Genomic DNA, 72,089 nt, shown 5'->3' with positions numbered 1-72,089 from the left:
ATATAAAAGTCTAAAAAACAACACGTACTTTTACTTCAACATTTATTTATAAGTGTTTTTCATTCCCGCAAAAATATCAGACTTTAAATCAAAATACGTAATGTTGTCGAGTCGAGATGCTACAGAGTTTGTGTGAAATATGTGATATTTTTAATCAATAAGCTTGATTATAGCTAAGTATAATTTACCATTTAACGGATAAACAAGGGTCAAACATATACAGGCCATTTCTCTATAGATAATTACCGTCACTGTTTACATGGTTTAAGGAATAAATAAACCGCTTGAATATCTCTAATGTCCACATCTTCTGTTTGGGTGTTTATTTTTTCTGTCTGGCGTTTAATAGCATTTCCAATGCCTACTTTTTCTGTTACGCGTTTCAAAAATTTACCTGTCTAATTCTTTTGTTTGTCGTTTTTAGCATTTTCTTTTCTGCTGTTTGGCGTTTTATAGTATTTTATATTTCCATTTTTTTCTGTTCAGCGTCATTTTATCGCTACTTTTTCTGTATGGCGTTTGTATATAGTGATTAAATATTATGTATTGAAATAAAAATACTTTTTTTGTTTATATTGTGCTACTTTTACGACAAATAGACCACAACATAGCTTCTTTCTTCAGTTGACAAGCATCTATCATTCTCTAAATCCATTATTTAAACGATAAAAAAATTTCCAAAGAAGACAAAAAAAACTGAGACATTATGTGCAGCAGTTGGATTTTAATGAATATATTTATGAAATAAGGAGGTATAAACGTGTCAATTATTACAGGTGCATTTTATCAGGATAGTTACTTAAAATTTTATTATAGATTATTTCAATAGATAAAATGTTTACGAATGAAAGGTATAATGTTTCAAATCAGTTATAAGCTCTTGTTGTTAAAATGTTACCATTAACATTAACTATGTGATACAAAAACAAAATGAAAATATGCGATTTGAATAACATATTAACAAAAAATGAATTTACCGTATAAATAATGTCCCTCATAAATGTCGGAACAGCTAGGATATATGTATGTTTTTATTAAGAAATAAACATTATGATATGAAAATACTCAACAAAATGAAAAACAGCCGTTACCTTTCAAGAGACACCGGACTTCAAAAGGGAGGAAACTAGTATAACCCAATGAACATTATAATACTAAATGTGACCTCTAATAAAAAGCATTATTAAAATACAAGATTTCGCATATTGCCAATTGTTATCAAGTGTAAAGGAAACATTTACATGCTTCGAACATTGAAAAAGAACGCTTGTGCTGACCAACATGATATTCAAATGATATTAACTGTTAAAATCTCCTTCACAAGGATTTATGAATATGATTCATTCGTTCGTTTATTGAATGATTAATTCTTTCTTTTTATCTAAAACGTAAAATATAATAACCGACTTGGTGTATTTATGGACATATTCATAAAATCAGTCGCCATTACCAATTTTACGTACCGTTAAACGATTTGCATGATCTTATTTGATATATTTACATAGGGGCATACACTTACTACAATGTAATATTCATAATAATGTTTTTGAGAGACATGTGTATTGTGTAGTGTAGTTCTCCTTGAATTTAAATTATATATTTCCACATACTGTATATTTTGGTTAGTTTAGTTTAAGAATGCTTCTTTACAGCAGAGCAACATTGCAGGTATAATCTTTATCTTTTTTGTAAAGACTTGTAATTCAAAAGAATACTTAAAATACAAACAGTTCTTTTGTATTTAAGTATCGTTACATATGTTTTATATGATATGATCTTGTAATTCAAAAGAATACTTAAAATAAGAGACAACAGTACAAACAGTTCTTTTGTATTTAAGTATCATTACATATGTTTTATATGATATGATATTGTAATTCAAAAGAATACTTAAAATAAAAGACAACAGTACAAACAGTTCTTTTGTATTTAAGTATCATTACATATGTTTTACATGATATGATCTTGTAATTCAAAAGAATACTTAAAATAAGAGACAACAGTACAAACAGTTCTTTTGTATTTAAGTATCATTACATATGTTTTATATGATATGATGTTTAATAGTTAAGTCTAGTTAACAAAATTTCGTTTAAAAGTTATTTTGTTATTTTATTCAGTCGAATCAAGTCTTATTTTCTTTAATATCTTTCTTTGATCTTTGACCACATTATTATTGTGATTTATATGTCATTTAAGATGGCGTTTGATTGGAAATGAAAGTAATTCTATGCTGACTATTCTATTCATTATTGCTTTTCAAAATAAGTACATTTTTACTGTATATCCAGACTTAATGTATTTACCTTCAAAGATTAAACTTGTTAATTTCTGTTGATTTCAATTATCTTATTTTGATGTACAGAATTCAATTTGTACATAATTCTTGTTTTTGTACAGAATTCTTGATGTACAGAACAGTGTAGTGTCTCTTAAGTGAACTTAAAGAAAGACAATATTGACAAAATATGAAAGCTGAGTAGATTTCCTAAAATAAAGAATGTATGCATAACGATCAAATCTTTATATAGACATCGGCCTCTTTACAGATTTACAATTGCTAAGTATACAAATTTTGTCATCTGATACAGAAAACTACACGCTTCGGAAGTACCGGACTTTTTATTATAAAACTTTAACTGATACCCAGTTTATATCTATAATAATGCCAATATCTGAAAAGATATATACTGTAATGCTTTAAACATTATTGTTATTTATATGTGAAGAATGAAAACACAATTCAAAATCGCAACAGAACAATAATGTATCATGAAATAAAATGAATTTAACCGAAGATAACCAAACAAAATGAACCAATTTTGTTCATTATTTTCAACAGTTATTATAGATGGCGATAGACTCGATTGTAAAATGACAAAAACAGTTTCTACAAAAGTGTGCCTTTCTTTTACAAATTTAAAATAATAAACCCAATGTTGCAATCTCCAATTTCATTTGTAGGCACGTGCTGTTGTAATATATTTTGTCAGACTACAATCATTATGCACTGTATTCCCTTATCAAATTATTAATCCAAACTCATACACGCATATATTAATATAAACTTTAGTTATTTTCTCTCTCTCTTTCTCAAAGACAATAAATGCGCTTTGTTAATTCTATGACTGTGCGCTGATAATCATAATCATCTTTTAATAAAGTGAGCTTGTAAATTAAGGACTACAAATCCTTCAACTTCCGGTCTCTCGAGAATCTCCACAGGTTGACCAAGCATGTTTAGGGCGTACTCATGTTCTACACGCCGTTCAAAATCATCAACAAAGATATGCGTACCTTTCCGAGCTAGAAGAGATGATGTATATATTGACTGATAACGTCCTGGTCCATCCCCGAAACCTTTTGGTGCGTCAACTATTATAACGTGCCAGAAGATTTCACTAATAAACTCCGGTAATTGGGGCCGTAGATCTAAATCTGGCCATAATTCGCGGTGATAAAGATATTTATAGAACGAATCGACCTGATGCGTATCATACGTTACTTTATATGCTTCTAAATAAGGATTTGCACTTGTGACATTATCGAACCAATCTCCGTTGGACTCTATGAAAATTACTTTTCCACGCGTGCTCTTGTGCCAGAATGAACTATCGTAGCCTAGTCCCCAAACAAGCAGATTTGCTCTTTGAGGTAAAACTTTTAAGATACGTTCTATTTGTTTCTGTCCCATTTGTGTCCCTGGTTCGGGCATATTATCAGCTTTTTTGGCGTTTATCTCTATTGCATTTGTGTCTTCATTAAAGTTAAATTCTTTACGATCTCTTATCAGAGCGTATTCTCCATTATCAATTAATGGATCTCTGAATTGTGCAAAACTGTCCACAATATTTATTAAACACTGAGTACATATTGCTATAAATAGAACATACATGACTAGATTTATTAAATTGCGATTCCTTGGCCTTACCATATTGAACTATATTCCAAAACACTTATGGTTATATAGAAACAAAACAAAACAAAAACTTATTATGACCAATCCATTCGTTTAAAACATTAGTTTATAAATCATTCTTCTACGCCATGTCACTTATATGTTCTTAATATTTATTTATAATGTTAAAAGCATTGATAGAAATAACATCCCGAGTCAATTATCCGTGGTATTATATACCCCTCGTAAATCAACCAGCTGTGAACATTTGATGGTCTGCATTTTACGGATAATATAAACATATATATCAAATAAGTACCAGGTATGTTAAATGGCACAAATGCAAAATGATGATATTTTCCTATTCATTAAAAAATACTTTATCGCGCAATGTCTAGCTCAATTTAAAAACATAAAATGTTATATAGGGATAATTAAATCGTTAAATAATTACTTTCTTTTTCAAGTGGATAAGTGCAAGATCTAGCCCAGCTCAAACATGCAAACAAAGCAGTAATAATACAACATATGCAATTTTCTATTGTGATGAATGGAATTCAAACGAATATAATACACAATGTACGTGCATTAAAAAATCATATTCAATGTTTTCGTAAGATGAACGGAAACTCTTGACTCGACAAGTGATAAAATATTATTTCTTTAGTCAATTAAATTGACAAGGCATATTAAACAGTAATAGGTTTAACAAATTCCCCATGGCCAATCTTTCCATCAGCCTAGTCTATTATCAAACGAACTTGAATATTATATATCGATCAATTACACGTGACATTGAATATTTGAAGTTTTAATTTATTTTTCACAGCCCATAACTTTCCATTCGCATTTAAGAAATACAGATATATTATTTTTCAGATAACAAATATTACGATTATTTAATCAAAGGGCCGTCATGAAACATTAAATCTGAAAAACCCATAATAAAAGTTATCATTACATGAAAATCATAAAGAGCTAATACGATTCAACGAGTAGAAAACGCCGTATTATGTAAGTGCCATATATGGAAATGCAAGCTTCGATTGTGCGTTACGTAGCATTTGGTACCAGAGAGGGCCTGGTATATTTTGAAAAGTTGATGTATTCACCCGTTATTTGTGAATCTTATTTTCTTTTGAAAACTATATAACTTTTAAACGTTCAGTTAGTTGGTTTTTTTTTTAATCTATAGGTATAGAATAAAAGGAAACTTATGTTATAGTAACTTTCTCAAGGCTTGTATATTATTAGTTATAAAGATTGTTGACAGGTTATATGGCCCTATATAAACGGCTGTTTGTAAATATAACCCGAGCCGCTAGGCGAGGGTTATATTGCAAATAGCCGTATATATACGGCCATATAACCTGTCAACAATCTTTATAACGAATTTATAATACAGCAAGCATCGTTATTAGAGAAAAAAGTAAGATTTCTTCATGAATCGACAGCAGCCGTGTATATAAAACTATATAAACGTCACGATTATCCAATGAAAAGCGACGTTACAAACGTGCAGTATTATAATATTCCGTATAAATACTTATCATCTTCATGTTGCTTAGATTGTTGCCTTTTTAATGCCTATTGTTTTTTACTTATCTCAGCAGTCGATCCACCAAACCGGATTTCCTGAATAACTACCCAGTATTATCCAATTCTCCGCAAGTGACCGGATACTTCTCCCACATATTTCTATATTTGATGTGCAAGACAAATGACGTCCTTCATTTAATATGATTTCTTGAAAATAGCATTAAGTATGTTGGACTGACTGTACTTTCTTTAGTTAATACAGAAGTCATTTTAGTTCGATTGTGTAGGAAGCGATAAGCTTATATAGATACTGTCTAGATACATTGTGATAATAATTTGTTTTAAGTAAATATAAAATTTTTTATGGTGACACGATTATATATGACCGTTAAGTATGATATTAATCTTCTAGTAGAAACCTATACATGCGCGCTACACATCGTTTGACGATCATTTGTGTTATTAAGCTAATTCACAATCTTTCTTTTCAGCAGTTTAAAAGTTGTTCAGTGGACGCTTATTTGTTGCAGACGGACGGACTGGCAGACAGTTAGGGCCATTCCTATCATAGCCCTTTCAGCGTCTGAAATATATTATATAGGCGTTCATAATTGATATTATTATATAATCTATAAATAGCTTTGAAATGCCTTTCCCTGATTGGCTAATAAGCAACTTTTTGTAACAAATAACAGGTCAATATCAGAGTATATTCACTGTTTTTTTCCTAAAAATGGATTTTCAGAGTATATTCACCGTTTTTTCTTCTAAAAATAGATTTTCTGGAAATCTCTAAAAGACGCGAGACTTTGACGTGACGTCACGCCAAGTTGTTATTATTCTGAAAAATGTGAGTGGGGTGTACATAAGAGTCAAATTAGTCTATTTTAGTTACCGTTCTTCATTTTTAAGAACAATAGGGATTAGCATGCCAATGGAAAGGGCCAAATTGACAAGCTGAAAAATTATGATTTCCGTCGTATGCAATGGCAGATGTGATAAGCCATATAAAAGCTATTTATAAATTATATAATAAAACAGATATGTACTTTTTAGCTGTTGAATATGGTTTGATATGTACTGAAAAATTAATATTGACCGAGGCGATTGACCGAGACGATAGCCGAGGTAAATATTAATTATTTCAGTACATATCACATCATATTCAACAGCTAAAAAGTCCATATTTGTATAATATATATAGACGATAAAACGTTGTTTTTTTGGGATTTTTTTTTCAAAACAGTGTTTGTTAGATTTTTATTGTATCATAGTTTGGGGACCTTTCTGTTGAAAAAGTGTCAGAGTTAAATCGTATACATATACATGCACAGTGCGGTAACTGGAGTGCAGGTATCAGTTACCCGCACTCCAGATAATGCCCATTGATTAGTTCATTTTTGCTGGGGTTTACTTATTGTGACGGCAGAGAAAAGGAAAGGGGCAGAAATATCATATTCAAATGCTCGTTCATTGGTTATTTTTTGCTGGGGTTTCATATATGACAACAGGGAACGGGCTGTCATGTTTGACTATGATACAAAAGAGAAAGAACACCAAAACACTCGGCAATCTGATTTATACTCGGGGCTACGCCCCTCGTACGTAATAGTTATAGTACATGAAACGAGTTAGTTCAAGGATATAACACTGGCAGGGACGACATCAATGGGTGTTTCTGCTAAAAAATGGCGAGGCCGTCAGGCCGAGACAAATTTTTTTGCAGAAACATCCCGAGATGTCGCCCCAGCCAGTGTTATATCCCCGTAACTAACGAGTTTCATATACTATAACTGTTTTATCGCAATGACATAATGTTTTCTTTTTTTGTAATAGAAACAAATAAATAAACCGTTAGCTACATTACAGTTATTTATGATAAGGCTGTTTTTTCGAGTTGTTTTCGCTGCCGCAAAAAAAATATACAAAAGACATCCAATGTTGGAGGCGGATTGTAAACTGTTACCAAGAATGATTCAAGATTAAAGGGCTTTTTTCAGTGGAAATAATTCATTCAGCGGATGTACCTTTTGATTAAATGAGAGTAAATTTCATTTCATTAATTATCTTTGTTAATATTTTTCATTGTATTTATATATTTATTTTATTTTATTGATTCCATTTTTTTATTTTTTTTTATTTTGCTACTGGGAATGGTCGTTACCACTGCCCCATTGGAGCCTCTATGAAAAAAAACTGTATTGATATATACAAGGTGCGAAAAAAACTCAACCGATATATAACAGTCGAGTTTTTTTCCTATATGAATCAATGAAAAAACTGTACTGTTATATATCAATACAGTTTTCAAATGCTCATTGAAGTGTACTGAGTATAATGGGTTAGTAAGAACAAAGGAAATGTTCCAAACCATGCGATAAAAATCAGATAGCCTCGTGTTTCGGTGCTCTTTCTATTACTTGATATTCATGATGTTGTATATGTGCTGTGATTGACAAATATACAATTAATTTGTATTTTAAGGCGTTTGGAGCTCCACACCCAAGCGTTACTGAACTTTATCGCTGATGAATATATAATATCTTTTTTACCGTTATCAATGGGTATCATTTTGGTGATAAAATAAGTAAATTATTTGTATTTTGTATATTTGTATTATGATAAACATCCAAAAGTCCGACTTGATTGTGAATACTTAGAAGCATTTCTTTACTATAAAACATTTTAAGTTTGACTTTTTGATATATATTTTTGATACATGTATTTCTCTGATCTAAAAACAAAATGATTTTAAAGTATGATAAAAAAATGGAAAAATAACCAAGAACACTATTATTATCTAATAGATTTTTCGACAATGCAACACATCTATGCAAACTATTATAGTTTATTGGAATAATTACTCTTTCATATGAACAGAGACATAATGAGCCCTCATATGACCTTTCTGTGTAAATCCTCTACCACAGTGCGTACATTTAAATGGCTTCTCCCCCGTGTGGACTGGCATGTGACGACGTACATGAGCCTTTGACGTGAACACTTTAAAACACACCTCACATGTTTTACCAAGTCCACTCACAACACTGGAATTTGTCAAATCTGAAAGAAAAATAGGAATAACTTTTATTTATATATTCAGAGAGTTAAGCAGCTCCCATATACTCCACTGAAATATCACTTAAATCGAAATTAATTATCTTTGTCTCTGACATATTATGCATTCTATAAACACTGGCAGTAACTTTCTTGATCCATATCTAGGCCTGGGCATTTTACATCTGTCACGCACTCAGTCCTACGTGTGTTTCCCGCAAAAAAGACTTGAAAATGTTTATGAAAAAAAGGTTGCATACGTCGCAGATCAGAAAGCAACATCTATATAGCGCATGCATAGATTAAGTTTGGTTGATCAACGTATATTATTCTTGAAAAATATAACATATCTTTCCAAACGTCCAAGACCACATAATGGACCGAGAGTATTTATGTGAACAAAGATAAGTCATTAAAAGAGGATAGAAAATGATTTTCGGCAACAAACATATATCATATCGTTGATGTAACTCTGGGGATGGCGGTCCTAAAATCTTATTAACTATATTTGGTAGCAATACATTCCTTCGTTATGGCAAGTATATATTTTTAAAAGTATTTTAAGTATTCTCAGTCAATGACCATCACGTCCTACAGGTCAGTCACACATGTTGTTCTACTCTTAGATTCTTTAAGGAAGTAGGTACTAAGTATTTATTGGTCCACTAAGGTCAGAAAAAATATAAAGGACTATACTTTTAAGAAAAGAATAAAAATAAATTGTTTTTTTAGCTGAAACTTTTCTTAAAATCCGTTTAAAATACAAATTATTTTGAAACTTTTATTCAAATTTTGATCTTATCTACTTTGTAAGTTTTTATCTTTAACAATCTTTCCTATGATCATTGACAAGATTCATTAGACTGGTTTACACAATCTGGCACAGCTATAGATCTTTGGCCCTTACAAACTGCTCTAATTAGAACCATAACGCTTAACATTTTTGGTGTCCCGTTATAGTTTCCAAAAATGCTCATAAGCCATTTACCTGAACCATGTGTTACTTCTTGTGCTTTTTGGCAATTAGTACAGATATACTAGTAGTAGTTTAGTGTTATGTATGAAAGTGAAAATATTATTTTGTTTACATTTTGCTTCTTTTATGACAAATAATTTCAGGGTAAGCGATACTTTCTTCAGGTAAAATGCAGTTAACGTCCTGAAACCATTATCTAAACGTTGTACAACTCACTGGGTGCCCTTTTTTTAAAGAAGGAAAGACTATTCGCTTCAGAGGCACAATGTACCTTTAAAATGATAAATACAAAAAATATTAAAATACACTAAGGTGATATGCAAAGCACTAAGGCGACCAATCCATGTATATAGTCGGTAAATTTTGATGGCGTAGGAATAAATCATATAACACAGCGATATTCTTAAAGGTCAGGAATTGCTTACATCTTTAAAAAAAACTTCTTAATTCATATTTCATGAACGCATGACAAATAAAAAAAGGGCCAGTGGAAAATATCTTCACATCAACAAGGCGTGTAAGAGTAAGAGTCCGACACACCATGACGTTCTGGTCAACGCTCTCTGAACGTTTCAATCGTTCAAATTTTGAACGTTCTTGAATGACGTTGACACATCTAGCGTGTGATTAACGTGCATCTAACGCATAACTAGCGTGTGTTTAACGCACGAGAAGCTTAAGCGTGTAACAGCGACCAAGTAAGATTAGTCTGAAACCCATAACCGTGTGCTAACGTGCAACTGGCGCGGGACGAACTATTTGTCAACGCCTGTCGAGCGTTGAGAGCGTGTGACTTACGCGTGCATAACGGCAGAATAGCGTCTTGATGGCGTGTTTTTTTTACGGCTTAACGGCACAGAACGCTGGAAATTTCATAGTGAAATTAGTTGCTCTTGTGAGTTTAAATTTTCAACATCATGACGCCAAGAAAAAAAAGATTGTGGTGATGACTCCTACTTGCTACATTTTGTTTCCAAATCCTTGACGTCTTTATATTCATGATTTCGTCCAACACTGTCGTCTTCTCCGGGGTCTTCTTCTCTATGAATGAGTGTCAGGCTCTTTTCTGCGGATGAATTCCCTCAATATGTTCAGATATGTTTAAGTTCAGTACATCTACTTGAAGCTTGGCTATAGCAAACATTTAAGCTTACTCGATCTTTCAGGATCTTCCATAGTAAGTGTTCCCTACGATAACCCAAAATCAAATGAACATTGCTTTTTACATATGCCTAGACGTTCGTGAAACGGTCGAATGACGCTCAAAAGACGCTCAATTGACGCTTAAAGGACGTTCGTTTACCTTTAGTCACACGTTTTGTGCGCTTGAAGACCGTTCAGCGGTCGTTGAAAGGTCGCCAGTCAGTCGTTCACTGCAAAGCAAACGATTAGTAACAACCAAGCGTCGATTGAGTAACGACTGACTAACGATAGCAGAACGTGTGCAACGCTCGGCGAAAGTTAATCAAACATTCTATGAACGTTCTTAAACGTTCTTCAGCGTTTGAGATTTAAACGTTGAAGAACGCTGGTCTGAGTGAGAACTTTTGTGCATGTTCAAAACTTTTTTTCCAGACCAGCGTTGATGTTCACTGGCGTTCACACAACGTTCTTCTGGCGCTATCCCAGTAACCATTGGCGACAACCAACGTTTCTTAAAACGTCATAGAACGCTGACCAGAACGTCATGGTATGACGGCCCATTAGAGATGGAAAAGAGGTTAATTACACGTTAATATTGTGGCTAGATCATATCAAATACACTTTTATTGTGATAAATTCAATCTCTGAAGCTGGTATTACCATTAAACAAACAAGTGGAAAATATATACTTTAGTGCCGTAAGACCAAAGCTTTTAATGTACCCCCCTAAATGGACCATGCAATTACATCTATCTAATTGGCACAAAATTAGAAGACAAATCATTCAATGATGTGATAAGTCCAATCTTGTTAATTTTATCAATTGAAGCTCTTAATTTTAAGCTATAATATATTTAAAGTAATTCTTTATTACTCAGAAACTGAAGGGAACAACATTCTAACGTGGCTTCAGAAAAAATAAAAGAACAGAATCTCTAAAGAACGCCCAAGAAATCAACCAAAGTACTGTTGTACATTTCCCAACCTTAACTCTTAACCTGCTGGCAACGACAGTGATAACTCTTTACCACCAGTATATGTCAGTGCCGTGCAGTATGACAAGGCTCTTCTTCTGGTACCTCAATCTTTTTATTTCCATATTGTACAGAATATTCCAAACTTAATTAAACCAGGTTAAACCCTATTACCTAAACACAGTCGGTTCAGGGTTTAAATAGAGGATTATTTATAGGAGGACGCAAAAGAAATATAGTTATCGATGATCAGTCCATTTCTTTCTTCAAATGGAAGAGTCGTTTTTTGACCTTTTGAGTGCGGACATTGCGGACAATCTAAAGATCTTACTAAGGTTGGCGGCGATCTAGTAGATCAATCGTTTGGTTCACAATTTTGTTACATTTGAACACTTAAATCTTAATAAATACTTTCATTATATCACAGAGTGATATTTAACAGAAAAGTATGCTGGGAGGAATTCTATTATTTGACATTAACCTTGCTGACTGTGAAATGGACTGACCCTAGTTTAATTAATTCTGAAACTGTCGTACATAGATTTAAGAAATATTCTGAGCAACACAACGCTTATACATATATTGACTAGAAAGCATTATCTATACACGGGTCTTGTTTGGTCTGATTGCACGGACACAAGCATAAAGGCTGATCTGGGTCTAGACTGAAGGTATTGGACAGTCTTTATGACCTCGCATGTTCAAAACTTTACAGACAAACTGCTGCTTCCTATCATACATATCATATATATATAGTCTGTCACATAGAAGTTCAACACATATGTTTATTATCTATACTTCTTTTTTTCTGTTTTAATAAGAAGAAAGTGTATGTTATTACTTTATACAACCTATTTATAAACAAGAATAAATGATAAAATATAATGATAATATTTTATATCCTTTAATTATAATAATCCATGATTGAACACATATATTTATGATTAAATTCTTCATATACATTAATAAACAACAATCAACATATCATTTACAAGTAGACAAAGAGCTACAATGAGGCAAAAGGCTTAAAAATGAAACTAGTATTGAGGCACTGAGGCATTTAAAATGACAAAATATAAATAAAGTAATATGAGAAAACTAGAAATATATTTAGAATTGAATTTAGAACTGAATTGCAAGTGCGATTCTAAGACCAATTTAAGTCAAAGAGTCAAAAGTATTTTTTTAAACGCTTTACATTTTTGAACTTATATTTCACAATTCAAATAAGTATTCCAGATTGAGCAAATGATCTGAAATAATGCACAGAATTAATTCGTAACTACCTACATCAAATGGTATATTAAAATGGAAAAAAAAAGCATTTCCAGTCCCGTCATGTTGAAAGCCTCAGTTAAATAAATGGTGGCTGATTTGTGCCATGTCTTATTTTCGCTACGCGGGAAAAATATGACAAAGCCAACATTTAATTGTACTTTCACTTCGCGGGATGCAAGACTTAAACATTTCTTTCGCTTTGCGTGGCACCAGACAAAAACACAAAGATAAGACAAAGTCACATATTTGTTGCATTTGCACCCCGTGGGACGCCAGGCGAAAATACGACAATGTCATTTTGTTGTATATTCGTGTTTACACCTGGCGCTGAGCGGAGAAAATATACGACATGGCACAAATCAGCATTCATAGGAATCACTAGTGTTAATTAAGTTGGCATTAAAACAAAACTGTAGTACAAATGTTTTTACGTACTTCATACATCTTAATTTTCATTTTTAATATAAATTCTCTTATGTCAAAGATAACAGATGTAATAAAAGATCATGTCCGGCTGTAAAGTTCAATAGGCGGAGCATTGCATTAATTGTAAATGAATTACCGGTTCGATACTCGGGCGGGTAGTAATTTCTCTCGGACAACTGATCTCAGACATTCGGTCTAATTGTCTAATGTCTCTCATATCTAATTCAGAAATGATATGGGATAAGTTTTTGTCAATTTCGAAGAAATTGGTAACTGCTAGTAAGTTATCCAGGAAAGTCGGTTAGGATAGATGACGGTCTAGATATAAAAATTATATGTTAAAATCAGAGTAAAAACGAAACAATCAATTTCTTTACAAGGCAATCACAATTATCTTTACACAGATTATGAAAAAGAGCTATCACTAGGTCAGCGTGTTCGACTATTTTCAGTGCTTGATAGTAACACAAGACCCTGGAAAATATGGAATTTATCAAGTTCAAAAAGGGCAAGAAAAAGAAAAAAACTGAAAATCCATGTTATAGATGTTGACATTGAACAGTTACCGCCTATTATACTCTCAGATAAGTGTGTGAAGTTTTAACCTACTAGTATTCCCTTCAGTAATTTAAGACATTCCATAAAACTTGCATGCAAAACCTTAATCAAAGAGTGACGCTGGCACCGACACCGACGCCTGAGTGAGTACAACAGCTCTTCCATTTCTTCAGATAGTCAAACAAACAATATGAATGGCATCTTTCATCATTATCCGAGTATTTTTACATCATGACATCACGACAAGTTGTTTGCAAATATTAATAAACTAAAATGATATCAGTTCGCTTTAAAATGAATAAGTCTGTGTGACTTCATGTGGCCTTTTTGTGTAAATCTTTTGTGACATATGTCGCATTCAAACGGCTTATCTCCAGTGTGTGTGTACATATGGGTTGTCAGCTTGGCTTTAGACGGGAAAATTTTACCACATATGGAACATATGTTTCTGAACATCTTAGAGCCTACGGCAACATCTGCAGACATGCCTGAAAAACAGATAATACGATTTGAATAAACACCAGTGAACGTTCCCTAATTTAACATTGACAAAGGTATACGAATATGTGATAACTATAATAAAAGAAAAAATAAGTTTTAAATAAGAAAATTTATTTCTAGCCTTACCATGACCATTTCAACATGAAAACCCACCAAGGGTAGAGAGATAAAAACACGAAAATAACATATATCAGAGCTAGTTTTGAAAAAAAACGATCAACAAGTCTGACTAGAGGAGAGGGATGGATGTAATGGTAGAGATAGACGGAAGGAGTGCCCAATCACATATATTTCATCTTAATGGAAAAACTTTTACCATAATAACTGAATTTCCGCTTGTGAAATATATATAGATACATTTGTATGCTTTTCTCTTACTATTTGAATAGACTATACGTTTTCGACAGCAACATACATATATACATTCAAAAAGTCAACTATAAAGACCATTCATTTTTATTCAAACCATAATTTTGTTCCTGTTTATCTCTTCATAGTATTAAGACACTATAGTATTTGGATCTGTATAATTTCTTTCAGATAGCAAAAGAAAAACTTAGATTTGTTCATCAGTTTAAATCTTTCATTTCCAGATAGAATTGTACACATAAATATAATATAATCTGTAGCACCAATTTGAATTCCCATCTAAGGCTCGTTCTTCTCAAATTTACTTGCTGGTAGTAGGTACAGTTGTACCTAAATATCTGCTTTGTCCTTCTTTTATAAAGACAAAAGCCATATAAAGTTGTGACTGACTGCCAAGTCATTCAACTTCCTGTTTTTAAAGAGTATTTAAAATAACAAAATATAGAATGTGCTTAAAGTAACACTTTGTATATATAAGGCCTACTGAAAATTACGCTGTAACCATACAGAGATGTTATATAATATAGAAGAAAGAAGATCTGAACTTTAGTCTGGTTAAAGATGTACAAATATCAACGACACATTCACACATTCAAGACCTATGATGTCATTATGTCAACAATGACATTTAGCATAACCGACTTAGCCACTACAGCCTACATGTAACTGTCAATTCGTTCTCCTTCTGCGCTAGTATATTTTTAGAATTACAATAATAAATGAGTCAACTTCCTTTTTTTACAAGGCAGTCAGGCTCACAATAAAGGTACAGGGACCTAAAGAAGCAAGTGCTTGTAATTCTTAAGATGACTACAATGAATTGTATAGGTGTCGTAATTTTGTATAGCCACGGGAAATAAAGCAAATCCATACCTTTCAACATTGTCTTGAAATAAAGTTTAAAAATACACTATATAATGTCTTTTGTTACGCTGATTTGAACAGGTGTTTTAGTCATAATATTTTCTCGGCGGTTGATGAGCGTTCATGGATATGTAACCAGTAATTACCAATTTCTCTGCAAGTGACAGACCACATGATTGTTGTATCAGTGGCGAGATACAGACGGCATTTTAACTCATAGTCCGACAGAAATTTCACCTTGCCAAGGATTGAACCGACGACCCATGGATTACTAATCCGATGCTCTCTTTATTGAGCTATTAAGCAGGTTCGTTTAAAAAAAGATTTTGTATTATGCATACAATAATTTGTATAAGAACAGTCACATACATGTATAGTATGATGTCTGTTATCAATTTCATTCAATTTGCTGTACTTTTGTCTGAAGAAGTTTTCTCTGTTTGATAATTTTTCAAGAATAATAACTATGCTTTGAAAATTGAAATGGCCATTTCATAATAAATGACGGAAAAACATATAATACAATGTTGATATGAAAGTAATCCAAATAACATACATGACCTTTGTTATGAATCGTTCATAAATGACCTTAATTATGAATAGTTCATAAATGGCCTTTGATAAATGACCTTAGTTATGAATAACGATTAAGATCATATACATTGAAATGTAATGCATTGCATTTCAATAACATTGCCAATCATTTGAAATATATTACAATTAAAAGGAGTTTTAGAAAGTAATGTATTAATTGTGTTGTATTTACTTCGGCAAAAGTAATGCATTATCTTACAATTACTTTGGAAAAAGCAATTATCATATCACAATTACTATGAAAAAATTAATGCATTATATTACAATCACTATGGAAAAAGACATGCATTATATTACAATTACTTTGACAAAAGCAATGCATTTACATCTGCCATTCAATATGTAGGACAACTAGGAAAACAGTGTCAGAAAACTAGTGGAATTTACAATTTAATGAATTTACAAATTACTATGACAGACATATCGGTGCCAAACACAGTCATCTTTCAGTTACATTATGTACTAGTATCAAAGTCTATTGTGTAACAGGGACACAATCTGTAATTAAGAGAGTTGTTTCCCTTGGACCAGTGTTTTTCTATGGGTCAGGGGTTATGATTTCCCGCCAGTTTTGATCATCAGTTGAATGAAGAGACATGAACATTGTCCTCATGGTTTTTAAATTTTTGTGATTTATGGAATATCATTATTATTTATAAGGTATGTAAAGTTTAAACTGCTTTTGATGATTTCCAGAGCAATAAGTAATGTTTTTTTAATTGAATCATGATAGTGAATTTAATAAGTAATGTAAATGGTTTCTGTGTCTTATTTTGGACTCTAGGGATTGGTTTAATATTGCAGTATCATATCTTTCTTTTCTCAACTAATTAAAAAATAAATAATCTCACATTCTATTCAAACTCTATGCACATTATTCACTATAATTTACAGGTAATAACAGCACACTGGAGAGATAGAAGAGTGTATATTGTATTTGTTGTGTTGGTGTAAACACTTAGTTCGTGTGATATATTGTTGTAAATGTTAGTGTTTCATGATATTCTATGATAAAATGTTTGATGTTAATTAAAAGCCACTGGAATGGTTATGATTGATTGATTTATGAAATTCTAGAATGTTAAATGTAATATTTATTTAGAATGATCTAATTATGTATTTTCAGAGTGTGGTTAAGAGATTACTAGTTAACTGGTTATAATAGATGATTGATTATATTGAACTTCAAGTCTTGTCTAAGATACATATGCTGTGCCAACGAAAATAAATAGATTCAAAACCTACAAAATCCTTGACTTTTATTCACCCTTTCAAACTGATAAATTTCAATGGAGTTACATTTGTATTATATATTCTTATACAAATAAAACTACAACACGACTATTCTACAAAAAATATTTTTATTTTGCTAATTTACATAATCTAAACATAACATTTTAATCAGATTAAATGAACTAAAAATAAATTTATGTCTTTCAAAGATAATTTTACATAAAATAGTTTGTCACTCATACATTAAGGTTGTAGTGAACATTAGGTTTTTGGAATCAAGAAATATTTTGCTGTTTATATTTTTCCTGAGGAAGAAACACAAGATGATAAAAATGAAGCTAATTAACCTATTGATTGGACATTTCAATCTAGTTAACATTAAATTAATGTACTGATATTCATAAAACTTGACTTTCATCTGTTAAATGTTAAGAAAATTGAAACTGAACCAATGTTTTCTTATTTCCTGCTGCAAATTGTTTCAAAATGGAACAAACTAATGTTATAATTCATATTTTTTACATTATGAAATGCTTATGATAGTTGTAATCTTAAATTTAAGACATATCATTTCAAATTCTAGATCAAAATCTTTTCTTTTTAAATCTACATTAAAAACAAAGATTTCTTTATAATATATGAAGTATATTTCTGTTAAGATAATTGTGATGTCTGGGATAGGACATTCATACTAGCTTTAATAGGTTTCTGCCGAATCCCAAAATGTATTGTGTTAATATTGTTCATCGATGTACAAAATGTAAATATATTGAATAAATATGTTTAAATCAACTGTCACAATCATTTCAAATTTTTATTAAATGAAACAAGAGCACTACAAAAGCCGGGGCAATATACACACCCAAATGATAATTTGTTTGAGTTACCAAAAATAATCTTTCAATTAGGGTAGGGACCCAATCCAGAAACTTGACAAAATTAATGCATTACAATTACATTTTGGCATTACCCCATGATGTCTGCTATAAATATTCAATAAATTGCCCTTGTTATGAATATTAATATTAATAATTTGCCTTTGTTATGAATATTTTCATTAATATTGATTTGTTATGATTATTTCAATATGTCCTTTACAATGAATATTTCATGAATGGCCTTAAAAATGTTACTATGAATGTCCTTTGTTATGAATAAATAATTCATTCACAATAACTTTTCTGATATGCACTACAAAATAATCTTTGCTATACAAGTATAACAATCACACTATAGTCATAAATTAAAAGGTATAGTAAATCCTTAATTTGTTATGAAAATTATATTCACAATAAACCTTTGATATGCATCACAATCTACATTTGGTTATGGATTTAACAATCCCTTTATCTTAAAATTTATTGATTTTCAGAACTAATATTAATTTGATGTACACAATAAATTTGTGTACTCCATAGAATGCCCATGATCAAGTTTTAGCATGCTCTGTATTCAAAATGTCCTTAAATTTCTTGGTTCTACATTTAAAGTATAATGATACATATATATTCACAATTTTTTACCATCTTAAAGTGACATTATGCTCATTTTTCACTGTCAAATTCAGCTGAATTAGTAATATATTTCAAAATGTTAACTTTTATTATGATGATTGACCAATGATAGGTAAGGATATAAGGATAAAATATAAAAACTACCTAAATTATAGACGACCCCACTCATTTTAAAATTGAACACTACCAATACTTTGAGAACAACGTTTATAGAAGTTTATAGAAATTTTCATTTGTCACATGTATTATTGATTATTTTTTGCAAAGTATAATATATGAAACTGAAGACTTTGGAAAAAAATAAAGTTATTTTGAGTTTTATCTGTGAGCTCATCATTTACATTTGGATTGGCATAATGTCACTTTAAACACATTTTGTTGTAGTCTCATTTATTATGGACTTTGTTTCACAGTAATCTATACACGACAGAATGTCCCTTCAAAGGCCCTAAGAAAGCCTAAAACTTCTTATTATTTTTCTATTCCAAAAAGCTGTCTATATTTCTTGTCCTGTCACAAAAAATCACTTATTGGTAATACAGTTTAACCAATTCTTGCTCTTCTTTGTTTTGTTTTTTTAAGCAACTTTATAATATCATTATATGTGATTTAGTATTTTGTATGAAATACCACTTTGTTTTCATTTCACTACATTTGCCCAAATCATTATATACGCATCACTACTTTCTTCCAATAATAAGCGTCACACAAGTTTTAAATCCATTATGCCATTATAGCATCTGTATAAAACACATGTACACAATGAAGGCAAAAATTAATCATTTCTGAGGCTTAATGTGCCTTTAATATTCACAATAAGTTCTTGATATGCACTACAGAATGCCCCTTTAAAGCTCCTTTTTGTTTGAATGCTTTTCCACACTCTCCACACACATATGGTCTTTCTCCCGTATGAATTCTCCTGTGTCTGTCCAGCATTGTCCGGCTCTTAAAAACCTTCGTGCAAAACTCACACGGGTAGTGCCCGGGCTTGAACTCGAGCTGTCCTGAAAGTATAAACAATAATATAAAATTCTGAAAACATTTATATTTTAATGGAATGTTTCACAAACATTTTATTTTCAGGGGTATATGGAATTTTGTACAAAACTCAAGAATTTGTTTTATAAAGTGTGATAATGGGCTTAAATGTCCATAATTCTTTATAAATATACAATATGGCATCTGTTTTTGATAAGTTACAGATCATTTTATCAATTTATTGTTTATATTAGCTCAAGATTGTTAGCAATGACTGAACCAGTGCAGACAAAATCAGCCATCTGAGCATTGTCTGCACTGTTTGCTATTCAGTTGGAACATTTTTTAAAATTTCCCTTAAAATAATTAATGGTTTTGCCCAGATTGAAAAATGGACAAGTCCATTAAAATTCTATAGCAGAAAAAGCTTTGATTTTGTCTTTTCAGTATTATTGTATTTATTCTATTTACAAGGTGGGTGCCGGGTGTGTGTAGGGGAGGGGGAGGGGGTTGGGGATTGGTAATAGTGCAATCTTGAAAACTCACTCAGGATAAGCTTAACACAGCAACATTGTAAATGTAACAAGTTCAATGGACCTTTTCATGGAAAGCAGTGACAAATGCAAGTTTCTGAGCCTGTCCTATTGTAACTTGCATTAGCATGAAAATTGTATTTTTGATGAATGAAGGTCGTAATTAATGTGATTTTCCAAAGGATTGTTGTGTCCATTTATGAATACAATCATTCACAGAGTTCTAGTCAATTATAGCAAAAATCTATCAAAATTCCATAATTTGAGGACATTGATGAGTGGAGGTCACAATCAACTTGGTTTGCTAGAAGGTCATGTCCAAAGGATTGTTGTGTCCATGTATGAAGATTTTAAAATCCATTTGTAAATACCAAAGTTATAGCCAATTATAGCAAAAATGATAAATATTGATAAATTTTATAAAAAATATATATGATATAGCTTTATACCCTTAAAAATTTATGTTTTATTTTCATAACTATTGTTTAACACTACATGTATATCACACTATATCAACTACCTTACACTATATCATACCGGTACAACATCACACTTTATCTTACTAAATCACACTTTATCAAACTTATTCACACTACATCATACCATATCACATTATATCATTCTATATCACACTACATCATTCTATATCACACTACATCATTCTATATCACACTGCATCATACCATATCACACTATATTATACAGCATCACACTATATCACACTACATCATACTATATCACACTACATCATACCATATCACACTACATCATACCATATCACACTACATCATACCATATCACACTACATCATACCATATCACACTACATCATACAATATCACACTACATCATACCATATCACACTACATCATACCATATCACACTACATCATACTTTATCAAACTACATCATACCATATCACACTACATCATTCTATATCACACTAAATCATACCATCACACTATATCATACTATATCAAACTACATCATGCTTTGTCACACTATATCATTCTTCATCACAAGTTATCATATTGCCTCACACTACATCACACCATATCACACTACATCATGCTATATCACACTACATCATACCATATCCCACTACATTATATAACACTATATCTTTCTTCATTACACTACATCATACTTTATCACACTACATCATGCTATATCACACTACATCATGCTATATCACACTAAATCATATCATATCACACTACATCATACTATATCACACTACATCATAATATATCACACTACACCATACTATATCACACTTCATCATTACATTTCACACTACATCATACCAATTTATCACACTACATTATATAACACTATATCATTCTTCATCACACTACATCATGCTATATCACACTTAATTATACCCTATCACACTACATCATACAATTTCACATTACATCACACTACATCATACAATTTCACACTACATCACACTACATCATACGATATCACACTACATCATAGTTACCATATCACACAACATCATTAGAAACATGCAATGGAGACAATCCTTTAGTTTACTAATTCCAGGTTACTGAATATAATTTTATTATAATTTTTAAATCTTTACTTTATTTCAGAAATTCAGGATTTTTTGGGAACATTTTTGAGGATGGCCGAATTTGTGATACTCCTTAAAACTTTGACCCTTGAGATAGTCACTAATTTTTGCTTCTTCAATAACATTTACTAAGGTTCATCGTTAAAAATGTCTCAACATGTTAATGAATTAGTTATCAACTGGGTGTAAAAGTTACACTTTCAACTGGGTATAAAAGTTACACTTGCTAATTTAAACTTTTTTTCTAACACCTTAATTGTGAGATGACTGGAGTTGATAATAAGGCGCCTCAAATGTTAATATATTCTCCCTGTTGGCCATTACCTCCCTGTGAGTTACGTGCATAAATACATCTTTCATAAGGTTTGGTTTCCATGTCAACTTAATTATGAAAGTCATTTCCTGTTGTTTTAATGATATAAGTGATTCATTGTGCTAGGCAAAAAGAAAAATGTAAACAATTTGTGTCAACACATTTTTATTCCAACTGCAAATAAGAAAATATCATAAAGAATACCAAAAATAAAACAATAAATCAAATTATAAATCAATAGTGATTTTTATTTCCAACCACAACAAAATATATAGAGGATTTGTTTGTTTTGCATGTTAAGATTGAAATATATATCACCGAGTGAACACCAAATGTAGGTTTTTCGGTTTACAGTACATGTTGTAGTATAAATCCAGATGGTATGTTTGCTGCTGTAAAACTAATATCTTTATATTCATTTTATAGTGTATTTGAAAATCCTCATATTGTACACATGCTTGAGTGAATAAACTTTTCTGTCCGTCTGTAAATATGTTCACAAGAGAAAATATAAGAAGTGGGGTATACGAGTGAAATACAATTTGATCTAATTAAAATATAAAACAAACAAACTTTCCATTTATTTCATGGTTAAAACTGTAGGGGTTTGAAGTCATTTTTACCGATTTGCCTTGTAACGACATATTATGCACTCTAATTCATGATGTCATCACATTATTGTTAAATTAACATCAAATTGTTCTTGTTGAAAAATAATTTAGTAAAATTTTAAGAAACATGTTACATTTTAAAAATGATATGTGCAGAATAATTCATGTGCTTCTCATAATCAAGCATATTTTACTCGTAACTTCTAATTCTTTTTTAGACATTATATTCCTGATGATATTTCGTCTTAGTTAGTAATATTCTTTTCATCTGCATTCATATAATTATAGACAGGTTACAGTGGGGAAAAATGGTTTATATTTTTATTGTAAAATTATCAAAATAAAATTTCACTGTCCGCTGAAAAGCAATATTATACGGTAATAAGATAAATAATACCAAATATAAATTGATAAAATAACTTACAAATCATTTCATATAAATACCAGTGCAGTTTACCACTACCTTCCATGAAAGGCTTAATCAAACCGAGCCAGCAACATTTTAAATTTCACCCTTTTGGGTATTCTAAAAAGGGATTCTGTTTTTCTCTATTTAATTAAATACAGTCAAATATTTCAAGCGACCATGTGTAGCTAGTGATTTGTTCTCTTCAGAGTTCACATTGGATTCAACATGTTCAATTCAACACTATATAATTAGATTCTATTCAATGTGCAAAGTGATTTTTCTCAAGGCTGCTAATTAATCACACCTTATGGTAACTTATTTTGTCAACAAGTGATCAATTTTTAATAGTTGCATGTAATCCCTGGAATTTGACAAAAATGGGTATTTCCAAGCTAATCCCCCAGTACAATGTTTTTACTGATATAGCTTCAAGGTGCACAACAGATTTATGTCAACTTGTTGCGCTTATTTTCCAAGCTGTAACTGTAAAAGTTTGCTTATTACTGTTACCACTGGATTAGCTGGAAAAAACAAAATATTGCTTATTCTGGAGAAAGTATATTGTCTGTTAAATTGGCATTATTTATGCAACATCATGCTATGTCTTAAGAAGATGTTGTATTAAGCAACCATTTTTGGCTTTTCCCCATGAGTAGTCTCTTATACAAATTTGACTGTACATGTATAACACAAAGATTGTTCTGTATGGGGCAGGTATAATACTGGTCATGTAGGTATGGAAACTATAATATTTAAAATAAAACTTCTATTCAACTAGAACTCTGCGAGTCGGATGTGTCGCCTTGTGAACAAAATAGTTTAGGAGCAATGGCCGGGACAAAATGAAATATGAAAATTAACAAAGGGCAATAACTCAAAAAATAAGAAATGCATAGTACCAGTTCTTGTGCACTGCACTTTTTCTTAATGAGATCTATCATCCTATGAAGTTTCAAGTCCATAGCTGTAATACTTTAGGAGAAATGGCCTGGACAAAAAAAGGATGAAAATTAACAAAGGGCAATAACTTAAAAAATAAGTAATGCAGTCAGTACCAGTTCTTGCGCACTGCATTTTCTTCTTTGTGAGATCTATCATACTATGAAGTTTCATGTCATTAGCTTTTATACTTTAAGAGAAATGGCCCGGACAAAAATAAAGTATAAACATTAACAAAGGGCAATAACTCAAAAAATAAGAAATGCAGAGTACCAGTTCTTGTGCACTGCACTTTTTCTTAATGCGTTCTATCATCCTATAAAGTTTCATGTCCATAGCTTTTATAAATTAGGAGGAATGGCCCGTACAAAAATAAAGTATGAAAATTGTTTAACAAAGGGCAATAACTCAAAAATAAAAAAGTGCAGAGGACTGGTTCTTGTGCACTGCACTTCAAGTCATTATAAAAAGCATGCATACCAAGTTTGAAGTCAATCCGACTTATTATGACTGACTTATGCTCCGGACAAGCTTAAGGGGCCGCTGCCACCGACAAAAGTAACCCCTATATGTCGCCTTTTTGAAGGAGACACAAAAACTGAGGCTATACATGAACAATGAATTAATGTTACTCAGTTAAATTGGCAATTGTATTTTCTTGTCCCAGTGACCTTTTATATCCAGCTTTTACTTAAGTGTATCTTCACTGAAATCTTACCAATGCATGAAGACATATCCTATCCAGTTACAGAGTAAATTTCATACCCTTACAAATATCGTAATTCTCAAAAAATGTGTGCTTATTTCTATTAGTAATGTCTTCTACAAACTTGTCAGATTGACTTATATGTTCTTGTCTTTGACTCTGATATGTCCTTCAATATAATAGTAGCTCCATTAAGATCCAAAACCCAAAGATTTTTAATTCTTATAACATCAACACTTTATGGGCACTTTTTTTTTGGTTGGGTTTTACATAGGCTCCCTTTGCAGCTCAGTGAATACACTTACGTTACTTCACACAAAGTGAACAAAGGTGAAATATTCGGCCGATACCAAGTAGAGTAGGTTTTACATTGCACCAACACAGTGTAGGTCAAATGGTGACATTCCAGCTTTACTTGTGGAGGAAGCTACCGCTGTGCCCTTCCATGCATTATTTCAGGCATGAATAGGCAACTGAGTAATAAGTAAGTAACAAATTTATTTAATGAGGCTAACACATTTGATTTCCCAATCTTCCATGCGATGCCTCTGTAAGAACCATTGGGCATTCCTTACTCTAGCTGAATAGCTTCCCCACATGAAAGAATCCAAAGTCCCAGTCGAGATTCCAACCCACAGCAGTGAAGGGACAAGTAGTGTGAAGTCAAGGACCTTCATCATTCAACATTTGACCTTGCTGACCTCTTTAAATCACAGTAACTGTTAAATATTAGGCTACAACATTTTGCCTTTTAAAAGCAATCATTTTAGAATTAATGTTTGTAAGTCTGGTGTCTTTTCAAAGAATCTTTCCTGGTAAACCATACATCACACAGGTCACACTTAAATGGTTTTTCTCCCGTGTGTGTTCGGGTATGTCTCTGTAGATGGGCAAAACATTTGAAGACTTTTTGACAGAATTGGCAGACATGTAAACTGATCCCGTGATGAAGTCTTAGTCCATCTGGTAAGTCATCTTCACCTGTAATTATATATATATAATTTATATATGACATGAATTTATTTGTCCATAGATCACTACAGTATATTTCTACCATTAATCTATTTTTATCTAATCAAAAGCACGTTTGTTGATATTGTCAGAATGTAATGTTAGTTTGTTTAATGTGGATATATTCATGAGAAAAGCATGAGAGAATTAAAGAAAAATGTTAGTTAATATTCATACTTCTATTACTATGTAAATAGAACAATAATTAATTAATTTATGCAGCACCATGAATCCAATGCAACTGATAAGTGAATCATAATGATAGTCAAAATTACAATATTGTTAATGATCCTGGATTTGATGTATAACAAAGAAAACATTACTGATAGAATCAAAGTCATGAAAATATTAACTGTGTTGGCATTTTAGGCATTTTGAAAAACTGAATCAATGCATCATACAGCATATGCATGGGCAACATCTTGAATTCAATTTAAATTGTAACTATATTTCTTTGTCAAAGATCATTAGTTGGCATGTTTACAATATAAACCATAGTACATGTATACAATAAAACAAAGAACATATATATATAATGTCCTTGTTCATAGTAATATACTTGTACACTATTATAATAAAATATCTCTTAATAATACTTGTGTGTAAATAAAACTTTGTTCACTCAATCATGGATCTTTTGAATACTCCCTTTTATCCTGGAGTTCCTGCAAAATCCTTCTATCAATAATTAATAGTATTTTTCTACCTTGGATAACTTGAACGCCTGTAGCTCAAACTTTTGAACATTAACGCTAATCCCTTCAACAGAGATACAGTGAAATTCACACCTTTTTGGTCTAACACAAAATGACAACAAAGGCCTGTTTTTAAATATCAAAATTATTATGCTTCTTTAGAGGTGACTTCTTTTACTGAGAAACAACTTGAAAGAAGCTACAATGTTACATGCCTGATTCTTTTATTACCCACCAAAGTGTCAACAAGATTTACATGAAAATGTAGTATTACTTTAGCAAGTATCTTTAAAGCATTTAATCCCCGTGAGAGGTACATTGTATTTATAATCATACCAATAGTATCACTTGCTATTATTTCATGAAGTACATTTGAAGCATCAATAATGAATGGTGGAGTAAAATTGAAGTATCATTTCTTTATGCACATATAGTGCATCATTTGGTGTGAAGCACATTTGAAGCATCAATAAATTTTGTGCAGTATCACTTGCTATCATTTCATGAAGCACATTTGAAGCATCAATAATATTGGTAAAGTACAACTGAAGCATGACTATTTTCATTATGCACATTTTGAGCATCATTTGTTAAAGGACATTTGAAGCATCATTATATGGATAAGATTTGAAGCATGACTTTTTTGTCTAAATAAATCTATAATCATTTGAACAAGAGCACAGCACATACAGTTTTCAAGTTACTGAGCAAACATTGATGAGGTTAACTGACAGACAGATGGACAGGCTAACAAACACAATACCATTACATTACTTATGGTACCTCCGGATGTACAAAAAACACATTTGAAGCCATCATTTCATACTGCACATTTTGAAGCATAACTTCACACCAGACAACTGATTTTCAAAAACATGAACCCATTTTAAGATGAAACCAGATTTATTACTGTTATACCAATATCTTAAATGAATGGATATATAAAAATGAAGACCAGATTTTTTTTTTTTCAAATGGTTCATTAATTTTAATCAAACTCTCACAATCTACATGTCATTTTCATTTTTCAGGCTCTTTCTTTTCCCTTTGGATCGTTTTGATGTCAGGCTGGATCTCATCGCTCTAAGGATTTCTACTCTTGTAGAATCTGAGTTACAGACTGAGAAAGCTGAAACAAAACAAAGAAATGTTTATTAATACTTTTTTTAGTATGGAATTTTTATTGTCATAACAATCTTCTTTCATTAAAATCTCTTTAAACCTTTAAAGGGACTCCACTCAGGTGTTTTGGCATTATATAACTTGATAAATTTTTGGTGATTAAAGGGTATAAATCTTTATCTTATGAAATATTTTAATAAAATATATCACAGTAAAATTATATTGGTTCCATTATTATATGGTTGATTCCTGAAAAAGTTGTGACATACAATGTCTCTTTTATTTAATACACATGAATAATGTATATAAACAGAATAAAATGTTCCAGACCAAAATACTATTTTGCTTTATTAAGTAGGGTTCAAGATTTTGTGCATGCGCAATTCGCTTTTAAGGTAATAAATTACCATATTTATTTCATATGTATGCATTTTGGAAGCAATTACTTTATTAAAGTTCAAACAATTATTTTGCGCATCAAATATATAATATAGTGTTATACACTTTAATGTACTATTAGATATGCTTTTAACTTAAAGATTCACAATCAAAATCACCATTTTAAATTCAATATAGAGTACATGTATCTTTCTTTATTATATTTTATATGTCTTTATTTTTTAAAATGTCCCAGTTGATCTATGTTGGAAAATCAAATTGTATCTTTTTTGGCTTTTTGACCTTAGTGGAGTTCCTTTAATTCTTTGTTAAAATGAAAAGTGGTTAGCTTTAAAATGGCCACATGTATGTATGCATAGCTTGCATTTCCCTACAGGTTGACCATGACCAATACTATTGGTAGCTCAGTTTTTGTAATTTCATAATAAAACCCCTAATCCTTCTTATGGACTGTTCCAAATTCAAAGCTGGGTAAGTCCATTACACAATTTTAGCAGGATCAGGGTTAAATCCAAACAGAGAGCTTATAGAGAAAATAGACAAGTACATACATAAATATTTCTTTTCAAAAGAAAGCCATTGCTTTTCCTTTTTTACTTACCAACAATGGCATCCACAATTTGTTTATTCAAGGCTTGGTACATTGCTTTGTCTGAATCACTCAGACTGCTCCTTGCAAGCTCTTCTTGTGAAAAGAAGACAGTTAGCAGGTATCTGCCAACTCGCTTTCCATCTCGTTTTGAGTCCTGGGAGTCACACTTTGTTCTAAGAGACACAGTTGGTGCTGCCTTTGATAGAGCCGTCTTATACTGGTCCTGGTGAACAAACGCTCTCATTCCTTTAACAAGCTCAACCATCTGAATGAAAAAGATAACATTTTCAATATAAGAATGTGTGAATACAAGAATGTGTGAATACAAGAATGTGTGAATACAAGAATGCGTGAGTTCAAGAATGTGTGAGAACGACAATGTGAATTCAAGAATATGTGAATAGGAGAATACAGGAATACATGATTCAAGAAATGATATTGTTTATACAAGAATATGTGAATACAAGAATATGGCAAATATGAGAATACATAAAATACCAGAATACGTGAATGGTACATTAATGTGTGTGACTATACAATGTACAATATTGGAAAATATTTTAGAATACAAAACAAGAGGGCCATGATGGCCCTGAGGTCGCTCACCTGTATATAGGCCCCCCCAACCCCCACCCCCAACGTTGCAGGGCCAATTTAACCCAAGGGCTTTTATTTGCACAAACTTGGTAGACACCCATAAGAAGATGTTTCATGCTAAACATCTAAGGTCTAGCTCATTGGGCTTTTTAAAAGAAGATTTTTTTTAAGTTTTTACTATACACATATAGTTAAAAACAATGACACCCCTGGGCCGGGCCAGTTTTGACCCCAGGGCTTCTATTTGAACAAACTTTGTAGACACTTACTAGAAGATGTTTCATGCTTAATATCTAAACACTAGCTATTTGGGTTTTTTCAAAGAAGATTTTAAGTTTTTGCTATACACATATAAAGAAAATCAAAGACCCCCAGGGCGGGGCCAATTTTGACCCCAGGTCTTTTATTTGAACAAACTTTGTAGACACTCACTAAAAGATGTTTCATGCTTAATATCTTAACTCTAGCTATTTGGGTTTTTTCAAAGAAGATTTTTTTAAGTTTTTGCTATACACATATAAGGAAAATCAATGACCCCCTGGGCGGTGCCAATTTTGACCCCAGGGCTTTTATTTGAACAAACTTGGTAGACACCTATGAGAACATGTTTGATGCTAAATATCTTAGCCATAGCTCTTTGAGTTCTTTAAAAGAAGATTTTTTAGGTTTTTACAATGTGCATATAGGGAAAATCAATGACCCCCCGGGGCGGGGCCAATTTTGACCCCAGGGCTTTTATTTGAACAAACTTGGTAGACAATTATTAGAACAGGTTTCATGCTAAATATCTTAGCTCTAACTCTTTTGGTTCTTTAAAAGAAGATTTTATAAGTTTTTACTATATAGGGAAAATCAATGACCCCCTGGGTCGGGGCCAATTTTGACCCAAGGGCTTTTATTTGAACAAACTTGGTAGACACCTATTAGAACATATTTGATGCTCAATATCTTAGCCATAGCTCTTTGAGTTCTTTAAAAGAAGATTTTTTAAGTTTTTACTATATGCATATAGGGAAAATCAATGACCCCCTGGGGCGGGGCCAATTTTGACCCCAGGGCTTTTATTTGAACAAACTTGGTAGACACCCATTAGAACATGTTTCATGCTAAATATCTTAGCTCTAGCTCTTTGGGTTCTTTAAAAGAAGATTTTTTAAGTTTTTACTATATGCATATAGGGAAAATCAATGACCCCCCGGGGCGGGGCCAGTTTTGACCCCAGGGCTTTTATTTGAACAAACTTGGTAGACACTCACTAGAAGATGTTTCATGCCAAATATCTAAGCTCTAGCTCTTATGGGTTTTTAAAAGAAGATATTTAAAGTTTTTTCTTTCGGTTGCCATGGCAACCAGAGATCTGCATGGAATTAAATTCTTTGAACAATTTTCAAAGGTGACCACCAAAGGAACATTCCTGTGAAGTTTGGATGAAATTGGCTTAGTGGTTTATGAGGAGATGTCATTTAAAGTAAAAGTTTACGGACGGACGACGGACGACGGACGGACGGACGGACGGACGCCGGACGAAAAGCGATCACAAAAGCTCACCCTGTCACTTTGTGACAGGTGAGCTAAAAACCAGTTCTAAAGTAAAATTAAGCTGCAAGAACTGTTGGAAAACCAAAGGGCTAAATGTCTAAAAAATTATTTAGAGGAATTTCCAGGCCTTGACTTCATTTCAACTAAAAAAATCTAGCTTCTTCAGCCTAATATCCTGATCATGTAAATGACAAATCCTGTTCAATTGAACAAGAACTATTAGATAAACCTGTTATCATTTTGTTGAATATTTTTAAAGTTATAACTAAACAACAATATCATTAACGTCAATGGATGATTTCGGTTAACAGCAAATTCAACAAACACACAAAACCCGACACGTTTAATAATGGATAAATAATATTTTACTTACTCCATTTGCCAAAGCAAACTCTTGATCATATATTCCAGGCTTAGGTCTTGAGTACTGGTCTGCAATGGATGCATATTCTGGCCAACCTAAAAAAAACAAGATATTTGTAACTTAAAATACAACCTACTCATGAATGTCAACAAACAAATGTCAGGCAAAATAAATTAATAAAATAAAGGCCAGATTATAACTCAAAAATGAAATAAATGACCTTCATTTTTCAATGCATAGATCCTATTCTGACCTGTAATATGAATAACAATAAATTTATCCACAAACATTGACATGTGTTCTTTTGTTAACATAATGTTGTAGTGAAATTCTTATTGTAATCCACTAATCTGATAATTAGAATTAGACAGTCTCAGGTCAGATATCTCATTGCATTAAAATGCTTCAAGTAAAGTATTCTATAAACATGCAACATTTAAATAAATATTTTGAAACAATTTTTAATCTGTCAATATACATGTATTTATAAAATTATAAAACAGTAGCAATACTTATTAAAAAACCCAACTCCACACAGCTATTAATATTTTTAATTAATATTTCCCCCCTAATTATTAGCCAAATCATGGTCATATTCAGAAATGGTAAAAATGTATTTTTTGTATGATGCCAGATAGACAGACATCCTTTACACTTTTTCATTTTACTACAATTTAGAGCTGTCCCCAAAAGACAGCTTGCATGCTTGACATTAAGAAAAGGGGCCTAAGTCTGTAAAAAAGTAACTCCAGAGTTATGGGACCTGTGCTAATATCATGTTGGATAATGACAGAAAACAAGTGTGTTGAACTTCAGCAGTTTTAGAGATACCAACTTGCATGCAAAAACTCAACTCAAAATGTGTGGGCCAATTGCTTACAATGTCCCCAATGCTAACTCTTTAAAATAATTCTACTTAGTTGAGCTAAAACTCAAGTTGGACAAATAAAACCTCTGTGTATGAGTGGGTAAGATCACCGAACCAAAAACACAAGCCTCTAGCCACTGTAACTGGGACTGTGGATTCCTTCCTGTGAGGAAGCTATCAAGCTTACATAGTCAGGTTCTATTTAGGTACCACACTGTTCATCTTTTAAATTATGAATTAAGTTAAGTACTTGAAGTATTTACTACCGTCTAACAGTACTGGTGTGACTTAAAACACAAACAGAAAAAAATCTAATTCATCATCATGACATTTTCTATAGTTAATTATCTATCCATTACCATGCTTCATTCAAGATCTGTTTAGTATTTGTCATAAATAAATAAGCTTGATTTTAATGTAGACCATAGCTAACACCTGGCTGAGACCCAGTTAGTGATAAACCTTAGAATGCACACTTGAGGGTGTCCTTGGCTAAACTGTGAAAGTCTTTGACTTCAAAGCCAGGAAACTTTTATTCTTTGTGAATAAGCTTGTGAGGAAGCTATAAAACTAGAACGTCAGTGGTTCTACTTAGGTGCACACTTGTGCCTGAAATAATTCACCATTTTAGGGGCTCCCGTTAGGTCTTCCTTCTCCTGTAAAGCAGGAAAGATGCAACATGACTATTACACTGTCAATGTGACCAAAACCCTCACCATGAAAACAACAAAACAATGCTGTCTGATCAGAGTCTACACTCAAGTCAATAATTATATTTTGAAACATTGAATGGACTGTTCCAAATTCAAAGCTGTACAGATCTGTTACAGAAATACAGCAAGTTAACAATCTTTATGTTATATTATATTGGTGGTGTATTCTTGTGTGGCAGTGAGCATTAATATCCAGAGTTGAAAAGTGTTGCTTCACATAAATAGCTTGCCATTAATTTAAATATGTCCATTCCAAATCACATTATCTTATACCTGACATATCTCACTGACCTTTGCTTTATCTATACTATTAATGATGATAATGATAAACATTGACATGATAATTAGACTAGAGGAAAGTCACCATTATTATCTTAACATACGTATTTCTACCAGTCAAAATAAAAGACATAGATTATGGAAAAGTAAGGAAACAAAATAATCTCTTTTAATCATAAAAAGTATAAATTCACTACAGATGTACACTACTGATAATCATACGAAGGTTTTTATATTACTTTTAAACTGCAATTAAGCTTATAATTGTTATGCTATATTAATCTTCACTTGTAAATGATTTGGTCAATGGAGTGTTTAGAATTTTGATGTCTCTTCATAGAATCTTTCCTAGAAAACCATAGATCACAATAGTCACATTTGAAGGGTTTTTCTCCGGTATGTATTCTCATATGTCTCTGTAGATGCGCGGCTGCTGGAAATATTTTCTGGCAAAACTGGCAAGCGTGCACGGTGAGGCCGTGAGGAAATCTTTGTCCGTCTGGCAAGCCATCATTATCTGAAAAATTTAAAGACAATTTGTTATAAATCATCAACATGAAAAATATTACCCTATATTTTTATTAAAAACATGCTTCAAAAATATAAATAAAAGAAAAATTACCACATAATAATCAATTAATGAAGTTCCACTGAAAATATAAAATTCTTAACTCTTACATAGATCATAGGCAACTAAAACCAGAAAAGAAATGTGAAAAAGATAATATTCAAAAAAATATCTTAGGAATTAAACTGAAAATCGGTATACATGTATAGTGCAATTCTTAACATGTTATGTTTTACCTCTTCATTATTTAAGGTCATTTATATGATCAAAAAATCCCTGGAGTCCATTTAAACGTAAGGCCTTGGTTGATATTTCTGTAGTAGTTATTGGTGATGATCAGAAGTGAATAAATTGATTTACTTTTTCATTCAGGCATGGCAAAAACAACAGGCCTCATGTTTCATTGCCCCAGTATCACATGTATTTCACTGCCAAACCTTACATACCAAAATGGCAGATTTTACTCCAGAATTTTATAGTACATTTCTAGTACCATACTGTCCAGGGTTTTGTTGCTAGGAGCACATATTGTCCAAACTATCCCAGAAGGTTTTTCATTAAAACATTGTGTCTTTTATGACATAAAAAGGAGTATAAAACTATATCTTATGAACTATTTTTTATAATGTTTATTAACAGTAAAATTACATTTTTTATTTTTCCAGTTATCTTACTGTCAATTTTCTCAAAGGAAATGTAACATAGAATGTCTCCGTTTTTTAACACACATCTTGTTCACTCCAGTAAGACAAAAACAACAGACCTCATATTTCATTGCCCTATCACATGTATTTGACTGCCAGAACCTTCTTGTATGTAAACAGAAAAAAATGTTATGCAACAAAATATTTATCTGCCTTTTTGAATTGGCTTTTACCCGTTTAATAATGATATCATGCATGTGCCATTCACTTTCAAGGTAATTTTTAAGGCAAATCAACTACCATATTTCTTTCATACAAACATTTTTAAAGCATTGTTTTGAAAAATACAAATTATAAATTTTGCAGCAGATATATAGCTATAGACACTTCAAATACTGGTAACCTAGCTATCCAGTTACATTTTCCAGCATCTGACTTACATGTAACTGACCCTATTTAAACTATATAGTATACATTCAAATAATCAGGTGAGCACAGACATTGTTATAAAGTATATCACCTTTTTTATTTAGAAATTTTACTTTTGACCCTATCAACTATAAAGTACACAAAAACACTGTCAAACAATCTAATAGTCTTTATTGCAAATTATATCAATTCAATTTATCTTCATTTATCTATAACAATTTAATTTCCTGCCAAAAGTACAACAAAATGAATGCATTTTACCTGACTGAAGACTAAAAGCTTAAAAACATAAAAATTTAAATCCTACATAAATCAACTGGAGCATTTAAAACAGAAAAGTAATTATAAATGTTATAAAGTGCACTTAATTAGAGTTGAAAGCATTAAATAAATGCTTTTCTTTTTTTACATAGTTTTGCACAATTTAAAACAACGACTATGCTTAGAAAAAAAAAACTGAGCAAATGATCTGAAATTTGGCACACAAGTTATTGATAAAAACCATCATAAAATACAAGTAGTATAAATATAAAAATCTCGAAAAAAAAATTCCAGCTCTGTGATGACAAAAATAAAGCTCAAAAATAAAGTATCACATATAAATAGGATTATCATCAAACATGATTGAAGTAAAAAATTTACATTTTTAATAAGACCAGAAAAAAAATATACAGACATAACTGTAGAAAGTACTGTACAATGTAACCCTGCACAAATACATGATAATTGATTTACCCAGGAACTTGGCATTTACAGTTACAACGTGGTAAATATATTGATATTTAAATCACATGTTGATCACTCTATTGTGATCAATAGTGCTCTAATAACTGTACAAGAATATTTGCATCAGTAAAGGAAAATTATACCTATTTGTGTAGTTTAACATTGTGTTAAATTGACAAATTAGTAATAACAAAGTTCATAAAAGCATTTGAGCCGCGTCATGACAAAACTAACATAATGGGTTTGCGACCAGCATGGATCCAGACCAGCCTGCGCCTCCATGCAGTCTAATCAGGATCCATGCTGTTGGCTTACAAACCCTATAACAAGTAGAGAAACTGATAGCGAACAGCATGGATCCAGACCAGACTGCGCGGAGGCTGGTCTCGATCCATGCTGGTCGCAAACCCACTATGTTGGTTTTGTCATGACGTGGCTCATTTCTTCTTTTCTGAAGTTGATCATTAACCATGTGATGGTTATGTGTCTTTACATGACTTTAAACCTGCATGTATTGCAGTCATATTTATCTTGTAAATGGGGAAAGGTAGAGAGGGAAGGGGGGGTTTAGTGAGAAGATTGTGCCTGCTGGATAAGGTACATTGTACCATGGTAATAGCATATAAGAATTGTCCATAAAACTACCTGGTCCAATGTCACTGTCAGAATTTCACTTGTTACACAGATTGAATATTTTACATAAAAGACTTAGGCTCCCTCATCCTTATAACTTGCATATATATAACCTTTTATGAAATCACTGTAATCAGTGTATAAACTACAAGCATTACAATATTTATAAACATTTTAAAATCCATTCTTAAAAATTCTTTTCCCACTTTATTTGATCTAAATGTTTAGACTGTTGGTGTCTCTTCATAGAGTATTTCCTATTAAACCATAGATCACAGAAATCACATTTGAACGGCTTCTCCCCAGTGTGAACTCTCATATGTCTCTGGAGATGAGCTACACAAGCAAAAGCTTTCTGACATATCTCACAAAACTGAATGGTGCGTCCATGTAGAAATCTCTGTCCATCTGGTATGTCTTCATTTACTGAAAGAATTACAGAAAAAAATTTAATTCTAAATAATTAACATGAAAAATGTTAACCGTATATTATATATTCATAATTATATATTATAAATAAAATCCCAAAAAACATGCAAGATTCTGTCATCTCCTCAATATGAAATATGGAACATTTTCAACAATCAAAAGAAAAATTTGAAATCAGTGAAAATATACTCTCGAGAACAGAACAGTAATACGATATAATATGAAAAAAAGAAAATGGGCGATATTTTTACAACTGCCACACATCATACCATATGAATTACTGATCAACTTCTCCACATGCAACCTATGACTCATGATAAATTCAATTTATAACAAAACATTGTTGAGGTCTATAGACTCTGAGTATGCAATTTATGTGCCCTTAACAAGGTACGTATGGCTAAGCTCTTCAGATAAAATGTAAATGATCACAACAACTAGTCTTATACCAATTGTCTTTTAGTGCCACGCAGTTTTATATTATCGATAATAAGTAATTAACAAATGCATGTAGAGAAATAGGTTCACTCGGAGATTAGGAACAAAGACTATAGTATTACACAAGATCATGTGGCTCATAATCCAAATGATTTGTTTTGATAACATAATTTCGTAGCTAGTAATATATACAGAAGTCAATTAAATGTAACAGGTACATGTTTGGCAAATTTTACAGTAATGTTCAGTTAAATTCACACATAATTTAATTTTAGATTGATTGTGTTGGAAGCTGTATCAGCTTAAATAATACAAAAACACTAAAATGCTTTTTTTTTTAACCAACCAGTACAAAGCATTAGGGTAACTTAGTTTCTGGCATAAAGTGCGACAGTTTTCCACTGACAAATACGGTTTGTACCATCAGTCAGTCAGTTAAATCCTTAGATTTACTAGAAACAATTATCTATGGTTTCACCGTACTTATTTCTTATCACAGGCAAGACTGACACTATTTTACAAACATATCCTATGACAGGTAAACATACTTTATGGGCTCTTAAAAAAACACTGTATATTGTTTTTGTTTTTTTTTTGGTTTTACGTCACATCGACACAGTATAGGTCATATCACGACGTTCCAGCTTTACTGACGGAGGAAGACCTCAGGTGCCCTTCCGTGCATTATTTCAGGCACAAACAGGCACCTGAGTAGAACCACCGGCGTTCCGTAAGCTAGCTGGATAGCTTCCTCACATGAAAGAATCCAAAGTCCCTGTCGGGATTCGAACCCACAGCGGTGAGGGGCAAGTGGTTTGAAGTCAACGACTTTAACCACTCGGCACACAGTATATTAAAGAACTAACAGGAAAACAAACAAGAGCTGTCACAGGAGACAGCGAAGCTCGACTAATAAAATACTGGACGCAGTAAGGAGGACAAAACTATGAAAGAAAAATCAATTATGTATAATTATGTATTAAGTTATAGTAAAAAAATAACAATTGTTAAGATAAATTCCAAGATCAAGGGGAATAATTCTAGAAATAGTCATGCTAGAGTTATGGACCTTGTCACACAACATTTGTGTAATGATAAGAAATATATATTTGAAGTTTGAAGTAGATACCTTAAAAAGTAAAGAAGTTATTATATTTCTTAAAGAAAATCCTAAGTTCAAAGATAGATAAATCTGTAAATATTGCTTCAAGAGTTATGAACATTGTCACATAAAATGTAATTGATGATGAGGAATAAGTATTTGAAGTTTGAGGTAGATACCTTTAAAAATAAAAAAGTTTTTCTAGTAAGAAAAATCTAAGTTAATGGGGAAATAATTATTGCAATATTGGTGCTAGAGTTATGAACCTTGTCACATAAGATGTGGATGATGATAAGGTACATATATTTGAAGTATGAAATTGATCTCTTTGGAAATAAATAAGTAACAGTAAAAAATAATATTTTTTATGGAAAATTCTAAGTTCAAGGGGAGATAAATCTGAAAATATTGGTGCTAGAGTTATGAACCTTTTCACATAAGATGGGGATGATGATAATGTAAATATATTTGAAGTATGAGGTTGATCCCTTAAGAAATAAAGCAGTAACAGTAAAAATTAGTATTTTTTAAGGAAAATTCTAAGTTCAAGGGGAGATAAATCTGAAAATATTGGAGCTAGAGTTATGAACCTTGTCACATAAGATGTGGTTGATGATAAGGAACATATATTTGAAGTTTGAAGTTGATACCTTAAGAAATGACAAAGTTATAGTGAAAAATATTTTACTGCACCAAAACTTTAATCTAAAATCTGGACGCGGACGCCGGGGCGAGTAGGACAGCTCTCCATATACTTCGTATAGTCGAGCTAAAAACAAGTTACAAAATCAAATAGCAACAAAACGCTTTATCATTTAAGTTTCTGGATATGAAGCAAAACATGTCAGTATGAAATCCTAAATGAGCTAAATGACAAAACAAAAAACCTAACTAACTAAAAACAGTGCTAACGGAAAAAAAATACCTGACAAACTTTCTGTTTTGTAACACAAACATCAAGAAATATTAGTCATTCATACATTGTACATCACATTTACGTGCTTTTATACAGGTAGTAAAAAATTCTACCTAAAACAATATCTATAATCACATGTTTATTCCTTATGTTATGATTTATTCACATTGTATAACAACTTGGTTCAAAAGTTCATAAGCATCACATGATACTGGTAGTATTCAAATACAATAAAATAAGGTCTCGCAGAACCATAATATTGTTTTGTGACTGGAAAAGGTCTGACAACACAATCTGTATGGCAAAATTTGCGTACACTGCAGGTATGACAAATATATCATGTATACAAGCATTACCGTATGTTACACAGAATTGGGCAGCAAAATTTTCTTTTATAGATCAGGCTACACTTCATAATTGTATGACACATTGTTCTAGCAAAACAATAATATTTCACTGTGACATCTGGGACACTTCATGTTGACAGATCATATATATATCTTACAATTCTCCATGTCAAACTTCAACCATCATCTTTGCAAATGTTAGAAAAAAGCAACAGTATTATTATAGTATAACTTTAAATGACAACATTATGTTTTAACATTTGGTGCCTCTTCATAGAGTCATTTCTATTAAACCGTTTATCACAGAAGTCACATTTGAAGGGTTTTTCTCCGGTATGTATTCTCATATGTCTCTGAAGGGTGAATGGGTTGAAAAAGACTTTATAGCACACCTGGCATACATGAGCCATCCTGTCTACTGTGTTTATATCATCATCTGAAAGTTATAGAAGAAAAAAAAGATTATTCACCAATAAGAAGTATGTTATGTTACCCATATAAAATAATAAACAAACATAAATTATATATTTATTAAGTTCTGTAAAATTTTGGTTCAAGTTGTTAATATCAAATGAAACATAACATTGTGCCAAGAGTAGTTTGCATATGTACTAAAGTATACAAATACATGTATATTAGAACCATATACGACATACATAAAGCAATAATATATTCTAAATTCACAACAAACACAAAGTATTGAGAGAATAAATATATGTTGACATAGCCCAGTCGGCAGTTATTTGTGGTATTTGGTTTGTGCAATTAGCAAAATGAGATGAAAAGACTTAACTCATGTAAATATCTAAGATATTTATTCATAACATACATTTATAAAGAAATAACATAGTCAACTGTATACACCTATGTGCTATGAGGCATGGCACAAAACACTCAAGATAATATATGATATCTAGCTACAGGTGAGAGGTTAGTAACAGTAAAGTTGAACAATAAAAGAGTCCATTTATTATAAAAGAACTGAAGGATTTAAACAGGACCTTTGGTAGAGACTTAGAGACATTAGTAACAAACAATACACTTATTGAGATCATTTCATAGCTATTAGAATATACCACTACTTAACACATTTAAATACAACATAATATTTGTGTTCTATGACATGTACAATATGTTAAAGAGGTTTTATTTATCTGATTCTACACCGAAATAATTAACACTTTTCAGCCAAGATACGACTCCAGGCAATACCACATGATTGTTTCAATCATAAGAGATTACGACTGGTAAAACTTTCTTATATATGGTCTGGAAACACTGTCATATTGTATTATGATGTTATTGGATGACATCATGTTGAAAACTTGTTTTAAAATTGCAACCAAATAATTCTAAAATTTCAGTCATCATCATTGCAAATGTTAGAAAACAATGTAGGAAAATGTATTGTTATTTGATGTCTCTTCATAGAATCTTTCCTAGAGAACCATAAATCACAAAAGTCACATTTGAAGGGTTTTTCTCCTGTATGTTTTCTCATATGTCTCTGCAATACGGATGGTTTTGGAAAGATTTTCTGGCAAACCTTGCATACACATCCCCTTCTGTGTAGCTGGTTTTCCTCATCTGAAAGTAATAAAAAAAATCATCAGATCTTTTAGTCTCAAATAAATAGTATACTAAAATCAAAAATAAAACACAAAACATCTTTTAAGGGAGCTCCACCAAAGTTAAAAAAGCCTTAAAACATAAAATTTGAAATCTTTAATATATAGATCATGTGAAGCAGTTTAAATGGAAACAAATCTGGACTGAGAACTGAATTGAAAACTGATTTTTTTTGGTGTGATTCCTAAAGCCCAATTGAGTAAAAAGCGTTGCAACGCTTTTCATTTTTGGGTCATTTTAAACAATAAATATAATTATTCTGGAAAAAATAGGTGAGGAAATGATCTAAAAGTTTGCACCAAAGTCCATACCATTCATCTAATGGTACACAAATCTTGGAAAAATATTTCCAGTCCACTAAGTGTTATAAAACCTCTAAGGAGTCCCTTTAAGTTTTCTACATGTTTGGTTCACATCAAATATGAAACAGATCTTGACATAATCCAACAAAAAATAGCTGACAGTCACACACTCAGGTTACACCAGCAACAACTAACTGCAGACATCAGGCAACACAAGTATTCACCATTATAACAATGTGGCCAGGTTACCTTAATGGGCAGCCATAATAGGCCACAAATATGATGCTATTGTTTTCATGTTTTTTTTTTTTATTTTTATAAAAATTGATTCTGTTGCTGTGTACAGGTTATTACTGTACCAAGCAAGGAAGGTATGGCTTGCCCCAGACAGGGTTTGAATTAAACCATGCAGCCAGCAAATTTCTTAGATTTCTAGTCTCACAAGTTTAATACACTGACTGCTACATGTGTCTGATATAGGTAGTGTTTGCTTTTTCTAACATAGGTCTGGCAACACCTTAACATTTGTTTTTTTTTAAGTCAGACTGAATTTTCCATAATGTCAATGGTTTTATTTCTGACACATGTTTAAGAGCTTACATTAGGAGACAAACACAAGAACAACTTATTCTTGCATTTCATATCAGACTGGTTTTTCCATTAGTTTTACCCTAAATGTTTCAGAATGAAACTGATCAGAATAAAAAATTAGCGTAGAGGGACATTGAGGTCTTCCTCTACCTGGAAAGCTAGAAAGTCTTTAAATGTTTTGATGTGACTTTAAAAATAAACCCAAATAAAACTAATGAAGAAAACTGTCAGCAAATATATGAACAAGAAAGAAACAAATAACAACCATACAGACAGTGTATTCATTATATTATATTTACCTGTGTAACAGTGTGCACTGCAAAGGTGCTAACTGAGAAATTATTCAACAACAATACCCTGTTTTGTAAAATCACTACAACATAGTTTAAGAAATCCTATAAAATATTATTAAAGTGGAATAAACAGTCAAAGAAAGAAAATTATAGATTCATGACATAACAGTAGGAACCAAATAATTTCTTTAATTCATATGAAATAACATTACTAATTAAGCTATTAATTAGCATACTAGATAAATATATAACCATTAGATATTACATGCTTTTCAGTGGACATAGAACTTACATTTTGCTAATTTCACAGTGAAATTATAAAATACAATTTTCACAGTCTGAATATACGAATAAAAAGAATATACATGTAAACATAAAATAAGCGAATATATAATCAGATACACCTGGTTATGAGTAAAATGTGCTTAATCTTGAGAAGCTTATGAATACCTGCACATATCATTTTTAAAATGTAAAATTATTCGTAAAAGTTTACAGAATTATATTTCAACAAGAACAATTAGACATCATAATTTCCTTAATAATTTACAATTTTTCTCAAAAATTTACATAATAATATTTCCAATTTTTCCAATAACCTACATATCATTTCCCAATAACCTACATATCATTTCCCAATAACCTACATATCATTTTCCAATAACCTACATATCATTTTCCAATAACCTACATATCATTTTCCAATAACCTACATATCATTTCCCAATAACCTACATATCATTTTCCAATAACCTACATATCATTTTCCAATAACCTACATATCATTTCCCAATAACCTACATATCATTTTCCAATAACTATTGTATCATTTCTCAATAACTAACATATCATTTCCCAATTATCAATTTATCATTTCCTAATAACTAATGTATCATTTCCCGATAACCTAGTATGTATCATTTCCCAATTACCAATTTATCATTTCCCAATAACCTAGATACATATCATTTCCCAATTTATCATTTCCTAATAACCTAGCTACATATCATTTCCCCAGTGTTTTTTCTCACTTAATTGGATTTTGGGGAAAATTATCGCTAAAATTGCTGATTTGGGAAGTAAAAAAGCTGATTTAAGTTCAGATTTTGGGAAAACTGCATGATTTTAAAGAAAATTTCAATTGGGAAGAGGCCTTTTTTCGAAGTCTGTTATATAAGTAGGAAACTCACTGTTCCCAATTACCAATTTATCATTTCCCAATAACTAATGTATCATTTCCCAACAACTAACCAATATTCCAAATAACTTACATCATTTCCCAGAAACTAACTGATAATTTCCCAAAAACTAATTCATCATTTCACCAATAATTTATTTCAGTTTCCCAATATCTTTTACAAATGTTGAGAAATTTTGTAGCTCTGTAAATTATCTTTCCTAGAAAGCATTTGAAAGGTTTTTCTCTAGCATGTCTTCGCATATGTCTCTGCAGGTAATGTTTTTTTTTTGTTTTTTTTTGTTTTGGGTTTTATGTCACATCGACACAGTATAGGTCATATTGCGACGTTCCAGCTTTACTGGTGGAGGAAGACCTCAGGTGCCCTTCCGTGCATTATTTCAGGCACAAACGGGCACCTGAGTAGAACGGGCACCTGCAGGTAATGTAAAACATGGAAAGTTCTATTGCAAATATTGCACACAAATACATTGTATGATGTCTCTTTAAAAAGGTTCTGGTCACTTCGCAACCCTGTAGCTTAATAATCACATAAAATGTGGTAAAGGAAAAAGAACAACTATCTTAGCTTAATGTTAAGTGAAAAGTAAATCCTGTCAGTAACAAACAAATTATATTATTACTCCCAATAAAGTTAATCATTTTCCTCCTGATCTATTTGATATCATTTTTCCAACAATTTATCAAAATGTTTTATTATTTGGTGCCTCTTCATAGAATCTTTTCTAGAGAACCAAGCATCACAGATGTCACACTTGAACGGTTTTTCTCCTGTATGTTTGGTCATATGTCTCTGAAGACGGGAGGCTAAAGGGAACACTTTCTGGCACACGTTACAAACATACATGGTGCTTCTATACGGCATGTCTTCATGATCTGAAAATATTAGAAAACAGATGAGTCATCCATTACTAGTAAAATTAATGTTAAGTTAATATCTTTGGCTTTCATGCCAATTTTAATACATATATTAATTGTCACACCCTAACAAAAACTAGTTCTAGCGTTACCCATTAACAAAACACTGTAAAGCTGCTGTCAACAAGCTGGAAACATTTGGACAATATTAAATACACCCAGACTAATAGGGATATTGACTTCCAAGAAAAAATATCCCTGATGGTAACAATTGTACAATTTTTCTAGACTGCTTTCAACTTCTGGAAACATGTGGACAACACATTGACAAAAGACTGTTGTGAAATAATAGTTCAGCAAACAGTAAGAAATGATTGTATGTTTGTCAAATATCTGTCACAATAACCTGGATATGAAATAACTTATCTTGTCCAGTCTGGAGATAAATTTCAAGAGGAAGTTCTTAGGTCAGCCCAAGTTAACCTTAATACAGGAGGTGGTATTTTAATAAAATTGGAATGGCTTCTGCTACAACGGTCATGAGAAAAAGAAAATTTCTTGACTCTTCAATTAAGGTTGTCTTTCTGTTATGCTTTCCTGCCAAAAAATTTCTAACATCTGCCAATATCATATTATAAATTGGTCATTTACGGAATATTATTTTTCATGATTTTCGGTATTCAATATTTATTAACCATTTTTAGCCTAAATTTAGTACATAGTCGGATAAAGGATGAGTGATGGTAAATAATCTAATGCCCAAGATTTTGAAAAAATAAACTTCAGGAAAAAACTTATTTACTTTGATATTTTGGCCGATGTTAGAATTTTTTTGCGGGAAAGCATTACAGTATTAAGACTACCTGTAAAACAGGATTTTTCAAAGTCATCATCTTATATTAATACAATATAGTAAATGTGTATCAGAAATTAAGTGGATGGAGAAATGTTGTATGAAGAACTTCTCATGTTGGTTCAACTTGTAATTGTATCATTTTAATTCAGATATTTCAAAAAAATAAGTAGTTTTATATTTGTGATAGCAGACTCTGACCTTGTTGTCAAATTGTAAAAAGAAAATCCAGACAGTATATCCAGTTGCATGGTTATAAAATAGATTTATCTATTAAAGAAGAGAACAGTTTTTTTTCTCAAGCCCCAAAAATGTTAACTTGTAAAGTTGAAAGTAAATTCAAGAATAATTATTATCCGAGTTGTTTTCTAGAAATTTCATTCTCTGGATCGAGAACAAATAAGTTGTTCCATTTTAAATTTATGCAGTCATTCTTTTTCAGAAAATTTGCAGTATATACCACAATATATTTACTGTATTTTTAACGCAGTAAGAGCTGACTTTACTTATTTTGAGCTCTTTTTGAAAATATAAGTGAATATGCAATATGCAAAGTATATTCTTTGTTCACTTCAAAATTTTTATTTTTAAATACAATTTAAAAATTTTCATGAAAATTAGACTGAATCTGGAGACATGCTGCTTTCAGCTCAAATTAATTTATTCATCAATATCTGAAATTGTTTTAATCAGTGTTACAGTCACTGTTGAAGTCATAAGGTGACTTTAAAGTTTTATTGGTGGAGAAAGACATCATGTGCCCCTCAGCGCATTATTTAAGGCACAAACTGTGAGGCATATAAGTGGAACAAACCAGCTTTTTCGGAAGCAAGCTAGGGCAAGTCTAAGCTTCCTCACACAAAGGAATCCAGTACCTGGTGAGTAACATACCTTTGACAGAGAGGCAAGTAGTTCAGTCAGCAACCTTAAACACTGAGCCTTGTAGGCAGGAGCAAACTCTCAGTAAAGCCTAGAAAAGTTCTCCTATCAATCATTGTAAGATTCAACTATTTTTCAGCTACTCATGAAAGTAACTGGGATCTGTTTGAAATTTGCCAGGAATGTCTGACAGAATGGCAGCGCTTCTGAAGCTTGTTCACCAAGAAATTCTGAAAGAATCAATTTATATTTATCACTGGTACAGCTCTACTTGTTGAAATAAGCTAGTGACATCTTACTAGCAACATCTGAGCTAACAACATCTGACTTTGTAATCTCAGTTCGTGCCTGAAAACATTACTAGAAAATGACATAATTCACAGTTATGAAAAATGAATGGAAATAACTATATACCAACAACACTATACAGAAAACAAAATGGGAACAAGTGCCTTGTTTAAGTTTGGGCCAAGTGCAATAATAAACATTTCAATTTGTTGTCTGACAATCCTTGAAAGTAAAAGTTTTTCCAAATTTAAAGATAATAATTATGGTACTCTATGACATTAGAACTGACCTCAAATGAAACTTTAGGACAATCAAAAACATTTAAAGCTGAAAAATAGAGGACTTCACTGTTCAAAAAACGTTTTTGGTTTGCTTCCCCTTTTGAATTGTTTCACATTTTGATAATATAATCAAGTATTTTAACTTTATAAAGTTTATAGAAAATACCTTTAACTGTTTAGGACGTGCAAGGACTTAAACATAAAACAAAACAGAAGTAGTATTGAGTGGAGTAATTGTTTCAAAATACATATATCACAGGGTTACATCCCCTTTTGAAATGTGACCTCACATAGACAACAGTTACCAAATATTTCAAGTCTGAAAAGAATATTTTGCAGGCTTTCTAAGGATAAAAGATTAACAAACAACTTTGTCAGTCAAAAGCTATACACAGCTAATGTTTTGTAAAATGTTATATATATATACCGACAATATATAAATTTTGATTTGATTTGATCTAAGCCAAACTAAAGGAAAAGTTCTTGAGAAATGGTTCCACTCTGTAAAGCTCAATATCAAATAACAATAATATATAATGGCATGTTAATCATAAATACAACTATCATAAGGAATATTGAAACAGATTTGTCAATGACATGGATGTAAATCTAAAGTGATGAGTAACCATATCTCTTTTTTGGAGAGTTTTATTTTTTTACCATTTATGCAAAATTAATTTCAGACTAATTAACAAAAACTAACCTGATTAAGATCTAAGCTCCTATATAACATTATGTTTTAATGCAAACATAAAATCTAAAGTCTGATTCAGACGTACAAAAGAAATCGTATGTTTTCCCTTTATCCTAAGCTTACTTTGTAAAGAGTGATATGTAAAAAACGGTCTCTTACAAGAAACTCACAAAATGTTCATGATTATACACATGACTGAAGTCACATAAATGTTAACTTAGTAAATTTAAAAACACACCTAACAAATCTGTAAGTTTCACTTCCTGACATCATATTTCTGTAAAACTACTCTGGTCTGTTGCTGTTCAATTGTCACTGTTTCCTATTTGTGAAATATGTTTATATTCATGCACTTTCAGATTATCTTTTCTAGACGATTTGTAATTACAGAAGCGGCATGCAAACGGTTTTTCTTTAGTATGTGTCCGGACATGTCTGAGCATTTCCCGGCCGCACCGGAACACTTTTCTACAGCCAATCACGCTACATATGTACACCGACAATCCATCTATCTTTGATATAGTATAATAATTAGAAAAGTTTTGTTCAAGAATCTGCGCATTTGTCAGTTTACCAGACTTTGCATGGTCTAATGTTTCCTCATGCATAATGGACTGTGTTGTATTTAAATCACCATCAAAGCACATATCTGAAAAAGAAAACAGCTAATTTCTATATGTTCAGTAAGGAATCAAGGCTCAAACATTAAGATATAAATTGTCTACACCAACTAGTCCAATCTTACTCCATCTTTTCAATATAACCGACATAGTTACAACATTAAGAGTGCAACGAAATCTGCATTGGGCGCTAAATGAAAACAAACTAACAAGTTCAGGTAGTTTTTCTTTAATAACCTTTTGATATTTTCTTATTTTTCATGCCTGCTCATTGAAATGTCTCACAGTCAGCCACACAAAGACTTTCTCTTGGGGGTAAAAATCAGAATTTTTCAGGTCTAACAAATCTGTAAGTTCCTGACATCATATTTCTGTAAAACTACTCTGGTCTGTTGCTCTTCAATTGTCACTGTTTCCTATTTGTGAAATATGTTTATATTCATGCACTTTCAGATGATCTTTTCTAGATGATTTGTAATTACAAAAGCTGCAAGCAAACGGTTTTTCTTTAGTATGTGTCCGGACATGTCTGAGCATGGCCCGGCTGTACCGGAACTTTTTTCTACAGCCAATCACGCTACATATGTACACCGACAATCCATCTATCTTTGAATTATTATAATGATTGGAAAAGTTTTGTTGAAGAATCTGCGCATTTGTCAGTTTACCAGACTTTGCATGGTCTAATGTTTCCTCATGCATAATGGACTGTGTTGTATTTAAATCACCATCAAAGCACATATCTGAAAAAAAAACAAACAGCTAATTTCTATATGTTCAGTAAGGAATCAAGGCTCAAACATTAAGATACAAATTGTCTACATCAACTACATGTATTCCAATCCCACTCCATCTTTTCAATATATCATGCAACAATAAAAGTGCAAGAAGTGGTATGGCCAAGTGGTTTATGCTTCAAACTAGTAATCTAATGATCACTAGCCGCAAGGGTTCAAACCCTGACAGGGGCAAGTGGTTGTTTCCTAAAATAAATTCTGTATAAACCAATAAGAGTGCAACGAAACGTGTCACTCTTGGCACAAAAGGTTGTAACGTCTGTCATATAAACACAAAACAATTCTTGGGCTAACATATAATTTTTATGTAACATTGAACCCGACCTTTTAATTGATAGTACTTGCACAAATCAAAGTAAATTTCAAGCTAGATTTTTTAAAGTGATTATTCACAAGTTACATCAGCAAAGGACAGATAGATACAAACACATAGCGACAAATGACTTTTTGAAATCTATGGTAAATGAAAACAAACCAACAAGTTCAAGTAGTTTTTCTTTAATAATCTTTTGATATTTTCTTATTTTTCATGGAATAAAGTCTAGATAGAGCCTGCTCATTTAAATGTCTCACAGTCAGACATACAAAGACTTTCTCTTGGGGGTAAAAATCAGAATTTTTCAGGCCTAACAAATCTGTAAGTTTCACTTCCTGACATCATATTTCTGTGAAACTACTCTGGTCTGTTGCTGTTCAATTGTCACTGTTTCCTATTTGTGAAATATGTTTATATTCATGCACTTTCAGATTATCTTTTCTAGACGATTTGTAATTACAGAAGCGGCACGTAAACAGTTTTTCTTTGGTATGTGTCCGAACATGTCTGAGCATGGCCCAGCTGCAACGGAACTTTTTTTTACAGCCAATCACGCTACATATGTACACCGACAATCCATCTATCTTTGATATGGTATAATAATTAAAAAAGTTTTGTTGAAGAATCTGTGTATTTGTCAGTTTACCAGACTTTGCATGGTCTACCATTTCCTTGTGGATAATGGACTGTGTTGTATTTAAATCACCATCAAAGCACATATCTGAAAAAGAAAACAGCTACTCTATATGTTCAGTAAAGAATCAAGGCTCAAACATTAAGATACAAAATGTCTGCACCAACTATATCAATCCCACTTCATCTTTTCAATATATCAGACAAAAATAAAAGTGCAAGAAGTGGTATGGCCGAGTGGTTAACGCTTCAAACTAGTAATCTAATGATCGCTAGCCGCACCTGGGTTCAAACCCTGACAAGGGTAAAGTCATTGTTTCCTTGAGCAAGAAACTTTACACTCATTGCTCAGTACCGGTTGGTTACAGGAAAAGATTCTAAAGTGCGTTTATAAGCTTATAGTTTCCAGCACAATCAAACTAAAATAAATTCTGTATAAACCAATAAGAGTGCAACGAAACAACGTGTCACTCTTGGCACAAAAAGTTTTTACATCTGTCATAAGAACACATAACAAGCAAATTCGTTGAATTTATATCCCCCGCCGAGTACTGGTTATTATTAATACAACAACTGAAGACATAAGGCTTTATTTATATATTAATCATGGCATAAACTGTAATATTCTTTGAACTTGAAGCCTTGTACCTTCAAACAAGAAGAATTTTTAAGTTTTCACCATATACATATAAGGAAAATCTATGACCCCCTGGAGTGGGGCCAATTTTGACCCCAGGGCTAAAATTTGAACAATTTTGGTAGAGGACCTATAGGTTATATCATATACCAAATATCAAAGCTCTAGGCCTTGTACTTTCAGACAAGATTTTTTATGTTGCATTTTTGAAACTCCTTTTCTGACCCCTTGACTTGTTCAACAGACCGGAACCATTTGAACAACATTGAAAGGGGACCATCCAAGGATCATACCTGTAAAATTTAGTTACTTTTCAGTCATTGGTTTCAGAGGATGTTGTTTAAAGTAATTATTGATGACGCACGACGACGGACAGTGGGGGATCACAATAGCTCACCTAGATGTAAAAACATCTGAATCTCCAGACTTCATTGCCATTTTCAAGGCATCAAGAAGGGATCTCACAATTTTCAAATATTTTTAAATGTTATTGTAACAAATCATTTTAATTCTTCTTTAATAAAAACTAGAAATGTGTCCATAGGACATGGGTGCCCCCACCGCGCCACTGTTCTGTCAATCATATGACTTTAGGTCAAATATTTTTTGAAAACTAAAAATCTTTTCACTAAGTAAAGGGCAAGAACTTTACAAATACTGAATAAATCCCCAAGCAAACCCCAAGTTGAAAATTGCAAATTTATACTACTGTAATTCAAGGGCAATAACTCTAACAAAACTGAAAAAAATCCACATGCAAAGTCCCAGGTTCATAGCTTCACAGTGAGGTGAATCATTATTCCTGTAATTTAGTGATGTTGATCATTATTCCTGTAAAGTTGGTCGATTCTAACTCAAGCACTCAAGGATCAAATAACAACATAATGAAACAGTTTTTAATAAGTCAAGGGAAATAACTCTACAAATACTGGATAAATCCACAAGCGAAACCCCAGGAACAAACTAAATATGCTGAACAACTTTCCAATAAGGTTTAATGACTCTATGTCAAATCCTTTTTGAGTTACATGCGACACATGTTGAAAATTGCAAACATTTTCTAAGTCAAGGGCAATAACTCTAAAAATACTAAATAAATCCAGACGAAAATACCCAAGTGCACAACTACACATGCTGATCAACATTCCTGTAAAGTTTCATGACTCTAGGTCAAATACTTTTTGAGTTACATGCGACACAAGTTGAAAATTACAAAATTTTACTAAGTCAAGGGCAATAACTCTAAAAATACTAAAAATATCCAGACGAAAATACCCAGGTGCACAACTACACATACTGATCAACATTTCTGTAAAGTTTCATGATTCTAGGTCAAATACTTTTTGAGTTACATGCGACACAAGTTGAAAATTACAAAATTTTACTAAGTCAAGGGCAATAACTCTAAAAATACTAAAAATATCCAGACGAAAATACCCAGGTGCACAACTTCACATGCTGATCAACATTCCCATAAAGTTTCGTTGAATTCCAGCCATTAGTTGCAGAGAACTACTCCGGAAACGAAAATTCGGACGGACGGACAACGCCAAAACTATATCCCCCTTCCGATTCCATCGGCGGGGGATAACAATTCTTTGGCCAACATATAATTTTTATGTAACATTGAACCTGACCTTTTAATTGATATAACATTTTCTAAAGTGCTTGCACAAATCAAAGTAAATTTCAAGCTAGATTTTCTAAAGTGATTATTCACAAGTTACATCAGCAAAGGACAGATAGATTTAACACACACAGAGCCAAGTGACTTTTTGAAATCTATGGTAAATGAAAACAAACCAACAAGTTCAGGTAGTTTTTCTTTAATAATTTTTTGATATTTCCTTATTTTTCATGGAATAAAGTCTAGAGCCTGCTCATTTAAATGTCTCAAAGTCAGCCACACAAAGACTTTCTCTTGGGGGTAAAAATCAGAATTTTTCAGGTCTAACAAATCTGTAAGTTTCACTTCCTGACATCATATTTCTGTAAAACTACTCTGGTCTGTTGCTGTTCAATTGTCACTGTTTCCTATTTGTAAAATATGTTTATATTCATGCACTTTCAGATGATCTTTTCTAGATGATTTGTAATTACAGAAGCTGCAAGCAAACGGTTTTTCTTTAGTATGTGTCCGGACATGTCTGAGCATGGCCCGGCCACACCGGAACTTTTTTCTACAGTCAATCACGCTACATATGTACACCGACAATCCGTCTATCTTTGAAATAGAATAATAATTAGAGAAGTTTTGTTGAAGAATCTGCGCATTTGTCAGTTTACCAGACTTTGCATGGTCTAATGTTTCCTCATGCATAATGGACTGTGTTGAATTTAAATCACCATCAAAGCACATATCTGAAAAAGAAAACAGCTAATTTCTATATGTTCAGTAAGGAATCAAGGCTCAAACTTAAAAATATGAATTGTCTACATCAACTAGTCCAATCCCACTCCATCTTTTCAGTATATCATATCATACAATAATAAGGGTGCAAGTGGCGGCATGGCCAAGTGGTTTAAACGCTTCAGACTAGTAATCTAATGATCGCTAGCCGCAAGGGTTCAAACCCTGACAGGGGCAAGTTGTTGTTTCCTTGCGCAAGAAACTTTACACTCATTGCTCAGTACCAGTTAGTTCTAGGAAAAGATTCGAAAGTGTGTTAATAAGCTTATAGCTTCCTGCACAATCAAATTAAAATAAATTCTGTATAAACCAATAAGAGTGCAACGAAACAACATGTCACTCTTGGCACAAAAGGTTGTTACGTCTGTCATATGAACACATAACACTTCTTTGGCTAACATAATTTTTATAATTTTTATGTAAGGCCATAGAAAATTAATCTTTAGACTCTCATCCAGGTTTCAAGAAATAATTGGGGCGGGTGGGTGGAATTTATAATTTATTTTGTCCCAATTCACATTCACTACACAGCTTCCGTGGTCAAGATTAAGGCTTTTCAACTGGCAAAATTTTTCAAATATATTGATGAACGTCGCATCATTTCCAACCAGATTTTGATCAAAACTAAACCCAAGCCAATCACAAACAGTTTTCTTGTTTACTGCATCATATATTTCACATATGACGAACATTTTGACAATTTTACTGATCGAAAACGAACGTATTTAAAATCTTGATCACTAGACGCTGTAAACCTCAGTCTGATTTTGATGCGTTCTTCCCGCGAATTAATTCGACCATGATTTTCGGACGAATTTTCGTCCACAGACGTCTGCGAAATGAACAATTTCTTTTTTATGAAAATAAATTATTTTGGAGCGGAAAGATTTTGATACGGGCGGGCGAGGATGAGAGTCTAAAAATTAATTTTCTGTGGCCTAACACTGTAGTCAACCTTTTTTTGATATAACATTTTCTAAAGTACTGTTGCACAAATCAAAGTAAATTTCAAGCTAGATTTTCTAAAGTGATTATTCACAAGTTACATCAGCAAAGGACAGATAGATACACACACATAGCGCCAAATGACTTTTTGAAATCTATGGTAAATGAAAACAAACTGTTATAATCTAAATTTATCTTGTTTTTTTTTTGCTTGTTTTGTAAGTCTTAAACAGTTAATGCACATATACTTTAATGTATAATTTATCTATAAATATTAACTTTTCTTTCTTACTTAAGTTTTTTTCTTATTTTCATTTAATAATGTACTTGATTATTTTTATTTCAACTATTGTTACATTTCACATTAAATGTGTCAAGCTTAAATTATAACTAAGATTTAATCTACAGATTAAAACACAAATTTAATATATCCTGCTTAAAGGTAAATATACAGAGATGTTAATGGTTCTAGGTGACAATATTTTTTATATGATCAGGGATTTTAGGCCCTTAGGTAATAATTATGAGATCTGCCATCACATACAGTATCTATTGAATATGTGATTGTTTTATTTCCTTTCCCTTTTTAAATGTGTCAATATCTTCCTTTATGATAAAATCTGTTCAATTTCTTGTATGTATATATACTGGTCAGAAATTCTGTGAAGTCATATTCCATCTTGACTGTCACAGAATAAAGAACTTATGTTTTTCAAAATTTAAATCTTGGATTTTTATTTATCAGGTATGTTGAGTTACTTATTTTTCTATATCTGCTGTTTTTCATTCAATGTTTCACTGTAAGAAATATGTTTTATTTTATCTTAAGCTGTTTCTCTCAAATATGTTTTAATTATATATTTTGCAGATTTTTCAATACTTTGCATATTAAATAATCATTGTATTTTATAACTTAAATAACTGAGATCTTGGAATATTTCTTATTGTTGAAGTAAATTAAATTGTCATAGGATAATGTACATGTATAACATTAAGTTTTCACTTTATAAGAAATGTTAACTCAATGTATTTATTTATATAAATTTTTAAATAAAATATTTCTATTTTAGTCATTAATAAATTGTTCCATAAGTAATATTTTTCATATAATTTATAAGGATATGGTTGGTTTTAGATATTCAGATAATACTCTTTTACTCAGTCATCAGTTTCATTTCAAAGCTATTTAAAGTTCATTTTATAAGTATCGGTTGATTAAGGATTTTTATCATCGACCAAGATCTCGGTATCTTCTCACATGCAAAGCGAGTTATTGTTAAATTACCCATATCATGTATTTGTTAATTTAAATATTACAATTACTGAATGATTCTTATAATTATTTATTATGTATTGTAAAATATATATATTCCATCTTGACTGTCACAGAATAAAGTACTTATGTTTTTCAAAATTTAAATCTTGGATTTTTATTTATCAGTCCTCTAGCTTATCTCCAAAGCGGGGCATGCATTCAAACCCGTATAACAAAACCAACAAGTTCAGGTAGTTTTTCTTTAATAATCTTTTGATATTTTCTTATTTTTCATGGAATAAAGTCTACAGCCTGCTCATTTAAATGTCTCAAAGTCAGCCACACAAAGACTTTTTCTTGGGGGTAAAAATCAGAATTTTTCAGGTCTAACAAATCTGTAAGTTTCACTTCCTGACATCATATTTCTGTAAAACTACTCTGGTCTGTTGCTGTGCAATTGTCACTGTTTCCTATTTGTGAAATATGTTTATATTCATGCACTTTCAGATTATCTTTTCTAGATGATTTGTAATTACAGAAGCGGCACGCAAACGGTTTTTCTTTAGTATGTGTCCGGACATGTCTGAGCATGGCCCGGCCGCACCGGAACACTTTTCTACAGCCAATCACGCTACATATGTACACCGACAATCCATCAATCTTTGAAATAGTATAATAATTAGAAAAGTTTTGTTGAAGAATCTGCGCATTTGTCAGTTTACCAGACTTTGCATGGTCTAACGTTTCCTCGTGGATTATAGATTGCATTGTATTTAAATCACCATCAAAGCACATATCTGAAAAAGATAACAGCTAATTTTTATGTGTTCAGTCAGAAATCAAGGCTCAAACATTAAGATACAAATTGTCTACACCAGCTATTCCAATCCCACTCCATCTTTTCAATATATCAGACAAAAATAAAAGTTTGAAGAAAGAAGGACTGAAACTCTTGGCACAAAAGATATCTATGTCTGTAATGGAGACACAATTCTTTGGCTAATGTATATGTAAAATTGAACTTGACCTTTTTATTGATATAACAGAGTTCATGCACAAATCAAACTTGGAAGTAAATTTTAAGATTATTTTTCAGAAGGGATTTATCAAGTTATATAAACAAAGGACAGATAGATACACACACTCACAGAGCCAAGTGACTTTTTGAAATCTTAGTGGTAAATGTCCCCCTCATCCAAACATTATGTGAAGGATGAGGGGCATTATTGAAGTAAAGCCGGAGGCTAAGCATGTATTCACAATAGCATGTCAGTCTGACGCTACTCGCTAAACGCCGATTCAAAGAACCGTAAAAAGTAGTCCGTGTCGCTATATAAACCATGTAAACCCCAACAGAATCATAATTTAAAGAATAAAAATTTTGCCGTAACATAAAAACTCATGGGAGGGTAAACATAGAGAACAGATTAACTGTCAATAAAAAATAGGGTGGGTCGATACATGCTTAGCCTCCGGCTTTACTTCAATAATGCCCCTCATCCTTCACATAATGTTTGGATGAGGGGGACATTATTTCCCGTAAAGCCTTCGGCTTTCGCATGTATTCACAATAGCATCTTTAAAGATACGGCAATAATTTTTATAGACTAGTAAGTATAATTCTACAAACTCTTAACATTCAAAAATAATAACAGATAAACACCATAAATTTATTTTATTTACCCACTTATACATAAAGTATTCTTTTGACTGCAAAAAGCACATGTATCTTAATTATTAATATTATCTTCAACTCAACTTTATCAGTATAAAGAGAAAAGAACTGTCATTTCATTACACTGACAAACTATCTCTAAATAAAAAACATGTCAGAGAACTTCCTTTAAAAAGGAATCTCATGCTAAACTTTAAATGTTACTTGTAAATACAGCATTTGCAAAAGAAGAATTCCCCTTATTCACAGACTGTCTATGATAAAACTTATAAAAATTGTTATCAGACTTCCAACCTGCTGTAGTCAAAATGTTTTTAATAGAACAATTCCTTTTAAACGCAGCAGACACTGCAGCTGATCTAAATGAATGTGCCTTAAAATATGACACATCAATTCCAGATAATTGTAATACTGTTTTCAACCATCTGGCAATTGTACTAGTTGAAACCGCATTAAAAGTTACATAAGACACAAGTAACTGTTTTGACTTTCTTAACTTTTTAGTTTTCTCAATATAAAACTTTAAAGTATGGAAAACACATAAACTTTCTCTCTGAAAGTGTTCTAACTTAACACAAAAACTATTCTCTTTCCCGAGTTGAGATGTTTTCAATAAATTTCCAAAATAAAAAACAATGTAATTAGAATTAAGTTTCATAAAGTCTAAATTCAATGAAACTAAGGTTTGAGCCCTTGGAGCACATGCCAGAGCTATCAGTGCAGTTACCTTCAAAGTCAATGTTTTCAAACACAAAGATTCAAGAGGGAACCAAGAAGCTAAAAGCTTCAACACAGTCCCTACATCCCATGTAAACTTGTATTTAGGCAATACTGGTTTTATGTTAAATATTCCTTTCATAAAACGACTAATTAAAGATGGAGATTTACACCACTCATTTCCAAGAATAGTTAGTGTCTGTAACAACATTGATTTGTGTGTACTCACCACAGAATAAGACTTCTTGTTGTTGTGTAAAAAATACAAATATGATATTACCTCAGACTCAGTCGTTTTAACGGAACTTTGACATTTTTGTTTACACCAAAGGCACCATTTATTCCAAGCCAACGCGTACTGTTTCCTAGTTCCAGTTCTCCAGGATTGTAAGATGACTGACACAACTTGTGGTGGAAATCCTTGGCTTTGAAGGTATCTGCTGATAACTGAACTGCGACCAGAATCAAGCTTCTTGCAAGAGGATGTAACATTCCATTGTGAGGCATCGTCAAAATGTCCTTGTGACGGGGTAATCTAATAGGGACAGAAATTAATAAATCCATGATTAGTGGAAACCAAGATTGTGATTTCCATAAAGGAATTATCAAAATTGCCCTATTTACATCGTCTTCTATTATTTTGTTAATAACCTTTCCAATTAATGAAAAAGGTGGAAACAAATATGGGTTATAAGATGACCAAGAAAAAGAGAATGCATCAGTTTTATATGCTCCAGGTTCAGGGAACCAGGAAACAAATTTTGGTAATTGATGATTCAGGCGAGATGCAAACATATCAATATCAGGAAGAAACAATTCTAAACAGATACGCTGAAAAATATCTTTTTTCAACATCCATTCTTTAGAGTCTGAAAAATGTCTTGAATAAAAATCTGCCTGAATGTTTTCAGAACCTTTAATATAAGAAGCTGACAAAAAGATATTTCTACTTAAGCACCAATCCCAGATTTTGAATGCTAAATTATCTAAATCAGAAGAAACCATTCCGCCCATATCATTTATATAGGCTACTGCTGTTATATTATCTGAACAAACTTTAATATGACAATTACAAACTTTGTCATAGAGAGATTGAATACCATAAAAAATGGCCAGCAATTCTAAAAAATTTATGCCTTTCATAAATTCATGTCTTGACCAACGCCCATTTGCGTGAAACCTAGAAACTAAATCATAACAACCCCACCCAAGCTTACTTGCGTCTGATCGACAAGTAAATTCAACTTTTTCTGGTCTAATTCTCTTACCATTCTTCTCATGAATATTATTAATCCACCAATGCAATTCAATTATACTGTCTTGATTTAACTTGATTTTATTGTCAAAATTGTTATCATGTCCTAAACCTAAAACTTTACATCTTTCTAATTGCCTATAATGAAGTGGGGCTTCTAAAATGGCATAAAAAGCATTTATGATTGACCCTATAAAGGATGCTAATTCCCTAACAATAACTGTCTCTTTTTCCAGTAATGCTTTTGCTTTCAAAATAATTTTATCAATCTTTTCATCTGTTAAATAAACCGTAAAAGTAACCGAATCTATCAAGAAGCCAAAGAAAACAATTCTTTGGGTTGGTACTAAAACAGATTTTTTCTCATTCACCTTATAACCCAAAGATTGTAAAGTATCACAAATAATACTGGCATTTTTACTACAAACCTCTTTTTCTTTATTCATGTTCAAAGAATCATCGATATAAAAGGAACACCTGATACCTTGTGATCGAAACCATGCATAAATAGGCTTCAACAATTTTGTAAAAATTCTAGGAGCTGCACTATACCCAAATGGTAGAACAATAAAGGAATATAATCTGTTTTTCCATATAAATTTTAAATATTTATGAAATGAATGATGAATTGACACAGAAAAATACGCATCCTGTAAATCTACTGAACAGAAATAATCATTTTCTTGAATAAGATCTAACATTATTTTAAAATGTTCCTGCTTAAAGTGCTCATAATGCACAAAATTATTTAATGCCTTGAGATTAATAATAGGTCTAAACTTGCCATTTGGCTTTTTTACAACAAAAATATTTGATACAAATTGATCATTCTCCCATTTAGATGGCACAAATTTTTCCTTTTTTTTAAAAAAATTTTCAAACCCTTTTAAATCAAAAAATTTTTTTTTCATTTTCATTAAAAGGAATTTTTTTTGGGTAAAACAAAAACTTTAAGAGGGAACTTTTCAAATTTTAAATGGGTAGCCCTCAAAACTTTGTTTAAAACCGGCCAAAAGGGTTAAAACTGTAAAATATTTTTCCCAAGTATTTTAAACCCTTTTTTTAAATTTTCCCACAGGATTTTTTTTTCCCCTCGGGTTTTGGGCCGGGTTTCGGGGGGGGGTTGTGGTTTTGGGTCCCTTTCCTGGGGAAAAAAACCCCGGGTTTTAATTATTTTCCCCCCCCGAAAAATTACTTTGGACATCCATAACGGTGAAGGGCCTTTTCCCCGACCTTTGTTTGAACATTTCTAAAGAGGAAAATTTTTCCTCGAAAACTTGACCTTCCATAAGGTTGAAAGAAATTCTTCTCTTTCCCCAAATTCAGACCTGTTTCACAAGTTTTAATTTCTTTGGAAACATCATCACCAAAGAGGGAAGTGGTAATAGGTGTATTTATTCCACATAAATTCCTGTATTTTTTATTCAAACTTGGACGAATAAGATATCTGCGACGTACACTCAAATTAAATTGAACTTGACCCAAAAGAGTGATGGCATCAGAAATATACTGCTTTGCGTCTTGATTTGCCATGATAGCTGGTTTAAGAATCTTTACCAACTTCAAAACTGGAACTAAACCAGAGGCTAACAAACCTTGAATCTCCTGAAAAAGTCTGTCATAGGATCTAGCCTTTTTATCCATTGCTTTCCATACTTCATTGTTCACTATCGGAGAATTCAACATCTCACAGTTTTCAGGAACACAATGTCTCTCACATAAAGAGTCTGTCTCACATTGAGAAGTACACGCCACATTAACAGCCTTTGCTAAAGAACTAGAAATGGCTTCACCTTTACTTTTCGCCCTAATTTTGGGCAAAGCCCATACATCATTTTCATCAGAAGAACTCATATTCTCATCATCTCCAAAAAGAGAATTAATCAATCTCTTTGTCATGTCTTTGGGTTTTGATGGTCGTCTTATGCCAATAGAATCATCATCATCTGAGTCATTAGAATCTGGCTGCAACTGAATATGCATATTGGGTGCATTATTCAAATCAACATGTTCATCTGGATCATCATCCAAAGAATGTGTAAAAGACTGGGCAATACCCAATTTAGTTCTTAAAATCTCAATATCATCAGCTGACATATTGTTCAAATCTATAAGATTTTTTCCAGGATTAGTCACTTTATCCTTGGATTTGGAATTTACACTTTTATTCTTCTGTGTAGTATTTTTCAATTTTTTACCTTTCTTAGAATTTCTATCGGGTTTGACAATAACAGACTTAACCCTACCTTTTTTAGGAGAGTCATTTTCTTTCTCAGGGAAATCTTCCCTTTCAAAACCCGAAAATTCTCGCTCCGAACCGGAGGATGGACATACGAGAACATCGTTCTCGCTATGGCTCATTTTTTCACTTACGTTCAAAACAATACAAAAAATACAGAATATACAGAAAATTTATGATCTGGACAGCGTCCTAGATCGAGCCACATATACAAAAAAGGTCGGGAAACTTACCTAACCCCCCAAAAAAAAAAAACGATAAACTCAAAAAACTGCGACAGCGAACACGTTACTAAACTGTAATTAGCAAGCGCCGGAAAGACTATGATTCTGTTGTTGGGTTTACATGGTTTAATATAGCGACACGGACTACTTTTTACGGTTCTTTGAATCGGCGTTTAGCGGTTTTCTTGCTAAAAAATAAGGAATAAAGTGCAGCGATATCAAAATATGCTTTGCCAAATATATATATCCACGTTTTTGTTTTAGATTTCTGCAGTTGTATCAAATAAACACTAAAAATTAGAAAAATGATCAGCATGCATGGTTCCCTCATGGTCCTCAACACAATTGTAACATAATGGCAGAGTATTAATGAGTCACATCAACCAATCGCAACTACTCCGCCCTTTCTGTCAGTCTTCGGATAAGGATCTCGGACACAATAGTATGAATACACAGAACGGATGTGGTATTTCGGTCTTACCTACGCTTAAGAAACTAGACATGTAAACAAATGGTAATTTAATGCTGGGAGTTGTTGACAAGTTTATTTCCAATATATCAAGTAAATGCCCACCTAAAATAAGTGAATTCATAGATACAAAAGCAAACACTACATTATTTGTATATTTATTATTACGGTTGTAGAAACCGAAAGAGCAAAATGCCAACCTGTTGACATAATAAATCAGTCACATTTGTTTAAAATTGTACATCAGTGGGCATATTTAAATTTAAAATGGTTGTCAAATATATTTTCAATCATAATTGTACCGAAACAGACTTAATTTTCTTTTGGATGTCAATTATATGAACATTCCTTAAATACATGCTCTCTCTTTATGTTTACATCTGAAACCACGTGGTAGAACTACTTTCACTCCGTATTGTTTCCGAGGTTATTATAGATAATAGCCGTCCCAGCCACAAATACAGTACATTTTAGGTACAATAGAAGTACCTATAAAGCCCCACAATGTAGTATCAATATGGTATCACTTAAGTACCTGCTTCTAGTGTACTTTATTTTATGGAGCAAAATTTAACATTCAATCGAACAGGGGGAAGTACACTTAAAGCTCCGTTTAAAATATTTAAATTATGCTTCAAAGATACTTCTTTTAAGAAAGCATATATAAAGCATCACTCAGGTAGTACCTACAAGCTCAGCATGGTAGGCTCAGGGAAGTACATTTTAAGTATCAATTTAGGAAGTACCTTTAAAGCTTTACCAGAAGTACAATAGAAGCATCACTTGGAGCCCTTTTAAATATCAGCTTGAAATTAATAATGAAGTACATTTGAAGCACAACATAAAGAAGTACATTTAAAGCATGATCATTTATTGAAGTATATTTAAAGCATCAAACACTATATATCTTAAGAAGTACAATTTAAGCATCAAGTTGAAGTTCATTTAAAGCATCATTGAAGAAGTACATTTAAAGCATCATAAATTACATGAATAAAGTTTTAAATGGTTAAAGGGTATAAATCTATATCTTATGAAATATTTTAATAAACTCTATCAACGGTAAAATAACATTGTTTCCATTTTTATATGATTGATTGTACTGTTAATATAACCCATAATTTACTATAACAGAAGGGTCCCCTTGCCCTCAGAATGTAAATGTTATGAAAAATCATGACCTGCACAGGCATGTAATTTACTGGTACATTATAATGTAAAGAAAAGGGCAGATTTAAAATTTCCCCCTCAATAACACTCAGTGAAAAAGATTTAAATTAGGACATATGTAAAATTTATGAAGAGAAACAAAAACTAAAATCATAAGTGTTAATTTAAGGTAAATTTGAAAAGGCTGTTGTAACAAAATAGTCTAAACAGCTTACCATTATTCCATTGAACAATAGTAAATTTCCATTTCCATCTGATTGAAGAACTCATTTAATGTCCAATTATAATTTCATTAAAGTTCACATTATAAAGTTGTTTCATCTAAATGTCAATTTAGGCACATGTTTAACTTTAGTCCTAAGCATCTTTATAAATTATAAGCACTGAGGTCCAAAGAAACTTCCTGAGTAATATTTGAATTTTCTGAGAGCCAGATTTGTTCAGGATATTAGATTACATGTTGTAAACCCCACTTATCTAACACTTTCTTTTATATAAGATAGGCGAGTTTAACACAGGCTATTATGAAAACAGCAAGGAGAAACTCTTGACCCCTCACTGACCAATTACACATGGTTTATATTATGTTGCAATCTCTTGTGTTTGTGAGTTAAATTTTACTCAAGTCTCAAAAGTACATATGAAGTCCCTAGAAATATGCTTTATATTTTCATATAAGTGTTTAAAGCATCATTGAAGCCCCATTACTGTTCTTATCTATTTATTAATGTTTACAAAGTATCAACAAAGTCCCTGGCACTTCCAGCAGAAGTTCCCTGGGCTTCTACTGAAGCAGGTATGTGTTTAAGGAAGAGTATACTTGAAGTTCCAGGGGCTTCATTTGAAGTATGGTTGTTGTGTATCATTGAAGTATGTAGGACTTCAGGTGAAGCAGGTCTTATTATCTGTAAGTATATCTGAAGTACTTTTCAGGTATACTTAAAGCTGGGGGACTTACCTGAAGCATGTGCTTCATTTGTGGCTGGGGAGGCAGTTCCGAATGTCACACCAACAAGAGTTCTTGACAAACTTACGACGTGCCTTCACATGAGTGATAAAATTCTCTAATTGTCCTCATGTAAATTGCCGTACTCGTATATAAAAATAAACAGTAAAAAAAAGTTTTGTTTGCTAACTTCCATGACCAGGTGTCATGTGATAATTACTAGTGATATATGAGTATTTAATATAAGCTGGTAAAGTTATCACCCTTTCCTTTTGTCACAAGTTTTGTAACTCGCTTGTAAACATCAAAGGCTTAAACTGAGACCAGTCCATTAGTCAAAGTTCCGATGTGTCGATTTTTTACACAAATCCTTTCAACTTGAGACTACTTACCAAAGTTCTACTGTACTTAACTAAATACTAAAGATCCTGTAACTTACTTACTACTAACAACACTGATCCAAAAACAATGCAGAAGATGGGCCTTACACAAGTACAGACATTTTTTGTAATTCTCAGATCTTACACTATGGATAATAAACTTAATCCGGATCTTAGCAACTGTCCAAGGGTACAAATAATCTTTGCCAATATTGAAGGTTATAATAATTTATTGTTCTCAATAAAGCTGTCAATGCCATGCACTAAATTTTATTACTGATATATTTTAACTTTTTAAGTGTAAAAGTTACCAACCCACATTAATTTTGCAGAGTTGTGGTCAGGTGTATGAATTCCTATAGCCTGTAACAGAAGTGTACTGTAGGTATCATTATTAAATGTGTAACATTTCTATTATTGTTGGTCATGTCCAGCCAAGACATAAAGAGTTGTGCTTTTGTTTTGGACAACTGAATTTTTAATCACGAAAAGAATAATTGCTTTATAATATTTGGTCTAGAGTGGCTGGGTTTTCGTTTGGGGCTGCTTCTTGGCTCAATTTTTGGTCTGACAGGACAAATAAAATATCACTTTTTGGTATTTCAAAAAAGTTACCTTTCCTTAATTTGAAGAATATCCATTAACAATAATAAGCTTTTAAGTTGTTATTATTTCTATTTCAAGCTCAATAAGGTCTATTTTAGCTCATAATGGTCTACTTTTAGTTCAGATGGGCCAGTCAAAAACAACAATGCAAGAATATTGATATAATTATGTGCATTTTTGCAAGATAATTTCCACAGCAGAAGTTCAGTTGAAAACTGACTCTAAACACAAGTGATAAGACAAACTTATGATCTTTTTCTTTCATTTATATAATTCATTCAAAGCAGTACCTACTGCATAACTGACATTTGGTTAGACAATTACAAGATCATTATCAAATCCCATGTTTAAAACATCATAAAGCCTATTTTATTACCTTTTTTTTCTGTCCAATAAGTACTGGTCTCAGGCTTGACATCTTCTAAATCTTCTAAGTAACTCTAAGGAATCAGAACCACTCAAACTGTCTCAAGTGTCTTAAAAATTATCAGTTTTTCTCCATAGTTTAAATTCCAAAACAACTTAAAATTTGGCTGATACGCCATTCTTATGGTTATTCAAGAATTAACATAAAATTTATGCTATGTGTGTTAGTATGTTTACTTACTGGTATTTGAAAAATTCATTCAAATTACATCAAACATGTCCTAGACATAATAAGCTTTATAATACATACATTATTATACATGTAATGTTAGCGAAAATGCAAAATCTACAAAACAACAAAACATAGCAGGTTAAGCCCAACCCCCTCTTAAAGTATCTCAAAAATAAGATACACATGCACACACATTTCACTGTTTTGTTAGTTTGCAGACAGTGTAACAGCATATGACAGCAGGACAAGAGACAAGCTCAAATCTAAATACCCCACCCGCTAAGTCAGGGCATAAAAATCATGATTTTTTCCAACTTGTGAAGAAGAGAAAACATGAATGTTAAACATGTAACAGTAAAACTGTTGCTCACAGAAGCTGGAAACATTATCATGGGGCAGTTATTTCAACTTTCCAGCATTCACAACCTGTTGAAACAGTTTATTTACACTGTACTTTTCATGCATTTTAACAGGATCATTTTACTGTTGTAGGACTTACCTAATATGAAAGGTACTTTAATTTTTCACATAAACATATCACAATATATCATTTCTATGCTGGCAATTCATATACCGTAATTAAATTAATAAATACACACTTCTTAATACATATACCAATCTAGCCTAGTATTTCATGACACTGTCCAGGGACCTTCAGGGGAACAGGTCTGAGTCTATCCAACGGGAACATTGGTGTGGTGAAATTAGGTGAGATGAGCGAAAATAGTTCATTTAAACAGCAAAACTTACTACTGAGACAAAATAAATTATAAAATTTCTGGAAATTTTTTCTGAAAAATGAGTTGCTATACAGTAAAGAAGGGAATTACTACTCCACTGGAAATGAATTTCATCACAGAATCGCTCTAAAAATATGTTACAAAATTCTGTAAAATTGAAAAGACAAATAAGCATGACTATAATTCTGATGTATTTTTTCAAGTGGAAATTTCGGCAGCAGCCGTCTCAAAATAGATCTGGCTGATTTATTTCACACATCTTTTATATGAGACAGCCAGGCAAAAAATGTCTGTTTTATTTTTACTTTAACAATAATGTACAGGTTTCTAGGTCTCTCATATTTATTTATTTTCTCTCATTGAAAATTGTAACAATCATCATATAATGCTGAAAACAAATTGAATTTTCAAACTACAATGTCTACACACAACACATAATAAGTCTATATTAAGTAACATATATGTTCAATACCTGGCCCTAAGTATTATGCCAAAGGTTATTTGACAATTGGACATTTTATCTGAGGACGAATATAGAAAAAATAGCTGAGTGTTTATTGCAAATAAACCCTTAACCAACTAAATATCTTATACTAGGACTTGTCCATCTTTAAATCGAGACAAAGACAAAATTAATGATCTCATCAGTTTAAGGCATAATGTACAGAGTGAATTGTAAACAGTGTAGACTATAATGAGATTAGTTTAGTTCAAATGTACCAGCTGATTAGGTTCATGGTGGTGGTAGTTTTCTCTGCGGATCACAGCAGTAAGCCACATTGAATTTACCAGAGCACAGTTTAGTCTGGGTAGGCTGTCAAGCTACGTAACCAGTACAAGTTGCCTTCACTTTGGCATAGAATTGACATTTCTGTACATACCAGAGCAGAGGTAAAGTGCGAATGACTGTAGGAAGGATTTAATGATCAATCACAACAAAACTTGAAAAGTGAACAGCGCCGTCAGGGAATCGAACCTGGGCCTCCCAATTCACAATCAAAATTTTAATGCTCTACCTATTGAGCTAACCAGACGGTTTTAAGTCAATATTCGTTTACAGTTGAATTTATAATACTGCATGTTTGTATCGTTGTTTTTCATTGGATAATCAAGGTGTTTATATATCCTATATACACCACTGTGGTCAATTTATGAAGTTATTTCATTTTTTCTCTTATATAGCAAGTATGCAGTATTATAAACTCATTATAAAGATTCTTGTATCTATCATAGTTTATCATAAGCTACATGTATGTATAGCTTTTAATCGATCTAGGTCAGCATGGGGTAAAGTTGGTCGCCACTAGCAGGCTATGCGTAAAATGCCTCTATAAGTTTCTTTCTTTGGATATAAACTTACATAAGAGTAAAACAGCAGTCATCTTAAAACATGCAACAAGTTTTCTTTACTAAATATATGATATATTTCAAGAAGCATGCCTCCAGAGGTTAAACAAATATTCTCTAAAACATTGATTTTAAGAAAAATATATTAACAGTTCAAGAAATGTTAAAATATTCCAAATCAAAACACTTTTACACATTTTGAACATTTTTTTTGACATCTAAATTTCACAAAAATTACTATGAATCTGGAGGAATGCTGCTTAAACAATGATAAACAGTCGAGAATTTCAAACCATCTAAAGAAATAGATTATGCATATTGTAGAAGAAAATCAACATAGATTAGAGTATGAAAGACCCTATAAGGCCTAAAATATTTTATTTGTTTTTCTGTTCCTGCTAACTAAGTTACCAACCACGAAAATCAAAGCAGCAGTCAGCCAATGATAATAACATCTGTTTCATGTTTTTGCAAAATATGTTACATTAATCAAAATTTTGAAAGTTTGGTTTTAAACTATAAACATATACTAAGCATGAATGCTTTCTTTTCTTCCATCATACCATGTTTATGGTGACCCTAGTCATTATCAATTGCAAGTGAAGTTATAAAACAGTTTTGCATTTTTATTAATCTCCATGTTGATTTTCTTCTCATAAAATCTTAAAGACCACCTTTCAATCCATTCTGAGTTTAATTTGTTTTTTAAATGTGTAAAAATATTTCATTTAAAAAAGAAAAAAAACAACCTTTTTTGAGCCAACAAATTAAATGATGGATAAACAATACACCTTGTTGTATGTATTGTTGAAGTTGAAATCTGAGGGAATTTTTTAACAATTAATATGCCAGAAATGCAGAGAAAGATGGCCTTTAAAGTTATTACAAAAGTTCACTTACTGTAACCTTGAGATGAGAGGTCAGCCTGGTTCCCGGCAGCACCTTGAGTATTGTCATAATTCATTCCAATGGATATATTTGGATCCCAGCTCTCCTGTGAAACAGCTGGTCTACCTGGCTCTACACCTGTAATCTCTAACTCAAGTTCACTTTCACTTATTGCTTCCATCTTAACATAATCAGACTGATCATTCTCACTTCCCGGAGTTTGATCAGATCCTGAGATCACGTTTGTTAAATCGGAATCAAATCCAAGTCCTTCCGAAGTTTGTTCGTGATGTAAATTAGAGTTAGAAGTTTCAGATGTAGCATCATCCTCTTTATCCGCACAGTGAGAGCTCATATTTTGTGTGGCATCCATTTCATGGGATGCTGATTCTTTTGAATTGTCAATAGTTTTGCTATTTAACACATCAACTTCACTTTGTTCAGTAGATTCATTATCACTAGTAGGTTCTATTTTAATTATCTGTTCTACAATTTTATCATCATCCTTCACAGGACTGAAACTTGAATCAAGAACTGGATTTCTGCCACTGCTTATAGACGGTCTCTTTGGCGGTCTAGTTTGACGGTAAGGCTCATACCTGACACCAGTGGATCTTATTGCAGATGACCTAAGCATCGCCACTGGATGCACTGGAGGAGGACCTTGACCTCTAGGAGATTGAAAGGTCATCATTTTGGAGAGATATTTTTCAGGTGACCTGGTGTAAACATTTTGGTGTGCTTGCATACTTTGTTGTAACGCTTCTGCAGCCTTCAGTTTCTCTTCTTCCTGTTTTCTGTTATGATGGTCTGAAATCAAAGTCAAACTTCTGATCATTTCAATTAAAATACATCAAATTTCTGGGCTCTTAAAGTTGTTTAAATCATAATTTTCATTACAATTTAAAGCAACCTTCAGCTTTTCTAAAGTTTAAATATGTTATTTTACTATGAATTGTTACACATAATTCTCAAATCAAAACAATTAAGGTTGAAAATGAAACTTGCCCTCAATAAAATAAACAAGAGGGCCATGATGGCCCTGAGGTCGCTCACCTGTATATAGGCCCCCGAAAGCAGGGCCAGTTTAAACCCCAGGGCTTTTACTTGAACAAACCTGGAAGACACCCATTAGAAGATGTTTCATGGTGTTAAGTTTTTACTACACACATATAATGAAAAACAATGATCTCTGCTCTCTCCCCCCCCCTCCCCCCCCCCCGGCAGGGCCAATTTTAACCCAAGGGCTTTTATTTGAACAAACTTGGTAGACACCCATAAGAAGATGTTTCATGCTTGACATCTAAGCTCTAGCTCAATGGGTTTTTTAAAAGAAGATTTTTTAAGTTTTTACTATACACATATAGTTAAAAACAATGACACCCCTGGGGCGGGGCCAATTTTGACCCCAGGGCTTTTATTTGAACAAACTTGGTAGACACTAACTAGAAGATGTTTCATGCCAAATATCTAAGCTCTAGCTCTTAAGGTTTTTTTAAAGAAGATATTTTAAGTTTTTTCTTTCGGTTGCCATGGCAACCAGAGTTCTGCATGGAATTAAATTCTTTGAACAATTTTTAAAGGTGACCACCAAAGGAATATTCCTGTGAAGTTTGGATGAAATTGGCCTAGTGGTTTATGACGAGATGTCATTTAAAGTAAAAGTTTACGGACGACCGACGGACGGACGCCGGACAAAAAGCGATCACAAAAGCTCACCCTGTCACTTTGTGACAGGTGAGCTAATAAATCAACTTAAAGTAATTTGTTTTATTTGTTAGTCTACATTAAAAACATATACTTGCTATTGATTTCAATGGTAGGAAATTACTAACTATTGAAACCAATGTTAAGAAAAAGTGTAATAAGAAAATGTGGAAAAAAAAACCAACACATAATAACATTCCGGATTTTGCCTTAAAACAACACAAAATTCCCTTCCTTAGGGTATGGGTACCTGTCCCCAATAGGTGTCTACAGGGTTCGTACAGACATCCAATGCCAAAATTCAAGGACTTTTTAAGCACTTTTTAAGCAAGCACTTTTTAAGCACATTTTCCCATTTTTCAAGCCCATTTGTCGCACATATATCAACACAATCTTCAACCTAAGCAGGATAGTTTATTTGCCATTTTTTGTTGAATACACATTTTCTAGCCACAATTTTAAGGAATTTATAGAAGTACAACAAAGGGCGCATCAAGTACAGATTAGTTCACAACAACTGCAATTTGTCCATCTACTGTTACATGAAGCAAACATTTCATTTATTTGATACTGAATTGGATCCTTCTTTTTATTTTGTTAACTGTTGATTGTTATCGACACTATGTCATTCAATCATTTTCAAGCAAATTTTCAGCAAATTTAAGCACTTTTTAAGCACTTTTCAAGAGCGTTATCAAATTCAAGGACTTTTAAGCACTTTTTTACATTTTTAAGCACTTTTTAAGAAAGGGACTCAAATATAAGCACTTTTTAAGACTGTACGAACCCTGGTCTAGTGCCCTGTATTCACCCAAAATTAAGGGCAGGGCTGCTTTCCCAACCTGTGTAAATGAGCCCAGGGTTTATACACTTACTTTTGAGGCAGAAGCCTAGGAACTGAGATTTTATGTCCTCGTGATCTTCAAGGAAACCTTTACCAAACTGGGAAAGCCCTAATGATTGAGGGTGTTCCATCTGCCACATGGCTGTCGAATCACAATTCTTCTTCTGTACTTGTATACCAGCTGTTCAACCTTTCTTGTAGAAAAAAAAAAAATTTTCCTTGGTTTAAAAGTCAAATATTAAATTTTGTTGTATAGCTTTATGTTGTACAGCATACAATCATAATAATTTCAAAATCTGTACAATCACATTGATTTCAGATTTTTATGGTTATATCTGATAGGGAATTTTAGCTAAAACTGTCCCTGTTATTAACATTTGTAAATCACATAAGAAAAGAGACTATCCTCCCTCCCCTGTTTTATTTGTGTGTTTCACATATAAGACAGAAAAACTAGTTATATGTTTGAAACATAGATAGTAAACAAAACAATTTCATGCAATCAACACCTTAGAAACAAGATATGTTTGTAAAACATGTATGCCCCCTATCAGCAGCCAATTATTCATGTGATAAGGTAATTATGCATGACTTCTGACCCAGTGATCAAACAATTAATAAGGGTTATCAAGTATCTACTGGTCATGACCTTGACCTTTGACCCCCTGACCCAAACTCAATAGGGGTCATCTGCTGGTCAAGACCAATCATCATACCAAAGTTTGAAGTTCCTAAGCGTTTAGTTAATTGATCAGAAACCGTTTTTACTTACAAGGTCAATGTGACCTTGACCTTGACCCCAAAATCAATAGGGGTCATTTGCTGGTCAATGACTAATCACCATGCCAAGTTTGAAGTTCCTTAGGCCTAAGGGTTTCTTTTATTATTGATCCGACACCGTTTAACATACAAGTCAATGTGACCTTGACCTTTGACCCCAAAATCAATAGGGGTCATCTGCTGATCATGACCAATCACTATGCCAAGTTTGAAGTTCCTAGGCCGAAGCGTTCTTTTAGTTATTGATCAGAAACCGTTTTTACTTACAAGGTCAATGTGACCTTGACCTTTGGACCCCTTGATCCCAAAATCGAAAGAGTAATCTGCTGGTCATGAAAAAATTCACCATACCAAGTTTGGAGTTCCTAGGCCTAAGTGTTCTTAAGTTATTGATCAGAAACCGTTTTTACTTACAAAGGTCGATGTGACCTTGACCTTTGACCCCTTGACCCAAAACTCAATAGGGGTCATCTGCTGGTCACCACCAATCATCATACAAAGTTTGAAGTTCCTAGCCTAAGCGTTTTAGTTAATTGATCGGAAACCGTTTTTACCTACAAGGTCAATGTTACATGACCTTTGACCCCTTGACCCTAAAAACAAAATAGGTCATCTGC

At 32.2% G+C, this 72,089-nt stretch overlaps 1 protein-coding gene across 1 annotated transcript; it reads right to left on the bottom strand.

The window, feature by feature from the left end:
- Positions 1-27,676: 27,676 nt before the first annotated feature.
- LOC132714876 (uncharacterized) lies at positions 27,677-70,832 on the bottom strand. Its single transcript, XM_060697795.1, has 5 exons — positions 70,724-70,832; positions 68,154-68,951; positions 31,326-31,411; positions 28,826-29,081; positions 27,677-27,832 (listed from the first exon to the last, which is right to left on the bottom strand). Exons 1-5 carry the CDS (start codon positions 70,830-70,832, stop codon positions 27,711-27,713), a joined length of 1,371 nt encoding a protein of 456 aa, XP_060553778.1. The 3' UTR covers positions 27,677-27,710.
- Positions 70,833-72,089: the final 1,257 nt, after the last annotated feature.

This window comes from Ruditapes philippinarum, unplaced genomic scaffold, assembly GCF_026571515.1.
Source record: "Ruditapes philippinarum isolate M1 unplaced genomic scaffold, ASM2657151v2 ctg2357_1_1_1_1, whole genome shotgun sequence".
Classification (NCBI taxonomy): domain Eukaryota; kingdom Metazoa; phylum Mollusca; class Bivalvia; order Venerida; family Veneridae; genus Ruditapes; species Ruditapes philippinarum.
The sequence above is the reverse complement of the archived record's forward strand: the minus strand, read 5'-3'. Positions and strand labels throughout refer to the sequence as shown.

What these genes read in the sequence shown, in the direction of transcription:
- LOC132714876 (XM_060697795.1), bottom strand. Translation starts at nt 70,832, where the DNA reads ATGTGGCAGATGGAACACCCTCAATCATTAGGGCTTTCCCAGTTTGGT. An exon ending in CCTAGGCTTCTGCCTCAAAA is followed by an intron (nt 68,952 to 70,723) that starts GTAAGTGTATAA and finishes CTTTGATTTCAG; the next exon opens with ACCATCATAACAGAAAACAG. An exon ending in CCTCTCATCTCAAGGTTACA is followed by an intron (nt 31,412 to 68,153) that starts GTAAGTGAACTT and finishes TGTTTTTTTTAG; the next exon opens with GTTGGCCAGAATATGCATCC.